Here is a 72,089-nt window from a genome sequence, read left to right on the forward strand (position 1 = left end):
TTGGTCAACCTTGGTTCCTAACTGAGTAATCAATTCGTTAACATGAATGTTTTGGTTCATGAACTCCTTGTTTTGTTGGGTTTGAGCGGTGATAAAATTTTCCATAATTTTCTCAAGGCTTGGCTTTGGTGGTACAGGTTGCATAGGTTGATTTGATCTTGGGGCTTGATAACTAGGTCTCGGGGTGCATTATTTTGAATAGGGTTATTGTTTTTATATGAGAAGTTTGGGTGATTCCTCCATCCAGGATTATAGGTATTCTAATATGGGTTCCCTTGGGTGTAGTTTACTTGCTCAGAGTGGGTTTTGTTTAATAGACTGCATTCTGCAGATTGGTGTCCTTTGGTTCCACATATCTCACAATCCGACGAAACTGCGGCTACAGTATTCGGGTTTGTGCACATATGCTCGACTTTGAGGGCTAATGTGTCCATTTTAGCTTGCATCATGTCTATAGAGCTTAGTTCATGCACTCCTCCTTGGGCTTCCTTCTTCTCAACTGTCGCTCGTTCGACTCCCCATGATTGATGGTTTTGAGGCATATCTTCGATGAGGGCACTAGCTTCAGGATAAGGTTTGTTCATCAGAGCACCGCCTGCGGCAGCGTCGATGGTCATCTTTGTGTTGTAATGAAGTTCATTATAGAAGGTTTGAATGATTAACCAAATTTCTAAGCCATGATGTGGGCATGCTCGTAACAACTCTTTATATCTCTCCCAAGCTTCGAACAACGATTCTCCTTGGTTTTGGGTAAATCTAGTTATATGGTTTCGAAGAACGGCGGTTTTACTCAGGGGAAAATATCTAGCAAGAAAAAATCTTCTAAGGTTATCCCAAGTCGTAATGGAATTGGGTGGAAGGGAATCTAACCATGATAAGGCTTTATCTCTGAGGGAAAAAGGGAATAATCTTAAACGTATTGCCTCAGGAGAAGCTCCATTGGTTATAAAAGTGTCTGCTAATTGAAGAAATATTTTTAAATGTTGGTTTGGGTTCTCAGTAGCGAGACCTGCGAATTGTCTTTGTTGCACTAGTTGCAACAGGGATGGTTTAAGTTCAAAATTATTAGCTGGGATGGTTGGGTTTACTATACTAGAACTAGGTTCTTCATTAGATGGTTGAGCGAAATCTTTAAGAGGACTTTGGTTTTGATCTTCGCCCATAACTCTCTTAATTCTATGAAAGAATAAACGTGCGCGAGCGTAACGTTCAGGTTCCGCCAGAGGGTATACTAAGCTTAAACTTCCGGTGCTGCGAGTTCTTCGCATTGACCGGCGGGAAATAGCCTAAGTTTAAACGATATAACAACAGGAAAATGAAATTTGATGAAATTGGTTCCCGGCAATGGCGCCAAAAACTTGATGCGGTGTTTCGCAAGTATACGAACGTGTCAGAGTAATATAAAAGATTGTCGAATCCATAGAGACCAAGTGTCAATCTATCGTTATCTATTGTTATGGTGTTTATCAAAGGCAATCGAAATATGTGTTTTTTGGAGTGTGCAATGAAAAGTAAAGTATTGAAATAAAGATATAATTAATAAAGACAGGGTCGAATGTAATTCACGTAGTCAATGGATAATCCAAGTACTTGCTAATAGAGCTACTTATGGGCAATGTTTCCTACTTTGAAAAGAACTAATTTAACAGGAACTGTCGCTTTCGCGTATTCAGAACCGAGTTGTACTCCCTAATCAAACCCTCTTATTGTCACTTATAAAAAGGCGCGCATTGCGTTAGAGTAGTAAACCTATTTTTAAGAAATATAGTATCTTGACTAAGTTGAAAAGTATTATAACCTGGATTTCTTAACCAAAAGAGGTTCTTACAAACCAGACTCTAAACTTATAAACGCGTCCGAAAATAGTTTTAAAATCTATTTTCTTCTTAATGTTAAAAACTCCTAATGAACTAGACAAAGCGCTTTCGCTGTTTTTGAAATAGTTAAAAACAATTAAGTTTAAAAAGACGTTGGACGGCTTTCAATCTTAACCAACGGAATTGAAGTGCGGGAAAACTTAAGTTGAAAGTTAAAATAGCCCTTAAGTGCTTCTACGAACAATTGTACGGATTATCGGTTCAATTACGATCCTTACATTCTAACCTTATAAATTTAGTTAGACATGGTAAAGTAAAAGTGCATTAAAGTAAATAAAAGTAGTGCGAGTGCGGAAAATAAATAATTTAAAGCGAGTGCGAGAAATAAATAATTTAAAGCGAGTGCGGGAAATAAACAAAGTAAAGCGAGTGCGGGAAATAAATGAAATAACAGCGAGTGCGGGAAATAAATAAAAGTAAAGCGGGTGCGGGAAAATAAATAAAAGTAAAGCGAGTGCGGAAAAATAAATAAGATAAAGACAAGTAATAAAAACCTGCTCCAATCGGAGGGTTGAATAAATTGCAAAGCGGAAATGAAAATGACGGCAAGATTAACTTCCTTCCAAAGTGCTCCAAACTCGATTACAAACTCTATCACAGACTCGATTACACAATTGTGGTAACGCTCCAATGCGAAGCGATTGCCACTTTATAAAACTGAATATATGCCTAAGTGAAACAAAGTTGCTCTGAGTTTGCCTCTGCTCTAAGTTTGGATGATTGTAAAAGTGAATTCGAGTTTCTATTTATAAGCAAGTAAAAAGATGGAAATGACAAGGACGCCCTTCAACTTGAAAATGGGAGGGAAAAACTTTTCTCTTGTGGCGCTCGCCACAAGGCCATGGTGCCCGCCACAAGGCCATGGCGCCCTCCACAAACACAAAATGAGGCGCCTTAGTGGAAGTAGTGGGGAACGTGGAAGTTGAGGGAAGTTGAGCTTGGACACGTCATGACAGGGTCTATGGCGCCAACCATGGGGTAGGCCACAAGAACAAAATGCTGAATTTTAGGGTTTTTGGCTCTTTTTCGCTCCTTTTCTCGATCGGGGATCCGATTAAAGTAAAAACCTGAAAACAAAGAAAAACATAGCCATAACACAACAAAATGATAATAAAACAACTAGAATGCATGTGAAATCGGAGTCGAAAATACGGTAAATTTTAGTGTTATCAGTTATGTTTGTGATAAACACATTCTAGTTGCTAGTAGAAAGAAGTTGGATGATAGAAGCAAGGTGATGTTACTGGTGGGGTATCATAGTACAGATGCTTATAAGTTTTATTATCCATTCACTAATAAGGTTGAAGTCATCAGAGATGTTATTGTGAAAGAGTCAGAAGTATGGGATTGGAGCAAGTCTCAATTCAACTCCGGGGCAAAGTTAACTTCTAAAGATATTTATTCTAATTCTGAAGATGTGTCAGAACTTGAAAATGATTATGAGAGTGAATCAGAATCAGAAGGCGAGATTGTTTTTGAGGAAGAATCTGATTCTAATGGTGATTCAGATTCTGGTGGTAGTCCAGATTCTGGGAATATTCCAGATTCTGAATGTGGTCATGCTTCTGAAGTCGGTACTTCTAGAGTTTCAACATCTGATACTGTTTCAGAATCAGAAGGTTTTGAACAAGTTCAGAGGCCATAAAGAATCAGAAACATTTTGAGAAGGTTTGTAGAGTTTAACATGCTGCAAGATACTGAAGTAGATTCTGAAGAGGAAATTATTCAGTGTACCATGTTAGTAGACTCTGAACCTGTGAGTATGAAAGAAGCTCTCAAGCAGAAAGTCTGGCTGAAGGCCATGAAAGAAAAACTTGATGCCATAGAGAGAAACAAGAGTTGAAAGCTGGCAAAACTTTCAAAGAATAAGAAAGCCATCAATGTGAGATGGGTTTATAAGGTGAAGCTAAAGCCAGATGGATCAATTGGCAAACATAAAGCAAGCTTAGTTGTGAGAGGTTTTTGGCCGAAACCTGGGTTAGATTACTTTGAAGTATTTGTGCTTGTAGCAAGACATGAAACAATCAGGTTAGTGATTGCGATAACTGCTAATAGGAATTGGTCTCTAATGCATTTAGACGTGAAATCTGCATTTTTGAACGGTCCATTAGAAGAAGAGGTTTATGTGTCATTACCTCCTGGATTTGAGAAAAAGAATCAGGAAGGGATGATGCACAAATTAGACAAAGTCTTGTATGGACTAAAGCAAGCCCCTAGAGCTTGGAATCTGAAAATTGATTCATTTTTCAAGAAGCAAGGATTTCAAAAATGTGAGATGGAGTATGATGTATATGTTCAACATACTTCTGAAGGAAATATGATTTTGGTGTGTCTGTATGTTGATGATATATTTCTAACATGAAGTTGTGAACATGAGATAGCTAAGTTTAAGAAGGAATTGATGAATGCGTTTGAGATGACCGACCTAGAATATATGGTTTATTTTCTAGGGATGGAAATTATGTACTCTGAGAAAGGCATAATTTTACATCAGATAAAATATGAACTTGAGCTTCTAAAGAGGTTTGAGTTGCTGAATTGTAAAGTTGTTGTCACACCTGCTGATACAAATTAGAAACTGGATTTTGATTTTGATGGTGATGATGTAGATACGACAACGTTCAAGCAGTTGGTAGGGTCTCTAAGGTATTTGTGTAATATTAGACCTGATATTTGCTATGCAGTTGGAATGGTGAGTAGGTTTATGAGTAAAACCAAAGTGGTATAATTATCAAGCTGTTGTCAGAATTTTGAGGTTTATAAAGGGAACTCTGAAGTATAGAGTTTTGTTCCCTTCTGGTGCTGAAACTGGCTCAGAACTTCTGAGTTACTCAGATTCTGATTGGTGTGGAGACAAAGTTGATATAAGAAGTACTTCTGAACACTTGTTTATGTTTATGGGAAGTCATATTTCTTGGTGTTCCAAGAAGCAACCAGTGATTGCTTTATCAACCTGTGAAGCAGAATATATTGCAGGTGTTGTGACTGCATGTCAGACTGTGTGGCTTCTGAATTTACTGCAGGATTTGAAGATCAAGGTAAACAAGCCTCTGAAACTGATGATCGATAACAAGTCTGCGATCAATCTCGCCAAGAACCCAGTGCTGCATGGGAGAAGCAAGCATATTGAGACTAAGTATCACTTTCTAAGAAATCATGTTTAGAATGGAGTGCTAGAAGTTATGCATTGTAGCACCCAGAAGCAGCTGACAGATGTTCTAATGAAGGCGATCAAGACTGATCGATTTCTATGCTTGAGGGATGAAATTAGTGTTGTTAATTTGATTAAGCTGAATATGAATTAAGGGATGGTGTTAGAATTAATTCATATTTTGTAGAAACTTGTAGACAAAGTTTGTTAGAGGGTATTTTAGTATTTCTCCTAAAGTCCCACTTGTATTTAAGCAAGTGAGTGGTGTCAACAAATTATACATTTATTCCTTTTGCAGTGTGTGAGCAATTTTTCTGTGCAACCATTTGGTAACCATTTCAAGAATAATGAAAGTTTGTTATTATTCTCTCTTTTCTCTCTTGTTCATTATTCATCTTTATCACCTTGTGCATCAACAATATTCAATTCAATATATATGCTAATAGGCTATGTTTCAACGCATTGCAAGATTTTAAACTAAAAACCTAAGTCTAGTACAACAAAAATAAATTCATATCAATATCAATGGTAAAACATTTCATTCTAGTATTAAGTTGAATATTAGTACATTTATAGGATTCTCAACACTCATGTAGAAGTCACTAAATAAACTACATAATATCAAAATGCAGAAAGTTCCATCAAATGTAATGCTTGGAGAAGATTCATAACAGGGATACATATTTTTGCTGTCTTCAAACAGGATCAAGAGGAATTTTCTTCCTTGTCAGACTCATCAGGTAAACCTCTCACCGTAATGGTAATATGACAAGTACGCTTTAGAATTTGGTTAGCCCGCCCCTGAGCTCGAGCTCTTACTCTTTTCAAAGTCTTGCCTTCATTAACCTCTGCTTTACTAATAAACAAACTTGATTTGCTCAGACCCAAGTTATGGCTTGCATTTGCTCCAGCAGAAAACACAATCTTAATAATGGCTTCACAGGCACGATAAGGCATGAGTTCCAATACCATGAGTGATGCCTCGTACGGACGCCCGCGAATCTGATCGACTACTCTTCGAGCTTTGTCAGCGGACATTCGAATGTGTCTCCCTACAGCATAGGTTTCTGCGTATGGTTGGTTGGTCTCCTGAACTGCAGTGCAGCATTAAATTTAAATGTATGTAAACTGTCTAGCCTAAGGATATATCAAATGCATCATGAAATATCTGAAATATCTGAAAATTGAAAAGCTAAAACAGATAACAATATGAATGAAGATAAAAATATAAACATTGCAGATCAGTATAATTGGGGTCACATCCAACAAATACTCGCCAGTGTTGAGGAAGTTATTTTGGGGGTTTTCTAGGGGATAGAAGATAGGTAAAATAAAAGCAGTGGATGAAATGCAAGAAAGAAAGATACAGAAGATAAGAGATGAGAGAAGAAAGAGTACCTTCGAGCTGGGTAGCGTTAAAGCGGCAAACGAAAGAGTTTTTGTTGTCGGGGGTAACCGTTTTGAGGGAAATGTCATTGAAAGAGGAGGAGGAGGAACATCGAATTCGGGCGGAGGAGGGTATCGGGAATTTGAGTAGGTTTGGACGGAATTGGGATTGAAATGGTTGGGGTCGAAGCAGGTTATCGCGAACAGGAGGAACGTTAATGGCTAAAGAGAGAGCCATTCCGATGATGATGAGTGAATGAAAAACCTAAGATAAGACTGGATGGATAACAAATGAAAACATATCAACTTATCCCTCTTCTTATTTTTTCTGTTCTTTTATTTACTTTTAAATTAAGTAAACTTATTTGAAAATAATTTTTTTTCTGTTCTTTTATTTACTTTTCAATTAATTCTTTTTATATTATTTAACAACCCAAAACAAAAAGTATTAAGAATGAAATTTATTTTAAATTTAATTTTTAAATACTCTTACTAAAACTTTTTCTTAGTTTAGTTATTTTTTAGACGATATTTCAAATAATGTTTTATATTTTATAATTTATTAATTTTTTTAAAATTTTTATCTTTACATGTTTTATTAAAATTCACTTTGTCATTTATTATTTATTTTAATTTAAAATAAAACAATAATGTATTAAATATTTTTTATGTTATTTTATATTTATCAATTAATAAAATATTAAATTTATCAAACACTTCAACTAATTTATCAATTATTAGTCATCATCTATAAACTAAAAATTATGAACTCGTTTGTTTTGATTTAAAAAAAAATTATAGTATAATATGATTTTGTGTAAAAATAATTTACAAAAGTTTCAAATAAAATTATTGTTTGAATAATTATTTTTAAAATATTATTTTAGATATTTCGTCATTTTATTGAAATTTTTTTAGATATTAAAATTTCAAAAAATTATTTAATTTTGAAATTATTTTAAATAACTTTTAGTAAAAATTATTTTTGAGATATAAATCTTTGAAAAAATTACGATTTTAACTATGTTTTGATTTTCAATAATATATGTTTATGTTATGAAATGTTAAGATTAGCATCCAATTTAGAAAAAAATAAATATAAAAAAACTTATAATTTTTTAAAACAATTTTATAAAATTTATTTTTAAAAATACAATTTTTTTTTCAAAAACTGAAACAATTATATTTTATAAATTATAAACTATCATATAACTTATCAATCAGTCATTATTTTTAGTGAAAACAAAACTGATATAAAATAATTTTAAAGTGTCATTCAATAAAAAGTTAACCATCTATCCTATTATCAAAATAATTTTAAAATTAAAATATTGATTTTGATTTTAAAGTGTCCTTGATTGTATAAAGTTATTTGAATATCTTATTTTTTCTTTTTTATTAAAGTTAATTATTTATCCAGTTGAGAAAAAAATTCAAAAATATGAATTATTTATTAAGTTGACAAAAGTTCAAAAATATGTATATTTTTATACTATTAACAAATTATACATAATTTTAAAATTAATTATGATTAAATATACAAAATTTTTACTCAACTAACTCACTTTTTCAAAAAAATATCAAAATAATCAATTTTTCAGATTAATTTCCAAACTACCACACTTTGAAGAGGTGAAGCCAAAAAAATTGAGGTCTGCTCTCTAAGTTAAAGAGGTGGCACCAATTGTATTGGCTTATGCACATGGTGTTGCCAATCCAATTGGCATCCATGTGTAAAAAAGGAGATGAGGCGCCAATTAGTCTGTCGCCCCTGTATATTGCATAATTTTTTTGAAAAACAATATACGTTTTAGATAAAAGTCGAAATCGGACCAACTGATATTAATATTAATATATGTTTATATACGAATACCATAAAGATTAATGTCGTTGACCGGGGTGACCTAACTGACCTCCGGTACCACATCCCCTAGCTACCCGAATGCGTTGTCCTAATCCACGTTGATGATTCACCCCGGGTGTTTGAGGATTTGAGGACCCAAGAACATCACCACCATCTGCAATGAAGCGCTATCGCCATAGTTGAGTTCGTGACCCATGCCAGAGTAGTTGAGTTGTGTTTGAGTTATTGGAGGGCGACCAGGACGATTGATAAGAGACATTGGTGTGAATAATGCGTCGAGGAAATGTTGAAATGATTGTTGTGGTGTTTGGTAGCCATATGGTTGTTGCATCATCCATTTGTATGCTTCACTTGCCTGGTCAAGATCCATTCAAGGCCTACTTGTTCATGGTCTATTATGGTTTCTTTGGTCTGTTTAACATTCACTTCTTGGCCTTACATGTTCATTTTTTGCTTGTCTATGTTAATTGGTTTAAACCCATTTCTATGGCATAACAACTTTCACTTGATTCAATTCATCCCTAGCATTGCATCTGATAATATCCTCATGCTTAGTCCATGCCTAACCTATTTCATCAGGCCAATGTCATTCATGCCATTTGCATTGTCATTGTTGTTTGGTCCATGAATCTTTGATTATGACCTAGTTCATTGTACATCTTGGGCTTTGCTAGAGTTTTTGTTTCATGCTTGGCATTGTTCATCCGAGTTATGGTCATGTCCATTGATCCATGATAGGTATTCATCAAGTTCATCACTTAGTCTATTCCATGTTATTTTCATTGGTGTTTGGTCCATGAATCATTGGATAGGTCCTAATCATTATCCATTTTGGTCCTTAGGTCTTGATTCTTTCAAAATTCGTGTCCATTGATTCATGTTATCATGTTCATTCATTTCAATATCTTTCATATCCATACAATTCATTTCAAACAGTCAATGCATTCAAATATCAAATATCATTACATACAATCACATTCAAAGTCCATACATGCACAAATACTAAATTGACCATTTATACAACAATTGACTTTTTTGCACGACAACTACAACATTTAAAAACAACATTTCTAATTGATTACAACAATCAAACTGATATTATTTGGTTCAAACATCACTTCCATAACATTCCTATCATTTTTTTTGCCTTTAGGTATGTTTCCGTCTAACCAACGAACCAACTCGCATCAACGTGGGTTAGGGTCACACGTTCGGGTAGCTAGGGGATGTGGTACCGAAGGTCGGTTAGGTCATCCCAGTCAACAACATTAATCTTTATGGTATTCGTATGTAAACGCATATTAATATTAATATCAATTGGTCCGATTTCGACTTTTATCTAAAATGTATATTGTTTTAAAAAAAAATTATACAATACACAGAGGCGTTAGACCAATTGGCGTCTCCTCTCCTTTTTTTACACGGACGCCAATTGAATTGATAACACCATGTGCATAAGTCAATCTAATTGGCACAACCTCTTTAACTTAGAGAGGAGACGCCAATTCATCTGGTGTCACCTCTTCAAAGTGAGATAATTTGAGAATTAATCTGAAAAATAAATAATTTTGAGATATTTTTTTGAATAATTTTACATTTTTTAAATATTGACATTTTTTATGACGATTAAATATACCTATTTTATAAACCAAAATAAAAAATATTTTAAATAATTTAAGATTGATTGACCTGATAAATAAAAATCGTATTAGATTCACATACATCCCAAAAAATCAGTTATGTTCTTTTAATTTAAACAAAAGAAATGAATATGATAGATTAGATTGAGATAAGTGCCACCGGAGAAGAATGATTCGGCGGTTATGGTGTGTGCAGTGTCAGAGCGCGTCGTTCTCTTCCACTTCCACCACCACCAACAAGAAGAAGCCCGTTGTTCTCTTGGGAGCACCTCAGGTCTCCACGATAGTCCTTGACGCACTTCTCACCGCTTCTGCTTCTCCACATTCTTCCTTTGAGGTATTCTTTTTCTTCTTCTTCATCTTTCACACTCACTCAGTGCTGACTTTGGTAATCTATGTTTGTTTAGGTTGCGGCTATTGTGACTCAGCCAGCCGCTAGAAGGGACAGAGGGAAAAAGCTTTCGCTCTCTCCCTTGGCCAACTATGCTCTTGACAGAGGCTTCTCTCAGAATCTTATTTTCACTCCTCAACGTGCCGGAGACGTAACTAACTAACTAACTATTCTTTCTAATCTTAATACTAGTTAATCAAAGATAATTCAATTACTCACTCTCTTCAATTCCTCGCAGGATACTTTCTTGTCCGATTTAAAAGCTTTGCAGCCGCAGCTATGCATTACGGCAGCTTATGGAAATATATTACCTACCAAGTTTCTAGATATCCCTCCTTTCGGTTAGTCATTCATTCTTCTGCACAACTATCAGCTGAACTAGTTTGTTTATCGGAACTCTTACTACTATAAGTTTAACATATGAATCTAATGCCCAAATTTACTTCATATTATCTCAGGAACAGTTAACATTCACCCTAGCCTTTTGCCAATGTATCGTGGTGCTGCTCCGGTCCAAAGGGCATTGCAGGTCCATCTTTTTCCTTTGCGTCACGTCAATTCTAATTTCTGAATGCTTTTACTGCTTTCATTTCACTAGGTAATTTCTGGCTTACATATTCATATTTATACTAGGATGGTGTTAAAGAAACTGGAGTGTCGTTAGCATTCACTGTTCGTGCACTCGATGCTGGACCTATCATTGCTACTGAAGCAGTTCAAGTTGATCATTATATAAAGGTATCATTTTCTCTTGTTTCAGTTTGCTACAAAAATAAAAGGTCCGCGGCACATGTTCTTTTGCTGGTTTTGCCACTACTTGTGTTATTATCACTGTTTTTATTAATGAATTTTTGCTCACCATAAAATATAATCTATAATCTTGGAACTAGAGTGTTTCAAATGGTGGTTTCAATGAATACTTATGAGAAATGCTGCATATTATATTGACGATTATGCTCCTTTGATTGTATTAATAATATCTTAGGTACATGATCAGAGGATATCTATCATATACATTACCCCCCTTCAGAGGATATCTTTGCTTTACTTTTTGACTTTTGAGGAAGCTTTTCATTTTATTCCCTCATACTAACAAATCTTTAGATACATAATATATATGCAGGCACCTGATTTACTTGAACTCCTGTTTCATAAAGGTATGATTCTTCTTTCCATGGTTATTAATTTATTTTTTGTATTCTTACCTTCTTTTCTCCCAGGGTTATAGTAAGGTTTTTTTATTCAGGGTTCAGACCTTTTGATAGAAAGTCATTGTTAAGAATCAGTTCATATCTTTATTTGATAAAGCAGGGTCTGAACTTCTGATTCGGGAACTTCCGTCTATATTTGATGGATCAGCAAGAGTGAAGGCACAACCCCAAGATGATTCTAAGGCTACATTGGCACCAAAGGTACCGTTAGTTTTGATTGTGCTACTTAGAAGGGAAGAAGAAAGGATTTTCGTATTGATATTATTATTAGTTTGACATATATCAGGTTCTTTATTGCTTTTGCCCTATGCTGCTTGCTGGATTTGTTAAAGTTGATATTTCATTTTTACTTTTTACGAATCTTTTCTATTTCTGAAACCACATTGATGGATAAAAAATGCAACAAGGTTTATCCATCTCTTTTTACATGACAATAATATAAGTTCCCTTGAGATGATTATTCATAAAACACATTTGGCTTACTTTTAGCATCCAAATTCCTAACAGAACTTCTATGTAAAGTAGACAATTCATTTTAGTGATGAGTTAGTGTTTTCAAACCAAGAATACTAAACAAATTTTATCTTAATCCATGCTAGGATGTGGGGACACCCTGTATTCCTACTTCCTATAAAGAAAAAAGCCTCACTGTTCCCTAAATAAGCGCTCTACTGCTGGTTTCTGAACGCACCTCCTAAGAAGGTACATATTAGATGCAAGAGTTGTGACTTGTAAGAGCTCTACGAGTCTGCAAAATGCATAATGAAAGATTTGAACTTATTGCTCGTTTTGGATTTTTTTGCTGATAAGAGAATGTGTTAAGAGTTCAAAACACAGGACATATGAAAATAAGCCCTAAGAACATAGGCTCCAAGTTCTCCTATCTAGTTTTGAGGAGTAATAGGAATAACTGGTCTTGAAATTGTGAAAAGGTCAAATTTGTGAGAAATTGTGATATTCCTATATGTTCTTTCAATTTTATATCCGGTTGTCCTCAAAAAAAGAAAAAGCGAAAAACAACTCCACTATATACAGTTGATGAATTATGTTCCTTTAAAGGAATTGATCTTGTTTTGGTTTTGCTACTCTGTGTAGATAGGTCCAGACGAATCATGGCTATTCTTTGATCAAGAAGCATCTGTTCTCCATAATAAGGTATACTAAATGATTTCTTTTGAACTTTTTAGTTGTGACACAACAATTTTAGGTTCGTGCATTTTCAGGGTGGCCAGGATCTAGAACGCAGATTCTAGTAGTTGACAAAAATGGTGAAAAGAAAACTTTGGAGATTAAAGTCATAACCACACGAGTTTGTACCCATGAAAGTGTGCAGTTCAATGAAGCAGATGACATTACATTTGTCAATGATGCATTGGTGTTTCCATGTGGAAGGGGCACCACACTTGAGGTATGTTTAGTTTTGAGAATCAATCTGTTAACAAATCTGATAACCGAGTTTTTATTAGAAAGAATACTGCTATATAAATAGCTTACAAAAGAAACTGAATACTTCCTAAGTGGTGGCAGGAAAGTAGGGCCACTAAGCAATACTAACTCCCTACAATTTAGGCATAATCAAAGGTAACAAACTGCAAGCACGATTCTCTCACAATCAGTGCAGACTAAGTCAAATAACAAATAATATTAATAATAACCTAACAATTAATAATAACTAACAATTCTCCCCCTAAACTAGACTGTCTAGTTTATCTCTGAGATGTCACATACACCAAGCTTCTTCCTCAACTCTTGAAAGACTTCAAGCTTAAGCGGCTTAGTAAAGATATCAGCTATCTGTTGTTTGGTGCCGCAATACTTCAATTGAACCTTTCCTTCATTTACTAAATTACGGAGGAAGTGAAAGCGCACATCAATATGTTTGCTCTTGCCATGCATAACCGGGTTCTTTGAGAGTTTGATGGTAGAACTGTTGTCACAAAAAATCACCGGACTTTTGCTTCCATTGTACTCTAACTTGGACAGAACCCTCTTCATCCAAATCAGTTGGCAGGCACAGGCTGACGCAGCTACAAATTCCGCTTCTGTGGTGCTGAGTGTGACTATAGGTTGCTTCCTTGATGACCATGCTACAACTGCATTGCTAAGTATGAAGGCATAGCCTGAGGTACTTTTCCTATCATCGATACATCCGACATAGTCGCTGTCTGTGTATCCCACAAGCTCCTGATTTCCTGATTTTTGATAGAAAATCCCAAAACACACAGTTCTGTTCAGATACCTAAATATTCTCTTTGCTGCCAAAAGGTGCATCTTAGTTGGTTTTGCCATATATCTACTGACTACACTAACTGCATACATCAGATCCGGCCTGGTAGTTGTCAAATATAACAAACTACCAACAAGTTGTTTGAACATGGAGCTGTTTACTGTCACACCTGTATCACCTTTATCAATTTTAACTCCAGGAACAGTAGGATTTAGGGCCAAGTTGCTTTCCTCCATCCTAAACTTCTTCAAGACCTCCTCGGCATATCTCTTTTGAGAGATGAAGATTCCACTGTCGAGCTGCATAACCTCTAAGCCAAGGAAGTAGTGCATTCTTCCCAAATCAGACATTTCAAATTCCTCCATCATTGATTGTTTGAATTCTTTCAACATGGCTTCATCGTTTCCAGCATAAATCAAATCATCAACATATAGGCTAACTATCAAATGCTTCCCTTGTTGATTGATCTTGGTGAACAAGGTTTGTTCGCTTGCTTCTTTATCGAAACCCATATTTCTGAAGTGTGCTTCAATCCTGCTAAACCAAGCTCTCGGTGCTTGTTTAAGGCCGTATAAAGCTTTCTATAGCTTGTATACCTTAGTCTTCTCATGCTGCACTTCATAGCCTTTTGGCTGATCAACGTACACCTCCTCTGTAAGTTCACCTTGTAAGAATGCAGACTTCACGTCCAGCTGATACACAACCCAGCTTCTTTGCGCAGCAAGAGCCAAGATCATACGTACGGTGTCTAGCCTTGCCACCGGCGCGTATACTTCTTCATAATCAATTCCATGTTGTTGCGCATATCCCTTCGCTACTAAGCGAGCCTTATACTTGTCAATCTCACCATGTTGATTCAATTTTGTTTTATACACCCATTTGACCCCTATGCTTACCGCTCCCTTTGGTAATTCAACTAGAGTCCAGGTTCCATTCTTTTCGATGGACTGAATTTCAGCATCCATGGCTTTCTTCCAATTGTTATTTAGCACAGCTTCGTCAAAGGATTGGGGGTCAAAACTTGCTGCAACGTCAGAGTTTGCGACAACAGAGTTCACCACATAATCATCCATCCACCTTGGAGTTCTTCTAATACGCTGGCCTTCTACTGCCGAACTTTCAGTTGTAGCTACTGCATTTTCATCCTCAGTAGCAATCTCAATTCCAGCTGCATTCTCAACCTCCTCATTCTCATCTGTTGAGTGACCTATATCTCCACTGTACTCAATGGTTTCTTCATGCTTTGACTGATCTTGTGGTGTCACTGTATCACTCTCTTGGTCAGTAATAGTAATATCCATATCTCCCCATTCAAGCTGATCATTACGAAACTCTGAGTGACTTGTGTTCCGATCCCATTTCTTATTTTCTTCGAACACGACATCCCTGCTAACAATGATATTTCCTTTAATGGGATTGTATAACCTATATCCCTTCGACTCGGCACTTACCCCAAATAAAACACACTTAGTGCTCTTGTCATCAAGCTTGATTCTTCGAGCATCTGGAATGTGGACATGAGCAATGCAGCCAAAAACTCTAAAGTGCTCGACTGTGGGCTTCACTCCGGACCAAGCCTCTTCGGGAGTCATTTCTTTTACAGCAGAGGTGGGGCTCCTGTTAAGCACATGGAACGCCCAACTAACCGCTTCAGGCCAAAAAACCTTAGGCACTTCCTTCACGACAAGCAAACTTCTGGCCATGTTCATGACAGTTCGGTTTTTCATTTCGTTAACTCCGTTTTGCTGTGGCGTGTAGGTTGTGGTGAGCTGTCGTTTTATCCCTTCTTGTCTACAATAATCAGTAAACTCGTGTGAGGTAAACTCACCTCCACGATCAGTTCTCAAGCATTTTATAAATAAACCGGACTCCCTTTCTACCCGACTTTTAAATTGCTTGAAAGTAGAAAATGCATCACTCTTGTAGGCAATAAAATACACCCAAGCTTTCCTACTGAAATCGTCAATAAAACAGATGAGGTACCTCTTTTGACCATGTGACATTGGCGAGATGGGTCCACATATGTCGGCATGTATAAGCTCCAATCGGGCTTCAGCTCTCCACGTGGCTTTTCTTGGCATGATCTCCCTGTGTTGTTTTCCTTTCAAACACCCAATGCATACAACATTCGTTTTTCTAGAAGCAATGATTTCTCCAAGATTTGGCAAGCCTTTAACCATGTTCTTGCTCGCCAAAGTTTGGAGTCCAGTATAGCTAAGGTGGCCATACCTGCAGTGCCATAGATGAGCAATTTCTTGGATGTCAGTTTGGAAACAGCATTCACTTGACTTATTGGCAACCGAGGAGGTCTTCGAGAGCAATATGAACATTCTGTTGAGTGTCATTCTGCTTTCAAGGATAAGGCCCTTCGATGGGTGATAGATTTTGCACTCATTGTTCTTGATTAGAAAAGTCAAACCTTTCTCCTGCAGCTGTCCAATACTTAGTAAATTGTTCTTCAATTCTGGAATATAGAACACTTCTTGAACAACATGACGGACACCGGCAAGATTTAACCTAACACTTCCTTTGCCCACAACCTTCATCTTCATATGATTCCCTAGACTGACTTCTCTTCTGAACCCTTCTTCCATGGTACAAAAAAGAGAGAGATCTCCGCTCATGTGGTTGCTGCACGCACTGTCTAAGAACCATACAGTATGTCCCTTTTCCTCTGATGCTTCAATATAAGCCATAAGAAGCATCTCTTCATCCTTGCTCCTCTCGGCATAGTTAACCGTCTTCTCAAGATTAGGACATTCATATTGAAAATGCCCTAATTGGTGGCATTTGTAACATTCAACTGTTGCTTTGTTGTAGCTCTGCCGGCCTCGTCCACGACCTCTTCCTCCTCTGAAGGTGTGTCTCCCTCGACCTCGACCACCGGTGTCACCATAAGAACCATAAGAAACCGCCAGCGCTTGTTCTTCATCTGATTCCCTCCTAAACTTCTGTTCATGGACCAAGAGGGAACTTTGCAAGGCATCAACTGTGAGCGTATCAACATCGTTAGCTTCCTCAATGGAACACACAATGTAATTCCATTTCTCTGTCAGTGTTCGCAGAATTTTCTCTACGATTTTGACATCTGTCATGTCTTCACCGCAATTTCGCATGTCATTGGCTATGGTCATCACCCTGCCGAAGTAGTCATTAACTGACTCCCCCTGTTTCATAGCCAACACTTCGAATTCTCGTCGGAGTCGATTGAGCTGAGCACGGCGGACCCGATCGTTCCCTTGGTACTTCATCTTCATGGAGTCCCACAACTGCTTAGAGGTGTCCTTCTTGGTGATGGTTCGAATAATTGATTTGTCCAAGGATTGGAACAAATAATTCTTCGCCTTCAAATCCTTAAGCTTCAAATCATCCAGGGTCTTCTTCTGCGCATCTGTCTGCACTTCTCCTTCTCTAGGCAGCGTGTAACCGTTCTCCACCACAGACCAATATTCTCTGGATCTCAAGAGATTTTCCATGACCATTTTCCAATGATCGTAATCTCCATCGAATTTGGGAATGGAGGGTGCAGAAAATCCAACTTCGGATCCCATATCCCAGACACTCTTTTGTTGCACTCTTGTGAGTTCTTTTCTCTCGCTCTGATACCAGATGTTAACAAATCTGATAACCGAGTTTTTATTAGAAAGAATACTGCAATATAAATAGCTTACAAAAGAAACTGAATACTTCCTAAGTGGTGGCAGGAAAGTAGGGCCACTAAGCAATACTAACTCCCTACAATTTAGGCATAATCAAAGATAACAAACTGCAAGCACGATTCTCTCACAATCAGTGCAGACTAAGTCAAATAACAAATAATATTAATAATAACCTAACAATTAATAATAACTAACACAATCACGAAGTTCCACTTATCAATGCATAGCTAAGTCATAGTTGCACCACCTAGACAAGTGCTTTCTGGTAGAGGTTACAGGATTTAGTTGTAATCTGTATACCAAGTCAATTTCTACAATCAAAATGTGTTAGGTTTCCTAGGAAACCTAAAGAGAACTACTCCCAAAATTGATCTTCTAAACTGCCATTTTCTTTTTAATATTTTTTGTTCTGTCTCAGAGACAGCACTTGCTTATTCCTATACAGATTAGGTTCTTCAGTGTGAGTAAATCTACAAACAATTTGAGTAAATCTGAATTGAAATACTTGTTCTATTCCGTTTATTTTGGTTTCACTATTTTAGATGGAACCAAAATGTATCACTTTGCTTACCTTTTGTTCTGTTTTATTCTCTTCTGATATTCAGTAAATGTAAACACAACTCATGTTTTGTTCTTATTACCTAATATGTCCATCCAATGCTACTTTCAATTGCACGGATTTTGTCAGCCTGTGATTATCTTATCTTTACACCAAACAATTTTTAGGAAAAATATTATATATCAGTTTTTTTAAGATTTGATTCAAAACTATTTAAACAAGAAATGAAGCGAGTAAAAAAACATTTCCTTCCAAGTTAGAGGTGGAAATGAGAGAAAAATGGTTTATTTCTTGTTATTACAATTTTTTTTTCTTTTTCCAAAGGCACTCTTTAGATTGTAAACTAGAAGTTGTCCATTTGCTTTTAAACATCATTGTTCAGTAGTAAACAGTAATTCAAGACCAAAAGTGTAGTACTTATTTGAGCAGTAGCATATTGAAATTCAATACAACAATGTATTCTCACAATGAAGTTGATGCTTAAGTCTACCAATCTCTCTAACTGAAAATCACTGTTTAGTTTAGTTTATGCATGGGCTTTGTAAATAAGGGTATGTTCCTTTCTTGTTCTTTTCTCCGATTGCTCTATGGAATTCTGTGTTACTTCTTGAAATTGAAACTAATATTAAACACTATTGAATTAGGAGAGACTAAGAGACATTTAGGTTAAACCGTGTGTTTTGAAAAACACTACGGAGACTTTATTATATATAGAGAGATTACAACTAATTATATGATATAGTCAATGTGGGACTATTCTATATACAAATATTCTCAACACTATATATTTACAAATATCAACACTCCCCCTCAAGTTTGAGCATATAAGTCAAATGCATCAAGCTTGTTACATATATAATTAGTTATGGGACTTCGCAGAGATTTTGTAAACACGTCTGCCAATTGATCATTAGAGTTGACAAAGTGACAGTCTATCTCAATATGTTTGGTCCTCTTATGGAAGACTGAATTTGAAGCAATGTGTAATGCAGCTTGATTATCACAAATAAGTGTCCTTGGTCTTACTTCTTCAATTTGAAGTTCCTTGAGCAACTGTTTTAACCAAATAAGTTCACATGTTGCCATTGCCATGACCCTATACTCTGTCTCGGCGCTTGATCTTGCAACTATGTTTTGTTTCTTACTTTTCTAGGATATAAGGTTTCCTCCAACAAGTACACAATACCCAGAGGTGGACCGTCTATCAATGGTGACCCTGCCCAATCAGCATCGGAGTATCCAATTATCTGGGTATGTCCTTTATCTTCATACACTAAACCTTTTCCTGGAGCACATTTTATGTATCTCAGAATCCGGATAACATCATCCATGTGTTCCTGACAAGGGGAATTTAAGAACTGACTTACCACACTAACTGCAAAAGAAATGTCTGGACGAGTGACTGTGAGATAATTCAACTTTCCAACCAATCTCCTATATCTTCCTGAGTCAGATAGAGGCTTCCCCTGATTGGGTAGTAGTTTGACACTTGGATCCATAAGAGTATTAGCTGGTTTAACATTCAACAAACCTGTTTCTTCCAAAATATCCATAGTATATTTCCGCTGAGAAATCACCAAACCATCTTTAGATTGGGCTACCTCAATACCCAAGAAATAACGGAGTTTACCAAGATCTTTTGTCTGAAATTGATTCGAGAGATGTTGTTTTAACTGGAGTATACCCTGCTGATCACTACTAGTTATGACAATATTATCTACGTACACAATAAGATAAGTACACCCTTGGGCTGAGTGACGATAAAAAACAGAATGGTCAACTTCACTACGGACCATACCAAACTGTTGTACTACAACGCTGAATCTGCCAAACCAAGCGAGACATTAATAACTGCCGGAAAAGGTGTGGGAGTACTTTCTTGAAGAGGTTCCGGAGATACTTGGCTGGACTCGAAATATGGAGCAGACTCGAAGAAGGTAACATCGACCGATACGAGGTATCGTTGTAGAGTATGAGAATAGCAACGATAACCCTTTTGGGAACGATGATAACCAAGAAAGACACACTTTAGTGATCGAGATGATAACCCTTTTCTACAAGATGCTGATTTTTGCGTTCGGCTACCCCGTTTTGTTGGGGTGTATGAGGGCAAGATGTTTGGTGCAGAATACCATTGGATGACATAAAAGTTTGAAATTGTTGGGATAAATATTCACGTGCGTTGTCACTTCTTAAGGTATGAATATACCAACCAAATTGGGTTCTTATTTCTCGATAAAATTGTTCAAAAATAGAAAATAATTCAGACATGTTCTTCATTAAAAATAGCCATGTGCAATGTGAAAAATCATCAATAAAAGTTACAAAATATCTAGACTCAAAAGTAGACACGGTATGCGAGGGACCCCAAACATCGGAGTGAACTAAAGCAAAAGGGGACGCAACCCGTTTATTGACTCGATCGGGAAAGTGACTACGAGTATGTTTCATTAACTGACAAGACTCACAATGTAAAATGGATAATTTAGATAGACTAGACACCAACTATTGTAGCTTGGGAAGACCTGAATGACTTAACTGCACATGTATAATGAGTGGAGAATCTGTGGTGGAGCATGTGGTAGATGACTTAGAGAAGTAGTAGAGGCCTTGAGACTCACATCCGATGCTAATCGTCTGTCCCGAACTCCGATCCTGCAGAGTAACATTACTATTAGTAAAGGTGATAAAACAATTAAGGGAACGAGTTAAACGAATGACTGACAATAAATTAAATGGGCAATTAGGTACATATAGGACAAAAGTCACAGAGAGAGATGGTAGAATTTGAACATTACCAATCCCTTGGGATCGGGTTTGAGAACCATTTGCGGAAGTTATACTCGGTAAGAAACCAGAGGTAGAGAGGGAAGAAAAAAGACCTTTATTACCGGTAACATGATCAGACGCACCAGAATCGAGGATCTAAGGACCAGTAGGAGATGATTGAGAGAAGCAAACAAATGAATTACCAGTGTGTGCAACCGAAGCCGTGGAACCAGAGGTCTGATTAGTCTGACACCACTTTAGAAAATCCTCGTAGCTTGGCGTAGGACTCTGAAGAGAAGGTAAAGTTTGCATAGTGTTTGAGTTATCAATTTGAGTTGCATTTACCTGGCGTGGAGGTCTACCATGTAACTTCCAGCAACGGTCGATAGTATGTCCAAGCCGGTTAAAATGATCACACTCGGGACGAGGTTTGAAGTTGGATGACCCTCCTCGAAGGCGATTCTGATTGTTGCCAAGAGATGCAAGGGCAACAATGTCACCTGGTGTCGGAGCAACAGTGGATGGAGGGGAAATCAGACCAAATGCATGAGGTGTAGCCAAGCGCAACAGTTGTTCACTAACTGCATCATAGTTAGGAACAGTCGTACCTGATAGAATCTGGTTACGAACGGACTCGAGTTCTGGTGGTAGTCCCTTAAGGGCCATGACCATGAAAAATTTACTCTGTTGTTCGGAATGAGCTGTTGCATCTTTTGCATAAGGCATGGGGGTTGTATAACTTGCTTTCAAGGCATCAATCTTACTCAGATAGGCTTGCATATCCATATTTTGCAACTTCAGTGTGTCGAGTTTGAGGATGACACTGTATAAACAATGAACGTCGTTGGAGAAGACTTTCTTAGCCTTTTCCCAAACCTCATTGCAAGTGGAGAAGGCTTGATACTTCGCTTGGAGGTTAGGTGCGATGAATAACCATAACACAGTACACAAAGGCATCGGTTTTCTTCCATTTAGCGAGTTTTGCGGCGGCAACATCAACCAATTTTGTGGTTAGGTGATCTTCATATCCTGATCATGAAACCACATATCGACAACACGAGCCCATATGTTGTAGTTGGCTGATCCGATTAGTTTTTTGTGAAGACATGACTTCTCAGATATTTTGATGACGACAAACCTTGCTACATAGCTAAAGTCGGATTAACAAAAAGATTGATCAAGGTTCAAGATCGTATATGAAGTTTCCAACAAATGATCAAGTCTTGGTGAATCACATGAAGATTCGGCTTTCACATGGATTAGGTAACACTTGAACTCTAGATAGTTATACAAGTGTTCATAACATGTTGCATTCATATCATATTCATTGAAAATAGTTTTATGCATCAACAAACCACTACACTTTATTTTTTAAGTTATTTTTCAAAACCGTGTTAGAGTAACCGGTTATCAGTTTTAGAGTAACCGATTACTATGTGTGATTTTCAAACATTTTTGTAACGTTGGAACCATGTAACCGGTTATCCAATTTAAGGTAACCGGTTACCTCAAGCAAATTTCAAATTACTTTGTAACGTTGAAAGCATGTAACCGGTTACCCTATTTAAGATAACCGATTACCACTGATCCAGAATAAAAAATATTTGCATCTTTTCATGAAAACTCTTATGGTCTCTTCATCATGAAACATGGCAATCTTTGGATTATTGCATACATCTGAGGAGGTGTTTTAGACATTATATAAACATCATTTTTCAGATTTCAAAATTACCTCCTTGCAAAATTTTAAATCATTTACACACATTCTCTCAATCTTTCTAAGTGTTCATCCACATTTTCTTAAGAGTGAAACTTTGCATAAACCTTCATTTTTCAGCATCATAGTTTCATTCCATTTCAAGAACACTTGTATAATTACTGTGAGATTTGAGTGTTACAAAGGAGAAGATCAATTATTTAATTGATATACTTCAATTTTCATCTATCTCATCTTATACAAATTATTCAAAATTATATTCTTTGATTACAACTTATTCTTAGGATTGTTAAGGATAAGTTTGTAAGGTATTATCCTTGTTATCCGGTGTGTGGATACAAGAGGTCCATTTGTGAGAATTTGAGTCTCGATTGGACTTTAAACATTGTAAATCCAAGAGGATTGTTCTTGGTGTGTTAGAATAGATAGAAAGATCTTAAGGTGTCTTGTCTAGGAATCTAACATTATAGTGAAATTCTCTTTCGTGTTGAAAGGGGAGTGGAGTACTCTCAATCTGTGAGGGGAACCACTATACATCACTTAAGCATTTCAGAAAGTAAAAATCATAAACCGTCAAAAATCCGGAAAATACTCTAAGTGCCTCATTCACCCCCCCTCTAAGGCGCTTCCGCAAGCACGAATCCAGTTTTTAAAGACGGTGGAAGTAGTAACAAACCACCACTATTCTCTGGAGAATATTTTGATTTTTGGAAGATCCGTATGAAGGCACATCTAGAAGCCATATGTTGTAGTTGGCTGATCCAGTTAGTTTTTGACATGGGATAAGCGGAACTTTAGTAAATGAGGCGGAATCAGCATCTCCCATGGGTTAAAGAAACAAAATTGGGGCTGTTTGAACTGGAGTACAAAATTTCGAGAGTCGAAATGAAAAACGGAGACCGGATCTGTGACCGATGGAAGGAGCAAAGTGTGGCGGCTGGGAAACACGGCCGGATCGAACGGACAGTGGGTCAACCGGGTAAAGTACGGTGAAGAGTTGTCTCCTAGTAGGCTCTAGATATCATATTGAATTAGGAGAGACTAAGAGACATTTAGGTTAAACCGTGTGTTTTGAAAAATACTATGAAGACTTTATTATAGATAGAGAGATCACAACTAATTACATGATATAGTCGATGTGAGACTATTCTATATACAAATATTCTCAACACTATATATTTACAAATATCAATAAATACAACACTATATATTTACAAATGGTGTTGGATCTCCCTGGATCCAAACTTGTAAGCAGGGGTGAAGCCTGCCCACTTTGAGGGGTTCAAATGAACCTCGTGAACTTTGAGGGGTTCAAATGAACCTCGGGAACATAAAATAATGCACCTATATTTTTATATAAATTGCATTTTGAACTCTGATTTTTTTTTGCACCCTTAGCTCAACATGTCTTGAATTTATTTATTTTTGCACCCATGAGCCAGATTTCTGGTTCTGCCATTGCTCGTAAGTTGTAAGGGCTTTTTGTAACTTGAAATGCAGGATCCAAATTTTTTACGCACACACTTATATGTGCTTTTTGATACTTGAATGCAGAATCTCTCTAAATCTGTAATTATATGAAAATTTTCCGAATTATATCAAGCAGGTTAATGATAATGACTTGCTTTCAAAGATACTATTTGATATGCGTTTATGAGGAATAATCATTGAGGAAGCACTGAGTTTAATATGAAAAAGAGCACTTTCTGAATTTTGTGATGTTGTAATTCAGGTATTGGAGCTTCAGCTTCCTGGAAAAAAGGTGGTTAATGCAGCTGCTTTCTGGAATGGCTTGCGGGGACAAAAGCTGAAGAAAACATGAGCAGCAGTGGTTTATCGAACAGAAAGCCCTATTTAAAACTATCATCTTTCATCCGGCTGTTTGGGCAATTGATTCTTTCTTTTTTATTTTGATTTGATTCAAGATTTTCAATTTCTTCAATCATTTACATGATTTGTAGATAACTATCATATCAGTATTTTTATTTTAACACACTATTTTAACCTTGAAAATAGAAAACTAGATGTATTGGAAGTCAAAGTTTTGGTCTTGTGCATCAGAAAGTCATTATATCTATCTCTTGAAAAAAAAAGAGTAAGTAAAATATACCTATAAATGGGATTGAAATTTTTGCAAATAAACATTAAATAAAAATAAATAAAAATAATAATTGTTGAATTGTAATTTCTTATGTCGAAGCGGGTTGTTCGACAAAAATAAAAGTGTCAAACTGTGTAAATGTCGAAACATCGAAGTAGTGTACTTCGACAAGAATTTTGACTTAGGTTTAATTTTGTAGTGTTAACAGAATTAAATATTTTAGACTTTTCTTAAGGAGCAAGTAAATTCAAATCTATAAATAGGGAGTAACCCCTATCATTGTAATAGAGAACTTACAATTGCGAAGAATAAAATTTTCAGTTTGAGAGTAGAGAGAAATTCTGTAGAAATTTCATCTTTTTCCTTTGTTTGAAAATCCTAATTTTCTTTTCTTCCAAAATTCAATTTTTGTTTCTTTTCATTATCAATTGTGCAGTGAAATCTTGCAACCAAGGTTGATTGATTTACTCGAGTGAAGAATGAAGAACAAGAGGAGTATTCAATCAGAAAGATTGATTCTTGTTCATGAAGATTTAGTTCAGAATTCATCAAGTTGTGGTGAAATTCTTGAGGGGATCAGTAAATTTCTAACATCTGGTATTTAGAGCATTGGATGAGAGATTCGTGGGAAACAAAACACGATGGCATTGAATCATCTGAACGAACATTTTTTTGGCGAGTCTCCCAATTCTAAAGGGTCAGAATTATGAGAATTGATGTAAATAGATGAAGGTTGTTTTTTATTGTTAAGATATTTGAGATCTTGTGAAGGAGGGAGTAATGCCGCTCGAAGAAAATGCAACGGTTGAAGAAAAGGTTGCACACAAGAATTGAAGAAATATTATAAAGTTCTCTTTATAATTCATCAATGTGTTAATTTCAGTAATTTTGAAAAATTGAGTGATGTCGACTCAGCGAAAGAAGTATAGGAAATTCTGGAAAAAATCGTTTGAAGGCGCATAAAAGGTGAAGGAAGTGAGGTTACAAACTCACAAAAAAAATGTCAAGTGGTAACATGCTTCCATGTCAATGCATTGGTGTCCGGTTTGATTCGGCACCATTTTTAAAAGACAATAATAAAAAAAGTGAAAATAACCGATGTTAATCTAAGGACTAACGCCAACACAAAAGTGAAATAAGATACATATAGGGATCCATAATTTTATAAACTTTTTTTTTATGTAATTTAAAAAATCTATTAATTAATTGCATGAATTGTTAGAAAATCTCCTAAACTATTATATTATGTATTTTAATAGTTTAATATGATGAACCAAATAATTAACTTTACCATACCTTCACTAGTATTTTCATATTACATTATGTTTTTTTTCATAATCTAAAGAAATACAAAACTTCAAAACAAATAAATAAAAAAATCTACGAAAATAAAAGATAAGATAAGATTCATTTATTTCTAATAATCTTATCAAGTAAATGAAGTTCATGAGAATCTATATAAGTATTTTATGTTATTAGGTTTTGCAATTGACACGAAAGATTTTCCATTAAAATATTGACATTATAATGAACGTATTGTTGATAATGAATATTGACATTGTTGTTCATGAATGTTAGGGCTGTTTAATATTTAACGTTGTTTCAAGAACTCAATCTTCTACAAAAATTTCAATCAGGAAGTAAGTGATTGAATTGATTATATTTTTACATGTTTAAAGTGTTTAAAAAACTTCTCCAATAAAAATTGTGTCCCACAAATTCGATAATTTTCTTACAAATGAATAAAATAAAATCCTCCAAAACTCTTTTCACTTAAATATCAATTTTTTAAACCTCAAATTTTTAGTTTTTTTAAAACCCTCACCTCCCTTTCAAAATCTTAATAGTTAAGAAACAACGTCTAATGATCATGAGTATCGAATTAAAAGTGTGCAAAAATATGATTAACCAAATTATATTACTAAATTGAATTAAATTGTATCATAAAATAATTTAACCATTTGAATCGTTAATAAATTAAACTATTTAAATCAAATAATTATAATTTAATTTAAAATCAATTAATAATCAATTTTCTTTTATAAATTGCTTTAATTATATAAATAACTTTTTTTATAAAAAAAGAAGAAGAATTATTGAGAATGAAAAAAAATGAAAATTAAAAAGTATTTGTAATTATGAAAAATAAAAAAGATTTTATTGAAAGTTAAAAATAAAACTATAAAAAAATATAGTTTTTTTAGAAAAGAAATCTGAAAAAAATATATTTTTTCTGAAAATAATTTTTTTTATTCATTAAAAAAATATAATTTAATTTGAAATAAAAAAAAGTATTTTTCAGAAAAATAAAAAATTGTTGTTTTTTGAAATAAGAAAATTCTAAAACTTTTTTATTTTGAAAAATAAAAATTTCGAAATAAAAACTATCGGAAAAATTAAAATTAAAAAATATATTTTTTAATTATTTTTTGCAAAAAAATTTAAAAAATTTTATTCTGATTTTTTTTTCTCAAAAAAATAATTTTTTTTTATAAATAAATGAATTTTTGTTTAAAAATAAATATTTTTAAATATTATAAAAAAAGTTAGTTTTTTTTATGAAATTAGAAAAGTTGATTTTAAAAGAATTTAAATTATAAAATTGATTTATAATTGAAAATTGATTATAAACTAATTTATAAACACAAATTAATAGTTATTATAAATTGAACTAAAATATATATGTGACTTAGTTTGGTGCAGTTGATGAACCATCAATCCTAACGCATACAACTCTCATTTTTAAATTACAATGACTTAAATATCTATGCAATCATTTAGTCACTGTTGTCTAGGGGTGGCAAACGGGCATGCCCGCCCCGCAAAAGCCCATAAAAAAACGGGGCGGGGCGGAGCGGTCATAGTTGAGGATGCGAGCCTAAAACTTAGACCCGCCCCGCAAAAAAGTGAGGGCCGGGTGGGGAAAGCCCACGGGCACTGCGCTCTTTAAACCTAAAAATGCAAAAATTTATGTAAATACACGTGCCCGCAAAAGCCCGCGAAAAAAACGGAACGGGGCGGGACGGACAAATTTGAGGGTGAGGACCTAAATCCTTAGCCCGCCCCACACAAAAGTGCGGGCAAAACGGACATGCCCCGCAGGCCGAGCCCGTTTTGCCACCCCTACTGATGCCTTGTATTTGTATAACAATCCCACCCTAACTAATTTGGTCCATATACATTGTTACCTAAGTAACTTTGGTTCATCATTTCCTAATCAACAAAGAAGTTTTCTATTTCCATAACATTAGACTTTTTTATAATTTATTTTAGAATTATCATTATTATTGTTTAAAGATACTCAACAAATTAGACTAGAGATTGAAATTGAAAATGAGATAAAATTTGCTATCTCTCATTCAACAAATTACACTATAGGGATTGAAATCGAAGATAAATAAATGGAGTTTGAAATAGAGAGCGCGGTTGCACTTTAGCATCGGGATTGGGTTATTATAAATTCCATTGCTTCAACTTTATGGGTCCCCCGCGCCGTTCATTATCTTTCTAGGACTCAATTAGAAGAAAACTTTCAAGTATTGAATTTAATTTCTAATCAAATGAAATGCATTAGAGTAGTGAGCAAGCTACTACCAAGGGCCATCACTCGCACTATTATCTGGCTTTACCAACCTATGTCCCCATTAATAATTGTGGTTTACTATATAATATTATAATATTATCTCGTCTCATTAAACCAATTCACGTCTCATTAAACCAATTCAGTTGATAGATGTAAGATGTGAGTTTGAATCTGCGATATTCTATTTATTTATTTTTAAAATGATGAATTCCGACTATTAGATTACTTGAAGAAAAAAAAATTAGTACTAGTATTATTTTTTGAAGACACTACTATTAATTAATTAGGCCTCTTTTTCTATATAAACACCACTCATCCAATTCACTTTCATACAATGGGTGCACTTGATTACCTCTCCAACTTTTGTGATACTGTAAGTGTAAACACCACCACCATTAAGAAGACCAACCGCAAAGCAATGCAGGTAATCAATAATCATCATGCTTTTGTTATACCTACCTATGTTTCATATATATTCTTGGCTACTAACCCATCATAATATTTCAGACAGTTGAGATAAAAGTGAGAATGGACTGCGATGGTTGTGAAAGAAGAGTCAGAAATGCAGTCACTTCGTTAAAAGGTGTGAAATCTGTGGAGGTGAATAGAAAACAAAGCAGGGTGATAGTAAGTGGCTATGTTGATCCAAACAAGGTGTTAAAGAGGGTGAAGAGTACTGGGAAAGTAAGAGCTCAATTTTGGCCTTATGTTGAACAGCATCTTGTGCACTATCCTTATGCCTATGGAGCCTATGACAGAAGGGCACCCTCTGGATTTGTTAGAAACGTTGTGCAGGCTGCCCCTTCTAATCATCAAGAAGAGACACTTGTCTCCCTTTTTAACGATGATAATGTAAATGCATGCTCCATCATGTAATTCATCCATCTCAAACATTTTCATTCATCGTCTCTCCAATATAAGTCTTGTTTGGATCTTTATAAATATCTTAACTAGTAGAACAATACAAATTGGATTGGATTGGGCTCTCCTAAAATTAGTAGATAGTAATCATTGAGAAATTAATTAGTATTATTTAAAAAACAATCAAGATATGTTTCGATTTAGAATCGTAGAGAGACAATGTCTTTGTAAATAAAATTGTTAAGGGCAAAATCTGAAATTGTACTACTAATATTATCCGATGCCCTGTCTAAATCGTAGTCCATATCATATATCTCAATGTCTCTCAATATAGGATATGTACAAGGCAACGTCTATTTCCCATTAGAAATTCAATCCCCCAACTATAATAGGTAAAAAAAAACCATCCTATATCGAAGATTTCAAAATAACGGATTTCCACCTACTATAATATCTTCTACTGCCATTCACAACTATTTATTAAGGCCAAAAGATCTAAGTCGTACGAATATTCAATTCAAGACACAATCATGATGTCAAGGGCTTTAGCCATCTCTCTTAAACCCCATATGATGGTTCCATTAACAAGATACAAAATATGAAGTAGAAGCTTGCAGTTTCCTCTAATCTTATGAACAAAAGGGTGTACTACAAGATAAAAAAGGAGCGGCGATAATAAGTCTCCTTGTTGCACACCAGTGACTGACATAATATATTTATTCCAAAGGTACAACCTCGCTTTCTGACCATAAAAAAATTCAACCAACAAAGAAATATATGGTCGTCTCACCCCACTTCTCGCGCTAGGGATGATCGGCCTACCATGTTGAAAGCATTAGAAAAATATACCTTTATCATATTTAAAGAACCATTTCCACGTCTCTTGCTCAATACCTTATTGGCATTGTGAAAATGACCTTAACACCAAAGGATATCCCGACACCAAATTGAAAGTCATTGAGATATTGTGTCATATATTTACCGACTCCTTTCATAGAAACTTGGAAACCAAACACAATATGGCATATCCCACCATCAGACTTTAATATCAACGTCAATGATACCGAAGCTGCAAACTCATCAGACATCTTCCTCGAACCCATATGTTAACAACTAAAGTGATTTCACATAAAAGATTTATTGTCACAACTAAACATTCTATTGATCGCGAACCAAATCTATCACATAATGTCCATTTGGAGAACGATTTAATGTAGTTAAGAATAATGCCAACTTAAGCTACAAGAAGGACTTCAAATAATAAAGTGGTCAGCGTGGAAGGAGGTGGCATGCACGAGTGATTATCTTCCAAAACCTTCATTGTATCTCTATTATATGGAGCAACTCCAGATGATCCTAACACTTTCACAATTGTTATAAACTAGCCATCCATGAGAAACCCATAATTGAATCTATTTTGGGTCGGCCAGAAGAGTCAACAAACCCGAACCTGGAAAGCAGTGACTCGCTCAACCGCTTGCGACATAGGCATACTACCCTCGGGAAAAGAGTAAGAGATCCAAATCCAAGATACATCCAACATTTCCCTGTAATTAAATCCTTAAGAATATCAGGTGGTTATAACCACTCCCCTATATAAATGGAAAACGCGCTTTTATCCATGTACACAATTTCAAATTCAAAATTTTATTCACTCATCTTATTCACATACTTACTTGAGCTTTGGAGTGCTAACCTTCAGGTTAGACCCTTCTTCATTGCACTAGAATTTCAAGTTCGTTGTTTCACATCGCAACCACCGTTCTTCGATCAATTCTGGTTCCATAACAAAATAATGGCGCCATATGTGGGAATCAACTTCTGATTCCCACGTTTTCCACGATTTCACATTCTCACTATGATTCATCAATTCAAAGATCTCTTAACATATCAGACCAGAGTTCTTGAGATCAAACTTCAGATTCATTGTCCTCGATTTTCAGAATGCAGAATCATCTCTGATTTTTAGAATTTTGAATGTCTGATATCTAAATCTTCCAACGATGGCTAGATCTTAAGCCACACGCTCTACTGCTTTATATAAAATAGACACTATTGCTGCCGCCACTCAAGCCCCAAGAAATTAGTCGCCTCCTCCTCCTTAAGGCAATACGGATCAAGTTATTATAAACATTTTATTGCATCAAAGCCCTAGAGGAGACCGATGTAACCATGTTCCTCTTCAGGAATGATAGAGAAACCATCAATGAAGAATATGCAGAAGCATCCTCTTTGCACCCGTGTCCTAGATAGCTAAATACCAAAGAAGCCTCCCAAGATAAAGGTGTATGACGTAAAAGGAGATCCCAACAAGCATGTACAAATCTTCAATGAATGTTTGCACTAACTATAACGAGATCTATTAGACTCTAGCTTAAGGCTCTGCTGGATTGTAGCATTGAGTCGTGGACCAACCTGTGTTAGAGATTTATCACTTATTTCACAACCCTGAAAAAGTAGTTGGTGACAACAATTCTCCTAAGCGGGATAACACATGGAAATAAAGAGAGCTTACGGTCGTACATCGATTGTTTCACACAAGTAGTTTTGGAAGGAGAAAGAGGTGAAAAGGTCCCCAAATACTAGTTATTTGAGAACAACCTACTACATGATAGTTCATTCAGGTAAAAGTTGTGGCGCAGAGAGTCCCGAAGTGTGAAAGAGTTGTTGAAGCGATTAGCATCAAATATAAAGAGGCTAGTAAGGGGAATTGACAATATATGGCTGCCATCACTAGTGGAGCGCCACTGGAGAGCATCCCGTCAAAGGGGACAATGAAGAGGAATATTTTTGAACTAATGGCTCTCCATAAGAATGACGGTAATGCCCTATCCAAAGCTTCAGACATACTAGCTCTCGGATTCTGAGACAACGAGAAAATGAGAGATCCTAAATGAAATCTTCCATCTAGCCATAACCGCCATATTCGGGAACTTCAAAGTGTCACTATTACTTATTGATGGCGACAACTCCTACAATATCATGTATTCAGAACTATTTGAGAAGATGGGCCTCAAGAAATAAAATGTGTGTCCATATGAAGGATCAGACTAGTAAGCATTCAGTGGCAAGACCACTCATGATATCTTTGGGGGAAGTAAGGAACATTAGGACCATGGACTTAAAGTTCCTTGTAGTCCCTTGCTCGAGACACTACTTTTTTGACTCATGATAGACACTTCTTTCTTCAATACAAAAAGGGAAGGTGTTGTAGAAAATACATGTGACAAAGAAGCAAAGATAATGTCTCAAGGAAATGTAAAACTAACTCTTCAGGAACTGTGTGGTAACTTACCAAAAATCAAGAATCATTATCAACACTTTAGATGCCTCAGGAAGACACTTGAGTGTTTTAGTTTCCAAAGATCATTATGATGGAACCTACGAAAAGACATTTGTAACATGAGGCACATTAAACACGCTAGTTCCAAGGACATTAACCTCACCTATTGGATTTCCATTCAATTCGGGGATTGGACAATACGAAAGGGATAATTTGACAAACCCTCACACTGCCAAGTAGTAAGAAGGACTTGGAGGCAACTACTTTGGGATGGCCAAAAGATTAAGCAAGCTCGGCCCCTGTGATTCGTTCAACCGCTTGCAGTTTAGGCATACTACTCGGCGGAAAGCGTAGGAGATCCAGATCCTAGATACATCCAACATTTCCCTGTATTTCACGCCTTAAGAATAGATAATGTTTATAACTACATTCATATATAAATGGAAAATGCACATTCATCCATGTACATAATTTCAAATTCAAAACTTTATTCACTTATCTTATTCACATACTAAGGGTCGTCCATATGAAATATGGGAACACCCTAACTAAAGATCCGGATAGATAAATTCTTATATTCCAGGATAACAACAAAAATTGGAGGGACCCCAAATGAAATCTTCCCTAGTCGTAACCGCCACGATCAAGCACTTCGATGTGTCAGTGATACTTATTGATGGTGAAAACTCATGTAATTCATTCTTCATCGAGACACATGTCTCACATTTACTAGCTTGGTTTATAATAATACATATTTCATATCTAAGTGTTTCATTAGTGTTGTCCAGAAAGTCAATATAGTCTTTCAGGTCTACGTTATGATTTTCAATCTTATCATGCTCCTCGATTAACTAAACATTTAACTCAAATAATTGCATGTATGATAACTTTGTTATCTCACCATCTTCTTAGTGAGAAACTTCCAAGAAAACTTGTTTATCTTCTTCGTTGGAAGACGATTCTACTAGAGGTTTATTCTTCGATATATGTCCTTAATGTTGAGTCTCTAAATATGTTGCTAGTTGAGACTTCTTTCTTATTTCTTATTTCGAATATTCCACTAGATGAAGCTTCTTCTTATTCATATTCTCTTCTTGATGAAGTTTCTCCATTGGGTGTCAAATCTTCTAAAAATTGCTAAATCATCGAGATTGTTCTTTCAAAGGATACTATTAGAGTTGACTTTTTTTCTTATTCTTCAAACGAGTTCTATAAAGTTTATAGAGATTCTTCTAGTTTTGAGCTCGTCCCTTCAAATTTTAATAGTTGAATCAACTCATTTAATTTCTCGATGATTTCTTCCTTCTTGAGGTGGAAAATTTGCTAATTAGACAAAATGGTGTCGTTGAAAGAAAGAACAAATCTTTATAAAAACTTGCAAGGACAATGCTTATTGAATCAAATATTCCATTTTTTATAGGTGTGATAAGCACGACTTGTTATGTAAGTAATCGTGTTATTATTAGACCTATTTTAAAGAAGACACCATATGAGATTTTCAAGGGAAGAAAACCAAATATTTCACATCTTTATGTCTTTGGGTGCAAATATTTTATTCTAAACAATGGCAAAGACAACATTGGTAAGTTCGATGAGAAATCTGGTGAAAGTATACTTCTTTGTTATTTTATTACAAGTAAGGCCTATATAATTTTTAATAAAAGAACTATAGTTATTGAAGAATCTATGCATTTTTCTTTTGGTGAATCTAACCCCTCTAAGGAGGATAAAATTGTTGTTTGTGATGATGATGATTTAGTCGAAGTACCAATTGAAATCAACATCAATGAGATCATGTAGAGCAATCCGGACATCAAGATAAAGTTATTCAACACAAGAATATTAAAAATGATCTTCCTCAAGAATGGAAAACCCATCGTAATCACCTAATCAACAACATAATTAGTAACATTAGAAAAGGAGTATCTTCTTTGTTGGAAGAAGATTCTTCTAAGATTCTACAAGAGGTTCATTCTTCGATATCACTCCTTGATGTTGAGTCTCTGAATATATTGTTAGTTGAGACTTCTCTCTCATTTCTTCTTTAGAAGATTCCACTAGATGAAACTTCTTTTTATTCATATTCTCTTCTTGATGAATTTTATTCATTGGGTGTAAAATCTTCTAAAATTTGCTAAATCACCGAGATTGTTCTTTCAAAGGATAGTACTGGAGTTGATTTTTTTTCTTATTCTTCAAACGAGTTATGTGAAGTTTCTACAGATTCTTCTAGATTTGAGCTTATCCCTTCAACTTTTAATATTTGAATAAACTCATTTAATTTCTCGATGACTTCTTCCTTCTTGAGGTGGAAAATGTGCTAAGTAGACAAAATGGTTCATTGAAATAAAGAACAAGTCTTTATAAAAACTTGTAAGGACAATGCTTATTGAATCAAATATTCCAAAAACAAATTGGATATATGCGATAAGAATGACTTGTCATGTAAGTAATCATGTTATTATTTGACATATTTTAAAGAAGACACCAGATGAGATTTTCAAGGGAAGAAATCCAAATATTTCACATCTTTATATCTTTGGGTGCAAATGTATTGTCCTAAATAATGGCAAAGACAATATTGGTAAGTTTGATGAGAAATTCGATGAAAGTATATTTCTTGGTTATTATATTACAAGTAAGGCTTATGGAATTTTTAATAAAAGAACTCTAGTTATTGAATAATCTATGCATGTTTATTTTGGTGAATCTGACCTCTCTAAGGAGGATAAAGTTGTTGTTTGCGATGATGATGATTTAGTTGAAGTATCAATGATGATGTAGAACAATCCGGACATCAAGGTGAAGTTATTCAACACAAGCATATTAAAAATGATCTTCCTCAAGAATGGAAACCCCATCGTGATCACCTAATCAACAACATGATTGGTGACATTAGAAAAGGAGTATCTACTTGTCTCAATATCAAGGACGCTTTCTTGAACATGGAGTTTGTTTTGTCAATAAAACCTTCAAAGATTAATGAAGCTTTAGATGATGACCAATGAATACTTTCCATGTGAGAGGAATTAAACCAATTCGAAAGAAACAAAGTTTCAGAACTTGTTCCTAGACCATAATGGTAAACACATCATTAGCACTAAATGGGTGTTCAAAAATAAGCTTGATGAGAATGGAGTAATTGTTCGAAATAAGGCAAGATTGGTGGCTCAAGGCTATAATCAAGAAGAAGAAATTGAGTTTGATGAAACATTTGCTCTTGTTGCAATGTTAAAGGCTATTCGATTATTACTTTAATATGTTTGTTCCTTGAATTTTCATTTATACCATATGGACGTCAATAGTGAATTTTTGAATGGATACATCAATAAATAAGTCTATGTCAATCAACCCTCAGGCTTTGAAGACTTCAAGAGTCCTTCACATGTGTATAAGTTTAGGAAAGCTCTATATGGCTTAAAACGAGCACCAAGGGCTTGGTATAATAGGCTTAATAACTTATATGTGAAATAGGCTTTAACAAGGGAAAGATGGATATACCATTGTTTATAAAAAAAGATCAAAGATCCTACCTCACTTTTTCAAATATATGTTGATGATATCATATTCAGATCATCGAATAAAGACTTATGTGAAGAATTTTCAAAGATGGTGCAAGGAAAATTTGATATGTCTAGGATGGGTAAACTAAACTATTTTCTTGGACTACAAATCAAGAAATCAAAGAATTGTATTTTCATCAATCAATCCTAGTATTGCAAAGAAATTTTGAAGAAATTCGATATGGAAAATTGCAAAGAGATTACTACTCCAATGGGTTCAAACATTTATGTTGATCAAGATGAATTTGGTGTTTCTATTGATATAATAAAGTATTGGGGTATGATTGGTTCCTTATTTTATTTAATTGTTAGTCATCCCGGCATCATGTTTAGTGTTTGTCTATGTGCTCAATATTAAGCATGTCTAAAGGAATCCCACCTCTCTTCAATAAAAAGGATCATGAAGTATTTGAAAGGAATAACAAATGTCATCCTATGGTATCTGAAAGGTAGTATATGTGATTTAGTTGGTTATTCTGACTCAGATTATGCAAGTTATAAAATAGAAAGAAAATGAACAAGTGGTACAGGACACATTATTGGTAATGCTCTAGTTTCATGGTCATGTAAAATGTAACACCCATACTACTTTCAGGATTACTGACTGACCCTACAAACCAACATGGGTTATTTCAACATGGTTTTTCCTCACTCACACGCTTTCCAGAAAGCTTCCTAGAAGGTCACCCATCCAAATACTACTCCAAGTCAAACCTCCTTAACTATGGAGTTACTATTTGTTAGGCTACCGAAAAGAAGATGCATCTTATTGGTATAGGTAATACAAATCAATATTTATAAGCCTTCCTTAAATCGTGCAGTCTCATCCCTACACAGCCTCAGGATCCCTCTCATTTCGATATGAATTCGACCACCACTCTCTGCCATCTTCAGCCTCGAGTGTTACATCCACTCTATGTCCTCTTCAGCCTCAGGTGTTACATAAAAATCATGCATGTGTTGCTCTTAGAACTACAGAAGCATAATACATTACAACTGGAATTTATTATGCTAAAGTTTTATAGCTAAAGCAATAACTCGGTGACTGCGAATTGAATCTATGATGCAATCCCCTTAGGTGTGACAATACAAGGGCTATCAACTTGACAACGAATCTAGTCATGCATTGTCGAACTAAACACATAGACATCCGACATCATTTCCAACGATATCATGTTCTTAAACTAGATGTTGGAGTTACATTTATGGAAACAGATGATCAATTGGTAGATATCTTTGTGAAACCTCTAGCAAAGGAGCCATTTTACAAGATAAGGAGAGAACTTGATATTTTGGATGAAATTGGTGTATAGAAGATCACATATTCATCTCTACTTATGGCATGATGACTTTGAAAAAGGATATTGGCTCCCATGGTTCGTAAAAATATCCATGTACATGTTATTCATTCCTTAAAATGCTAAAATATTTGTCATATAAAACTTGCTTAATTCACAATTCCATTTGAGAATTAACTAAATCATGTTTATGTATCAAATGTTCTCTTGATTATCTATCAATTTTTTTCCTTAATCTATGTTTGTAAGTGTTTCCTCATGGGTGTACCATGTATTCTTAAGCCATTACTGCATAAAATCGAGTAATTTTCAAAATGAACTGCATGTAACCATTTACGTAAATAGTGTAACCGATTACCACTAAAATAACTTTGGCAAATGCATTACAAAATCGACAGGTAACCGGTTACACCCATCCTATAACCGGTTACATTTGCAAAAAAATATTTTTATATAAATTCAAATTGTTTCATTTGATCAAAACATTTCCTTCCCTCCCTTGTAAAACCTGAAGCGCCCCAAACCCTAAAAGTTCCAATTTTCAAGAATGATCGGTAAATTAGTGAGTGTACTAATCTGGAAAAGTAGTAATATCAAGAAATCCTGAAATATTGATCGAGGACTACATTATATTTTAAAGTTCGGGTTTGATTTTAGTTAAACAAAAAGTATTTGGGGGTTTTTAGTTTGTTTTGTTTCAAAAGGTAAAATTAAAGTAGATTTAATAAAGTAGAAAATAATATGAGAAAAATATGCTAGGAATGAGAGTTTGAACCTGAGTTCGTTTGATATCCTAAATTGACCTTGTAACAACTTATTTTATCTCTACAGATTACAGGTTCTTAAGAATGTTTATTCCTAAGTCCTTAGTGAATAAACCTTTGACTATTCAAATTAATTTATATGTCCATAGTTAATTATAGATGAATTCAAGCATGTATTATCAATAACATATCAGTTTATATTCAATATCCCTAGTCCTAAGTGATATATAATATACAATACTTCAATCAAGCATTACTATTGAAAGTCCTTCCTATAAGGTAACCGTAAATCATTCTCAAATTGTCAGAGAGAGAAATCACTAATCATGGAAAGAAACAAATCATGTAGAAAATAAAATATAAGTCATTACAACGATCAACTCATAAAATCAAACTTCATCAAGAACAAGGACCTATCCATAACAATGTGGGGTTTAACTATTCATAACTATAATAAATGACATGCTAAATATATTAAACAGTACACAATGATAAAAAATGAAGAATAATCAATGGTGAAATCTATTGAATGTGATGCTCCACCATGCTCCCATTGTGTTCTTCTGCTCCTTACTCGTAACTTGCCATTAAAAATCAAGATAAAACCTCAAAAAATCATTTTCCCTTGTTGAATACTCAAATTGGGATTTTGTGCAATTTTGGATGCCCACGGAAGGTATACGCGTGTGGGCGAGGGGAATTTCATGTTGTTTTCTTCTTCCGCGTGTAAGACCCCAAATTTGACCCTAAGATCCCTCATGCTATCTCATCATTTGCATTGGCTTTAGGATCACACCTTGGCATCCTCCTTACCCCTAATTCATTGGGTTTACATTGGGAGAGATCACCAAGCATATTTTGATTGTATCATACTTTATTTTTCTTTGTTTACTAACCAAAATACAAAATATATGTCCATGTATAGCTTTGTTTCTTTTGTAGGTAGCGTGTACATCCACATGTGCCATATCAAGCTCACAACTAGGGTTTGAGACCCTCATGACAAGAGATCAATCTAAAATTAGTAAAAATTGGTTCTAGACATCATATATGGATCCCCGTGGTATTCATTTATCATTTTGATCAAGAATTCATCAAGAGTTTGAAGCTTGTTTGCCATGGAAGCCCTAATTCATCTAGGTATCTTATGTGACTTCCTCAGAAAGTTTCTTCAACAAATGGTCAAGTATATCAAGTTATAATTCATTATAAATCATATTATGCATATATGATCCTCCATGAGTCCCAAATATCAAGAGAACTTCAAGTTTGCAAGTTGGTTCAAAGAGGTTGACTAGAGAAAGTCAACTGGTAAAAACTGGGGTTCCCTAGACACTATCTCCTACAACTTTTGTCATATGAAAATTATTCCAAGATTAAAGTTACTCTTTATGACATTGCAAACAACTTTCATGTTGACATAAAGATCTATTTTTGCTTGGAAAGTCATTTTTTATGGTGAAAGATTATAGGTCATTATATCTGTGCCCTAGTTAGGAAGTCAACTTCCAAGAACCATAACTTGCTCAATTTTTATAATATTAAGGCCATATAAGTTTCATGATCAACTTAAATATGTCTTATCCAACTTTTATTCTTTGAGAAATGTCAAATTCAACTTGCAAGGGCATGTGCCAAGAGGAAACGTTATAGGTCATTTTGGGCTATCATCATTGAACAAGCAATTTTCCTCAACTTCTAAAATGCATAACTCCGTCATGCCAAATCCCATGTTGTAAAATTTGTGAATAAATTGAATAGGGATGAAAGAGGTACAACTTTGGTGAAGAAACCATTTTCATTTAGAGCTCATAGCAAAAGTTATTCAAGGTGGAAGAAGTGATAATTTGACTTTGTACTTAAAAAATGTTCAACTATGTTTGATTTCTCCAACTTACACCTCAAAATTCATCATGATCAAAGCTCCAAATAGAAAAGTGTTCAACATAAAAGTTATTCCCCTTGATGTCAACTCTCCAAAACATCCAAGATCACTTCATTTGGACAAGAATTGAGGGACTTGCGCATGGTTCCTTTGTTGGGTTTGTTTTGGTAAGTTTTGAATTCAAGTGATCATTTCTCTTTAGATGCTTACATGTGATGATTTCAGTATCCATTATGCACGAATTAGAGTGGGATTACATCATGGTTTCGGCCCAAATCAATGCCCATGCATCCATGCACCAATGTTACTATTTTTGACCAAATTTGAAAAGGGTGCAAAACTGAATTCCATAGCCTACATATACCATTGCATTTCCTCAAGATCAGTACATGCACATTGCCCAAGCCTTGCCAAGCCATCCTAGAACCCTACACCATAGAATTCTTTGAATACTTGTTTGAAATCGAGTTTGAATTTCACCTTCTATTTTGAGATTCAAACTCCAAGGATTCATTGCCCTTTTCATCTCAATTGGTCACTACAAGCAAGAGGAGGAAGAACCAAGTGAATTTAGATCAAGATCAAGGCAAATCATAGCTACCCGAAGGTGGATTTTCAAAAACTTTGAGTCTTAGATTCTCTCTCAATTCTTCATCATTCTCTTTGATTATTGGTTGTCTAAAGTCCTACCAATGTAGGCAACACGATTGAGTTGCTTTGAGGTCAAATTAAAGCAACTCAGATCATGCACCTCAAATTTCAAATCCATGTATCTTTCAATATACTTGGAATTGGAAGAAATGGAGGCTAGATTCGAGCTCCTGAGCATTTTTCCTTTAAAATGATGTCCTTACTTTTTATTTTGGTGGTGGTTGATGGTGGACCAGTCCTGTGAGGTCCACCGGAGAAGATGACCGGGGCCTTAGATCTGGTGGTGTGGTGGCAAGGTCCTATCCATCAGATCATCTCTCCACGTTTTAATCTCAACCCCTTTTAAATAATTATCACGTGTGTACACACGTTGACTATGGCATTTGGTGGAAGCGTGTGATTGACCATCAGATCTGCCACCTCAATTAATGAGGAAGATCTGATGGCCCTTGTTTTTCTGAATTTTATTTTAATTTCTAAATTTTATTTTAATCCCTTTATTTTGTTTAATTCATAATAATTTCATTTTTGATCCAAAAAATATGAGACTTTCCCCAAAAATCTTCAAATATTTTTCTCTTTCATATTTTGAACTAAAATTATTTTTTGGAATAATTTTGATATTTTTCATGAATTAAATGTTTTTGTCAATATTTTTAATTGTTTTAAAATACTTCTGACTTTCCAAAAATCATGATTTTTTTGTCTAAGGTTCTTTGACCTTGTTTGACCTAGGATAAATCCCTTGACCATTTATTTGGTGTTTTGAAGGGATTTAAGGTTTTGACCATATTAAAATGGAGTTTAATTCACTTTTAATTTGATTTTTAATTAATTAAATGATTAAAAATTATGTTTAGCCATTTTTATGGTCTTGTGATGTTTGACTTTCTGTTTGGACCTTAGTCATGGTTGATTTGACTTTTGTTTGATCAAAACCATTGGATTTAGGGGATTGATGAAATGTACATTTCATCTCCCAAAATGAATGGACGATATTAATCAGATGAAATTCCTCTCATGATCAATTTGTGTTTCTACTTTCCCTTCCCTCTTCATCTTCATCCATATTCTTTCCCAATCCCTCATTTGACCAATGATTTCTCTAATGTCTAAATGCTAGTTGGTTCATCAATGACCTTGTGTCAGATGAATCAACACATGTCTGACTAAGATAGGTTTTTCCCATTTCTTTTAGTGTGTGGTATGTTTTACGAGTTTGGTTCTTTGTACCTGTTTACCAGTAGTTTTTGACAAACAACCACTAGTCCTCAAATATTATTAATCTTGGTAACTTACAGGATCGATTAGATTGATCCTAGGACATGTGTCTCAAGAACTAATGTTATGGTGATTTGATTCATGATTAAGTTTGTTTCTGGTTTATGAATGGTAATTAGGGTTCTTTATCTAGCGTTAATGGTACAAAGTAAAAGGTGTTTCGACAATAAACTCTAAACGAAATCTAAAGGCTTATGACTTTAAAGATAAAGGATAAATGACAGTAATTCTGTTAAAAGGTTTTTTTTAAAGATAACAAAGGTAATTGGCAAAAGTAAAGATAAATAACTTGAAGTAAAAGGTTTTAAGTTTGAAAAGGTGCTGGAAATAAATGTTTGACGAAATGTAAATGTAAAGGTAAAAGCAATGATGAAAGACTTTGAAGATAAAGGCAATTCGACAGAAGGCTTAAATAGAAATAAAGACAGTAAATGGTTTAATTTAAGTAACTTGCATTAAAAAGATAACATGAAATGTAATCATGGTGTTCTTCATACATACATTTTCAGCAAAGACTCGTTTCTCTCGCTCCAGTACTTTGAGTATTTTTAGTGAATTTTGTATATCAGTTTGAACACACGAAATCTAAAAACTAAGACTCCTATTTATAACAATTCGACCCTAACGGTCTCTACACAGATGATTGCCACGTTCGACGTTTTCAAGCGCCGCGTGTCTCAGATGCTTCCACGCGTTCGCCTGACGAAACTATTTCGTTTGAATTTCAAATCCTTCCCGCTCGAAGCTTCGAATCTGCCAAACGCCGATGTCGAAGAGAACTTGTGGAGATCCTAAAATCATCTAAGTCTTAAGCTTCGACAAAAAGGTCCTTTCTCCCAAGAAAAGGATTTAATAAATAGCTTCACAAAGCCATTTTTATATTATTCTCCAAAACATAATATTTTGAAAGAACTTCAACCTAATGGTCGAAATCTCCAACTAACAAATTGCCCCCAATAAATGTCTATTTCGAATCAATGCAGAAATGGGCATTTCTTATAATCACCAGATTTTGGCCAGAGACCTTTCATAGACCTAAAAGTCCATAATTGTTAGTCAATCATGACTTACTTTTTCAAAACGTCTCATCAAGACATGCGTGCAGTTATTAACATCATGAATTTCAACTTCCAAGAAGAATGAACAGTAATCCCTGCACCTTCTTCACAGAAAAGCCACCACGTGGCCCACTACCTTTGCAAGGTGTAACCAACCAGCTCGTAGGTTAACACTATAAAATCCCATTGTCACTTCCTTTTTCCTTTTTTACGAAAATCTTCATCTTCAACCTGAGTTCATCTCCAAACTTCTCTGAAACGTTTCTTCTTCTTCAAAACCTTAATCTTTCAAAACCTCAAAAACCCATAACAATGTCTTCTGATAAACAGCAGAAGAAATCAAAGAACATTAAAGGCGCTGGATCTTCAAAGAGTTTTGCTTCTCAAAACATTCCAACAAGCAGAATCATAACTGTTGGGAATCGGGAGTACATTACTCCTCCAAAACTCATCAAAGAACAGAAAGCAATATATGCTTCCCAGGTAATGATTCCCTATTTACTTTCTGGAAATACTTTAGGATTTTTAGGCCCATTAGTTCCTGAAGGACATTTAGAGAAATGCGTAGAGTTTTTTCCTTATTATCACACTATAAAACCCATAGCAAACAAAACTGTTTTCTCTAGAAATGCTGAAGACTCAGTCCAAAAATCCACTAAGTCTGCTAAGGAAAAAACCTCTGATGATACCTCTTCAACTCCTAGTGTAGAAAGAGAGGCTTTTCAACTAGATTATATTACTGATAGTTTCAGACCCTTTCGTTCTTGTCCAACTTTAGACAAATCTTATTTAGCTTGGTTTACGAAAGTTGAGAAAAAGAAAGCTCAATTTTGGAAAGAATTGGGCATTTTCGACCTGATTCAGATGTCGAAACTAGGGTTTAGCTACTGCCAATCTTTGTTACTATCTAGTCTGTATTTCTGGGATAGTACGTATAATACTTTTCATCTCCCATGTGGAATGATAACTCCTACGCTCTTTGACGTAGCTGCTATTTCTGGAATCCCTCCGACAGGAGAAATTTTCGACCCCTATCAAGACTGCGAAAACTTAATTGACTTTAACGTCAAGAATGATTCGTTCAACACTTATATTAGTTTATATCATGCTGATGGGGAAGAAGTTTCCGACGTAGAACATATAGCGTTCTTGGGTATGTGGTTATCCAAGTTTTTCTTCTGCTGTAAATCTCTGTAAGTTGCAAAGAGATTTCTAACACTTGCTAATCAATTGCACGCTGGTCGAAAGGTGTGTTTAGGTGAACTTCTATTGGCTAGTTTGTATGAGAGTCTAGGGTCTGCTAGTGCCAAGTTAAAGGAGTATAAAGATGGTACAAACTTATTACTATCTGGGCCCTATTGGCTTCTTCAATTATGGCTCAATGCCACCTTCTAACCCTCTTTGCCAACACATAGAAATGTTGATGAAAATGCCCCAGAGATACTAAATAGAAGCATTGAAGGCACCTGTCTCCTTTAGTTGACTCCGGTTGATGATGTTGACAATCTGCAAACTTCCCTCACCAAATAAACCCTAATGTTCTCGAAGCGTCACAATTTCTCTCCTTCGATGGCTCCATTTGCCAGTCGAACCCATGGTCCTTCCTGGTTCACTGTTTCGCTTGAAGATGCTGTTAAGGACGCCAACACAAAGATCGAAGATATATGTCATGCATTTCTTTTCCCAAGGCTGCTTGTTTCAAGGATCTTGCCAGTAAAGAGCCATGTTTTCTTGTTGGCTTACCAGCCTAATTTTGTCTCTCGACAATTTGGGTTGTGTCAACTCATTCTTGTCTCTCTATTCAATCGAAAGCGCGAGATATGCTGTGTAGGGACTGATTGGAGCGCTCGAGACATTGCAACACACAAGGAATTCCACGCAAACTTTGCTGAATTTCAATTAATAGCATACCAACCATCATTCCACTCTACCAATGGGTTCACCACTTGGTGGATAGATTTCTATTCCAAGAACATGTTTACTACTGCCGAAATCAAGGAATGTCTAACGAAGGCCTTTTCATCTTTGCAGGAAAATGTCTACAAGGGTAAGGTTACACATTCTGAAGAAATCCAAGCATTCCAAAAGTACTTTGAAACTGTCTATAACCCAATGGAACTTGTTCGAACCATCTATTCCGCAGCGCCAGTTTTAAAAGAGAAATTTGAAAAACGAGTTGCCAAAAAGAAATTTCCCAAAGCTGTAAAACCTGAATTTAAATATGGTTTGGCCTTTGAGTTCGAACCACCCAAATTTCCAAATTTACCCATTGCTTTGTCATTTTTCCCCCTTACCCAGATTGGTTCACATGTGGGAACATTTTTAATGAACTGAAAAATGACCAACAAAGACCTGCTAAAAGAGTAGTTGCAACCAAACATACCTTAGACAGTTTCAAAGGATTTCTTCACTTTGACTTGGATGCAGTGAGAATTACCTCTTCGACATGTGAAGGTGTGGAATGTTTGGATTTCTTGGTTATACAACTCCTTTTCGTCTTTTGCTAATCTTTTAAACATTGCATGTTTCAACTAACTCACATTCTTCTTTAGCTGTTGAAAGGAAGGTGGTGAAGAAAGAGAAGCCTGTGGCGAAAGCTAGTTCGAATACTGCTTCTAAGCCAACTACCTCTTCGAGCCAGGGAGCTCCTTCTGCCAAGGATGCTGCTCCAGAAAAAACAAAGAAGAGTTCAAAGGTATTACATCAAATAACTTCTTTGTCTCTTTCGTATTTTTCTAACTGTTTATAATTTTCCTTCTTTCAGGTTAGTGGCAAGCCTCCTTTAACGCCAAAGAAAAGAAAAGTCCCAACTAAAAGTGCATCCCTTGTCGAAGAAGATGAAGAAGAAACTCCTCAAACTCCACTTGAGAAGAAACTGAAAAAGAATAAGGCAACAGTTGCCTCTTACCAAACAACCAATCAACAAGGTGTTGAAATCAAGATTCTTCCTCCTCCTTTAAAGGAAACTCAATCTCAGCCCTCTGGTGGCACAGTGCTGGAGCACATTGGGAGTAATGCTTCCGACCCTGAGGCTCAACAGATGAACTTCTATCCTGAATCTTTTATCTTTCGATAAACTTATTTTTTATTCTAACACTTTGTTTTCAGGAAAAACCTACTACTCCCCTCATCTCTACTGCCAATCAGAGTGATCCTTCGAGCGATATGAATCCATCTCCTCCTCCGACAATCAGCGGTGGTTTTCAAAACAAAGGATCTTCGACTGGAGCACAAAATCTCGAAGCATATAATGTCTAGAACAAACAAGAAACCTCTTCTCCTGGCGAAGATGGTAAAAAAGATTCGAAGCAAGCTGAAGAGAAGGATTCAGAAGAGAAAGAAGATTCTGAGAATACTCCCAGTAACTCTCCTCCAAGAGTTACGTTCCCTTCAGATTATGCTGACGAAGATGATCAGGATTCTGATGAGATTGAGGGGTACTTTCACCAAGATGAAGACATGAGTGAGGGAGAAGCCGATCCTGAAGGAAATCAAACTGGAACTGATGATGTTACTGTCGAAACAATCCCAAATCCAATTAATGTTCGATCATCCACAATCCAGACTTCGCCTATATCACTTACTAAGGAGGAGAAAAATGCTTTGAAACAAAATGATCCACTCAAGTATGTAAGGTTGATGATGGCTCAAAGAGAATCTTTTTCAGAAAAAAGCATTTCTGGAGCTTCGACCCATTCTGGTGCTAGTGCAAACGAAGCATCATATGACGAACTCCTTAAGCAGGTGAAGAAGGTTGTTTTTGATGTAGATCTCTTTGAATAATTGAAGAAGGATGTGGGAGAAAGCTTTGGCATAAATAAGCTGATAAGCAAGATCAACATTACTGCTTGCCCCACTGATATAGGTATAGCTCTTTTCGACATCCAAAACCTCATTGACCAAGTTTGTGCTGAATACCATAGGGAGGTGGATGCCAAAGCAAAGCTTCAATCAAATGAACAAGCTCAAGCTACTGAGTTTGATAACGCCCTTCGAACTTCAAAAGCCTCTGAGGAGTTAGCCGCTTCCAAAAAATCAGCCCAAGCAGAATTCGACACCTATACTGCTTCGATACAACTCTGGGAATCTCACATTGCATAATTGCAGAAGAAGATTTCTGATGCTAAGGCGAAGTAGGCTGCTATCCAAGGCTTGGATAGTACTGAAGCTGATAATCTGGAGAAGCAGAGCGTAGATCACGTCGAAAAGGCTACTGCTATGAATGAAGATATTGCACGCCTCAAAGGGGTTCAAGCTGCTGTTCAGTACAAGATAAGCTTGGCGAAGATAAAGTATGACCGGATGAAGGCCACTATCCCTTTCTGATTTTCACTTATATTCGTTCTATTCGACTTTTGTTTGTTTGTAATTCGATTAAGACAAAGCCATCTTGGCAAAATTTGAAGTTTTAAATATATTCACCATCTTGGCTATGATAGTTCTTTGCTTACTACGTTGTTATGATTTAAATTCATGCACAAATGGTTTATACTTATTTAAGTATTTCCCATTTACTTTTAGGATTCTTCGATCCTCTGCTAGTTCTTCTATTTCGTATGCATTATTTGAAAATGCTTTTAAAATTCGAAAAGGTCATTCCCAATGTGGAGACCATTTTCCTAATGTTTTATTCTTTTGATCCATAGGTAATATAACTTTCCAAACTAAATCATTCATAATGAAAGTTTTACCTTTGACCCTCTTATTGTATGCTCTTGCTACCCTCTCCTTCTGTCTTCTTAATACTTCTAATGCATGCAAACTTTCTTCGTCCAAATCAACCGGTTCATTCATCATCACTTCCCAATATAGGTCAAATGGAATTTCTCCTTGTCTTTGGATTCTCACTGATTGCAAGTAGATTTCGACAGGTAATACTGCATCATGTCCAAATGTAAGTTGGAAAGGTGTAGTGTTAGTAGCTTCTTTAGGGGAGGTTCGACAAGCCCAAAGTGCTTGATCTAAAGTTTTGTGCCAATTTTTTGGCTTCTTCCCTACATGCTTTTTTATTAAACCAATTATTACTTTATTGGCTGCTTCGACTTGCCCATTGGCTTGAGCATAATAGGGTGTGGATGTTAATAATTTGAAACCCATTTCCTTTGCAAATTCTTGCATCTTTCGACCAGTAAAAACTGATCCTTGATCTGTTGTTATACTTTATGGGATCCCAAATCTATATAATATTTTCCTTTGAATGAATTCAATGACAGTTTCTTGATCCATATTTACGAAAGGTACTGCTTCGACCTATTTAGTGAAATAGTCAATTCCTACAAGGATGTACTTTTGACCTTTGGATGAAGTAGGTCGAATTTCCCCAATTAGATCTAATGCCCAACCTCTGAAAGGCCAAAGCTTGATAATTGTATGAAGCTCACTTGCAGGAGCATGTTGAATTCCTGCATGTACTTGACATTCTTGGCAACCCTTAGTAAACTCTATACAATCTTTTAACATGGTGGGCCAATACATTCCATATCTGAAAAGCAACCATTTCATCTTATGCTCTGCCTGGTGTGCTCCACAGGCTCCACTATGTACACTAGATAATGCTAAGTACGCCTCATTTTCTCCTAAACATTTCAACAGGATCCCTTCAGGGGTTTTCTTGAATAATTCATTCCCCATCAAAACATAAGATGAAGCCCTGTACTTGGTTTTTCTTTCTGTATCTATTAAAGGGTCCTTGAGATAATTAATAATTGGATTCCTCCAATCTGTATCCATTAAGGTATGAATGGCCAGTACTTCAAACTCTTCTTTGTTAGCATATCCTAACTTAGTGCTTTCCAAATTTGTCGGAGACAATCTGGCAGCCATTGCTTTTCCTCTTACTTCGACAAATTCCTCTAGCTTCTCTTTTGAAATTCTATACCCTGAAGCTATTTGTGCTAAGTCATTAGCTTCTTGGTTTTTTATTCTAGGAACATGTTTTATGTCTATATATTCAAATTTTTTGAGCAACCTATTTGCAATGACAAAGTACATAATCAAATTTTCTTTTATACATATGTACTCTTTCGTTAGTTGCTTAATTACTAATTCTGAGTCTCCTTTAATTTCGACCCTAGTTGCCCCAAATTCCAACAAAGCCTCAAGTCCTGCAATAAGGGCTTCATATTCTGCTTCGTTGTTAGAACAAAGGGGACCTTCGATTCTATTTTTGAGTTTTGTTGGAATTCCATCAGGAGAAATTATCATGATCCCAACTCCACTTCCATCCTTATGAGTGGAACCGTCGAAGAATAATCTCCAAGGTTTTAACTCAACTTGAAGTTGAGGACTTTCGACCACTGCATGGTCTACAATAAAGTCTGATACTATTTGTCCCTTCATTGCCCTTAAAGGCATAAAGGCTAAAGAGTATTCAGTGAGGGCTAATACCCATTTGCCAATTTGACTGTGCATTATTGGCTTCAATAACATATACTTAATGACATCAAAGTGTGAAGAGACGTATACATCAATAGGTTTTATATAATACTTGAGTTTAGTACAAGAGAAATGCAAACAAAGACACAACTTTTCTATTGAAGTGTATCTAGTTTCTGCATCATTTAAAACCCTACTAAGATAATAAATGGCTCTTTCAACGCCATCTTCATTCTCTTGTGCTAACATACTACCTATAGTAGTGTCAGAAGCTGATATATACAATCTCATAGGCTTCTTTCCACATGGTGGTGACAAGATAGGAGGATTCGTCAGATACTGCTTGATCTTGTCGAATGCCTTTTGATGTTCATCATTCCATTCGAACTTCCCTTGTTTCAGGCGTAGGAGGGGAGAGAAGGCTTGAGTTCGACCACTTAAGTTTGAGATGAATCTTCTCAGGAAGTTTATCTTTCCTAATAATGATTGCAATTCTTTCTTAGTTGATGGTATTTTGGTCTCCATAATAGCATTCGTCTTATTCTGATTGATTTCTATCCCCTTTTTATGGACTACAAAGCCCAGAAAATCTCCAGCCTGCACAAAGAATACACATTTAAGAGGATTCATCTTTAAGCCATGTTTTCTCATTCTTTCGAATGATTGGCTGAGATGGGTTAGATGATTTTCGTCTGATATAGATTTTATCATAATATCATCTATATAAAACTGCATAAATGTCTCTATATAATCATGGAATATAGAATTCATTGCTCGCTGGTATGTTGCCCCATCATTTTTTTAACCAAAGGGCATAACTATCCACTCATAAGTGCCTATTGCCCCTGGACATCGAAAGGCTGTTTTGGAAACATCCTCTTCAGCAATGAAAATCTGGTTATAGCCAGAATATCCATCAAGCATGCTAAGATATTCATAGCCTGCAGCTGAGTCAACCAGCATCTCTGCCATAGGCATTGGATACTCATCTTTAGGTGTTGCTGCATTTAGATCATGAAAATCTATACATACTCTTAAAGAGCCATTTTTCTTAATTACAGGAACTATGTTTGCAATCCATTCGACATACCTTGTGGTCCTGATGAAATTGCATCGAAGAAGTCTTTCGACCTCTTTTTTGATCTTTGAGAGGATCTCTGGGGCGAATCTCCTTGGAGTCTGCTTGATGGGCTTCTTGCCATCCTTGATAGGCAGCTTCAATTCGACCAGTTCCCTCTTCAAACCAGGCATCTCGTCGTAGTCCCAAGCAAAGCAGTATTTGTTTTCTCTTAGCAGTTCAATTACTCTTACTTTCAACTTGGGGTTCAGTTTAGTGCTGATGTAGGTGATTCTTTTTGTGCTCCCATCTCCAAGATCAATTTCTTCAAAGGGATCTTGCGCTAACATCTTCGCACTCGACATCACTGGATCTTTTTCGAATCCCAGAGGCTTTTCGTCATAGATGGCATCTAACCTCTAGTCTGTTAATTCCAGAGGCACTTGTTCGTCAGGGGGTTTTGGTTTAAAGTACTCCCCAGGTCCTGCATTATAAATTTCACCATATGTGGCTTCGTCAGCCATGTTAGTTATCTCGGCTTCGAGAGTTGATTTTCTTTTGTTCTTAGCCATGTAGGCCGAAATCTTTTCGAAAAAAGAAGACTCAGGCATAATCCAGGTCTTCATCCCAGCCTGTTGGCCGTACTTCAGATGATTCCCCTTCTTCTGGGTCCCCCATAATTTCCCTATCCCATGAAAGCCATTGGGATGTAGAGTCAAGAAATACAAAGCATTTTTATTTGGGGAGTAGATGTCTTCAGCTGGGTGGCATGGTCCTATATGAGCCAAGTTCCTGTCGAAGTTCTTCTTATCTACATGGTTCACTTCCGCCATGAAGTAACTTGGGTCAACTTCAACATTTTCTACTGCACCATCTTCTCTCTAGATGGATACCACATTGCAATTTATATTAACAGACGACACTCCGTCGGACTCAAAGTCGTCAGTGAGCATTTCTTCCTCCCTTATTTGTTCCTCCTGAACTTTCTGATTTGTGTTTTTGTTTTCAGATGAAAACAACTTCCTTCCTACAGGGGGTTTGGTCGAATTTGTAACATTTGAGGGGACCTTGCTGTTGCTGGATTCTCAAATCTTCCTCGAAGTCATCTCTCTTTCAGCCTTCCTCAACCTCTGATGTCTTCTCCACTAGGACCTTGACATGGGATTCTTTCCTTTGTAGTTCTCCAGTCTGATAGCCTCTCTCTTAGATGCCTGGAACTGTTTTCTATAAGTCCAAGAGGTTCTTCCTCTATCCTCAAAACTTTTCCACTTTCCCTTCTTCGACCCCACCTGAGTCCATTTGTCCTCAAGGACTTTTGCCGGAAGCTTAAACGTAACTCTTTTCGCCCTTGGGTGAGGGTTATCTTGCCTCATAGGAACTCCCCTCTTGTCGAATATGTACATATTCGAGTTACCTCCGTGTCCATCCCAACCTTGGTTAGATGGAATTCTCTCGAACGCTTTAGCCAATTCCCTGTTGTAAACTTCCCCACATCTGGGATACACCAAGCATTCTATTTCGTACTTGTAGCAACGCACAATAAAACCAAGAAGGCTTTCTCCAGGCTTGGGATACACCTTTAGTAGTTGGCTTTCCTTTCTCCAATTTCTCTCAGTCTTAGTTCGTTGCCATCTTTCATAGTCCTCATCCACCCTTCGACACATCATGATGCTACACCTTGGGCACAACAACATGTCAGAATTTCTTTTGTGACACCTCCAAAGGTATTCACGTAGGCTCTTATTGGATTTGGGATAGCCAAACTGCATTCCCTCTTGCTCTATCTTCAGACACCTCTCCACTTCCTCCATCTCTGGGGGGGGGGGGGGGGTGGTTCAGATCCACCATGTTGACACCTAGATTGGCACCATCAGCGATTGAAATTTCCTCAAATTTCTTCCTTAGGCCCTCAGTAGCCTCAGTTGCCTTTCCATTAAGACCTTCAGTGGCCTTTGGTTCGACATCAGCAACCTGTTCACTTTCGACAGAAATTCCAAAGGGAACATCATTATTTAGGCCATCAGTAGCCTGTTTTCCAACTAGCACATAGCCTTCAGTTCCTGTTTCCTTCACAACCTCCACTTCCACCATGTCAATCATGGTGATTTCGACAGGTTCAACATAATTTGTGTCAGCAACGTTGAGGGGGTCAGCGTCAACCTTCATCTGGTTTCTCCCCCTGTCAGCGAACTTGAGGCGGCCATCCTTAATTGCATTCTGAATAAGATCCCTGAAAAGAAAGCATTGTGAGGTTTTATGGCCTAAAAAATTGTGATATTTACATAAGCCTCTTTTCTTCCGTTGTTCTAACGGAGGAATTTTGGTATTAGGAGGCACTATCATTTGACCATCTTTTACTAATAAATCTAAGATTTCATCACATTTGGTAACATCAAATGTGTAAGTCTTTTTAGAAAATCTATCATTCTTTTTAGTTTCGACAGGGTTCCTGCCATTCGCAGGTGTAAGTAATTTAGAAGCATAAGGTGGTGCTTCTTTTAATTCATCCAAATCTACTTTGAATTCCTCGAGACCATAAGGGTCATTAGAGATTTCAGACTCCCCATCTTCGACTTTGACATAAGCAACCCTTTCTTTCTTATAATTCTTATTCGCTCTGGCCTTTTCAGCTTTAAAACGTTCGACCTGTCGAACCCTGTCTGCTAATTGGGCCATATCTCTTAGATACTGGGTATCTAACTTTTTCCTAATGGAATAGTCTAACCCTCCAGCGTCCATTTCGACCAATTCATGTTCAGGCACTACTGTAAAGCATCTAGATTTCAACAAACGGAACCTATTCAGATAATCATCTATAGGTTCAGTGAATTTTCTTTTAATACTGGCTAATTCCTTAAGACTTATCTTAGTTTGGCCCATGTAGAATTGTTCATGAAATAATCTCTCCAAATGAGGCCAAGTATTTGGAATTTGGTGGCAAAGTTGTAAACCACGTGAAGGCATTCTTCGTTAAAGAATTGGGGAAATATTTCATTCTTAGGTTCTCACTGTTCGCCAAATACCCTGCCTCAATCATGTATTTGGCTATGTGTTCTATAGTGGATTCACTACCCTTGAGAATTTTGTGAACTTAGGGATTTTACAACCCTTTGGTAATTCAGTTTGTAGGACGTATTTTGATAAAGGAGAGGTATAATTTGGTCGTCGAAGTCTTGTATTCAGACCATTCTGGGCCATGACTCTCTCTATCATAGTAGTTAAGTTATTTTCCATCATGTTTTCTTGCCTAACCCTATGAATTACTTCGTCTGCATCCTGGTCTCTATTAACCATCATTACTCTCCTAGGTTGTTCTTCAGGGACTTCCTGTCGAACTGGATGCTGTTCTAATCTTGCCCCCATGACCCTTTCGTCAGGTGCTTGTCTAGGTGGTCGAACCTGATTTATAGTTGGTTCTTCTTCCTGGATTGTAACTTGGTTTGGTCTGCATCGAACAGAGGATTAAGGGGCGCCTAGGAAATCTGCTATTAGTCCCATCTGCGCTGACAATTGTTGGTATGTTTGGGCATTATCATTGTTAGTCCTGTTTACATTCTGTATTAGGTGAAAAAAATGGTATTCATTTCTCTGGCAAGAACTCCTACCATATCATGGTTACTAGCATCCATTTGTTATCTAAAGGCTGCCTGGTTGTTCGTTGTAAGGGTAGGTAATAGGGTGGATAATCCTTGTGATTGGGTATTTCGACCTACATGGTTCATGCCAGCACCAGAATTTTGAATTGGCAAAACAACCATATTATGGGGTTGAGTATATATGGAAGTATTATTTTGAAGTCCTGCCATGGAAGTAGATGGCATTCCATATGGGTATTCTCTCCAAGGCCTAAAATTCTCAAATCCCGGTGGCTTAGGGGTAGTAGGTGTTGGTTGGGTTCCGACAATTGTCGAAAACGGGCCAGGGATTGAACTTGCAGAAACGTTTGCTACGCTTGACATAATAGGCATTGTTGTCGAATTATTTAAGGCCATGGATCCAGATGTTGGTATGGCCTGTGTACTAGGGATCTCAGTGGATGCATCAATCGAACTTGTTCCGACTGTGCCTGTTCCCTGGGGAGGAAATTGTTCCCCTTGACTGGTTGTATTAACCATCTTTTTTGTGTATTTTCTTTTGGTTATAGGTTGCGAATTATTGGCTATCTTACCACTTTTAAGGTTCATGCAACACTATGATTTTTTAACTCAAAAGAATAACAAAAATTTTGTATTGTAAAAGTAAAGCAAACTATTATAATTAACAGTTCTTTTGACATCGTCCCACCGGGTGTGCCAATTTGTTTACTAGTAATTTCTGAAAAACAACCGCTAGTCCTCCAATATTATTAATCTTGGTAACTTACAGGATTGACTAGATTGATCCTATGCCATGTGTCTCAAGAACCTGTGTTATGGTGATTTGATTCATGATTAAGTTTGTTTTTGGTTTATGAATGGTAATTAGGGTTCTTTATCTAGCGTTAATGGTACAAAGTAAAAGGTGTTTCGACAATAAACTCTAAACTAAATCTAAAGGCTTATGACTTTAAAGATAAAGGATAAATGACAGTAATTCTGTAAAAAGGCTTTTTTAAAGATAACAAAGGTAATTGGCAAAAGTAAAGATAAATAACTTGAAGTAAAAGGTTTTAAGTTTGAAAAGGTGCTGGAAATAAAGGTTTGACGAAATGTAAATGTAAAGGTAAAAGCAATGATGAAAGACTTTGAAGATAAAGGCAATTCGACAGAAGGCTTAAATAGAAATAAAGACAGTAAATGGTTTAATTTAAGTAACTTGCATTCGACGTTTTCAAGCGCTGCGTGTCTCAGATGCTTCCACGCGTTCGCCTGACGAAACTACTTCGTTTGAATTTCAAATCCTTCCCGCTCGAAGCTTCGAATCTGCAAAACGCCGATGTCGAAGAGAACTTGTGGAGATCCTAAAATCTTCTAAGTATTAAGCTTCGACAAAAAGGTCCTTTCTCCCAAGAAAAGGATTTAATAAATAGCTTCACAAAGCCATTTTTATATTATTCTCCAAAACATAATATTTTCAAAGAACTTCAACCTAATGGTCGAAATCTCCAGCTAACAGTACCAAATCTCTAACATGCATTAACACCTATATTTTTATTGCCCGACCTCAGATAGTTGTGACTTCTACATAAGTCCAATTACGATTGCTTAACATAAAGCTAAATTTGTCCCTTAAAGTATATCATTCTAGTAAGTGAGACTGTAAGTCTTCCATTCTTCATGGCATTGTGTGGGAACTTGACCTTTTTTCCATTCATGAGAGCTAGTGGCATACTTGTTGATTTATCCAAGTTGGAGCCCTTCTCATGGATGATGTTTTGGTTCAAGGATTCATACTTATGAATGAATGGTTGAGTGTTCTCCAAAGAATGACTTAATCAATTAAAATCATCACTAACATTTGAATAACTATTGACTAACTTCTTAATTGATATTGCTTTACTTTCAAGTCATTTACTTTATGCACTTTAAATTTCAAGTACCTTTATCATTCATTGCCATTTACATTTCATGCAACTTGTTTATGTTTCAAGTCCTTTTCACTTTGCTCACTTGAGCCATATCTTGTGATTGTATATATTGTTTGCTTGCTTTTATTTTGTTTATGGTCTTAGGACCTTAAAACACCTAATAACAACAAAATCTCTAAAAAAACATCTTGGTGGACGGTTGGACTTGGTATGTGTAAGACCCCAATTTTGTCCCTAAGATCCCTCATGACATCATATCATATCATTACATTGCCTCAAGGATCATTGTGCACCTTGCTTCCTTCCCTGTGGGTTGGTTATCTTTCTTGAGTGGTTCTTGATCACCAAGCATGTCTTGCATTTGTATATCATTGCTTTTCTTTTTACCACTAACCAAAAGTACAAAAATATGTCATCTAACCTTTGTCTTGCAGATGAAGCAATCAACAGTCAAAACAGTCAAAGGCAGTCATTGAGCAATAAATGGTGGCCATTCTTGAGAATTTGGACCCCATAATCATTATCAAGAGTTCATATGAACCATGATGTCATTTTGAAGCAAAATCCCAAGTGGTAGAGGCTTGAATTTCATCAGGACATTTCCCAGTCATCTGGAGGCCTAGAAAGTCAACTGCCAAGTCAACAGTGGATTTGGAAGTTGGAAATGATTAGAAATACTTCATTCATGTTCAAACAAGTCTCATTTAACATTTCAAACATCAACATGGAAGAATTTAAAGTCAGGTCAAAACTTTCCAAAAATAGAGAGTGACCTATAATTCAAATTTGCCAAAAATGGAAAGGTTTTAACCCAACTTCAACTTCATATTACATCATCAAGAAATCTTCAAATGAATTTTTGTTGAACATGAAAGTTGTAGATCTTTCTCTCCCATTTCCAAAAAGTCCAAGATCATCAATTTCCAATGTGTGGTTGAAGAGATATGATCAAATCATGGCAAGGTGTACTTGAAGATTCAAATGGACATAACTTTCCAACCAAAACTCCAATTCAAGTGGTTCTTTTTGCTAAATTCTCCTCATGACCTCTACTTTCCAAAACAACCATTACATAACATGAATTTCACTAACATGATCATGTGCACATTCATGAAATTTTGCAAAGAAAATTCTATAAAACAATTTTGGTTGATCATGGGCTTCCAAAACCAATTCAGAAACTTGCATGGGCCTGGTTTGAGTGGATTTGAACCAAATTCGTGCACTGTTCATACATGCATTCCATGCATGGGGATGAAAGCCAAATTTGCACTTACACCAAAAAACTCAATTAATTCCATTTGCATTTGGTTTAAGCTTAATTAAACATGATTAGTAGAGCATATATAAGCTAAAACTCTAACTATTTTTCAGGAGCATTCATTATTTCAGATCTAGATCAAAATCACAAAACTTTTCTCTCAAAAACTTTTTGCAATTTCTTCACATCTAATTCATTTCTAGTGCTTGATTCTTGTTTCTGAGGTGTTCTTGAGCAGGATTGTACGTGGAATTGAAGCAAACAGTGCAAGGTTGAAGCATACACCAAGCTTGAAGCAACAATGGTGATTTGAAATTCTGTTAGATTCATGCGCAATTGAAGCTCATTCTTTCCATTAATCATTCATACAAGCATCATAGAAGAGATTGGAAGCATCACAAGGCCTGGATAACACGATTCACCAGTTCTGCTCTTCAAGAGGTTACAAATCAACTCTCTTATTTTTGATTTTCCTTGCCATGATATTATAGATCTTGTTATGCTGATGAGTTTGAGCTTTGAATCATGAATTTTGGTGTTGTTTTGAGTGAGATACGATAGATTGAAGTTTTGATAATGAACTTTTGATTTCTTCGATCCATGCGTGTTTTGTTGTTTTTACATGAAATAATTGTGGATCCTTGATGTATATGACATGCTGATTCGAATGCTATGCTCAGTTTTAATTTCTGGACACTTTGAATTTTTCTGGAAAATTCTGGATGAAGATCTTCATGATCTTCATCATGTTCATAGCGTTTCCAGGTTTCCTGCGAATTTTGCTAGGAAACGCATCGGCTTTGTTGCGGATTTTGTTACGAGTTCATGTGATTACCTGCGGATTCCAATTGCCATGCACAACGCGCGCTTTAGGGTTTTGAGGTGATACGCAGTCGTTTTATGTGGCGCGCGCGTTTGAATTCAAATTGTTACCTAATTCGATTCCCAGCTGTGCCATATATTCATATGCTTCATTCATTTTCTCATATATTCCATGCCATGGCTTCATATGTGTTTTTATTTTTTCTTCAACTTGAAAAATTCATATTAAATTGAATAATCATCCAAAAATTGCCAGGTTTTTTGCATTGTGATCCTTATTCTGTCTGTTATTTTTTGATCATATTTTCACAAATTGTGCTTGGCTGATTAGTTTTTTGTGCTAGGATGTTTGAACATGTATCCATTTTGTACCTTGCCATGCTTATACATTTGTGAAATGCTGGTCTTTGATCCAATGATTCTGAAAATTTGCATGATGAAACTAGACACATTGCTTGACATTTTGGTGTTGATTTGATATTTTTACCATTTATCATTTCTGTTTTATGATCATGTTAAGTTGGTGTGACAATTTGTGTCACACCTTTGCTTGTCCAACTTATGTGATGTGTTTGCCTTGCCAAATGATCTCCAATTGTCCTTATTTTTTGTATGATGCATGTTATGGATGTTATGAATGAGCATGAATTTTCTTCGAATTATTTGTATCATTTCTGATTTAATTGAGATTTTTCATTCTGGTTGGTCATATTTGAGCTTTAAAATTGCCTTGAACTTCAATTGATCATGAAATACTTTTGGTATATGATATTGTTGTGAAACCTTTTGGAATGTTTCAAGATGTGTTTGAAGTTGATTCTTGTTAAATTTCAGCTTCTGTTTTGAATTTTTTCTCCATCTTTGACCCTAGGCTTTGACCTAGTGGTTTGCCTCTCACATTTGAGCTTTGATTTCAGGTTGAACATTCAAGTTTCCATAGTTGTTGAGGCTCCATCATTTGAGCATTGATGTTTGCCTTTGATTACTAACCTTTGTGTGTTTTGTAGGGTGATGTTAACTCATTTGAGTTTGACTTTTAGCTTACACATTTTGTACATTGGGATTGTTGGTTGCTTATTGACTGTTGTTTGATTGTCTGAACTTTGTACTGATTTGTTTGATGTTTCCACATGTACATTAGTTGCTTTAAGTTCATTTTGAACTTTGGTTTTGCTTGGTTGCTTAACCACTTAGGTATAACCTCTAATCTTCATGGAGTCTGGAAGATCTGTCCTGTTATGTGGGCAGGCACCTGTCTGAAGTCCTCCTTAAGAGGAAATGCTTGTGTTTGTTTATCTTTGTGCCAAGCAGGAAAAGACCTCTTATGAGGCAATTGGAAGATAAAAGAGATGTGTAATCCATCTCCTGTTATTCAGTGTGTCATTCACTTTGCTCACACAATGTGTTGATGCATTGTGGATAATAACCCAAGATCCTATAGAGTCAAATCATTTGTGGAGAAGAGTTCCAACTTTCTGAACTCCCACACCTTCTATTGTTTAAAGCTCTCCCAGGCCAGGGATAAGAGCTATGAGGCACACCCCTCATCTCCATTTCATCTGCTTCACCCTAACTCTCAATGTTAGGGTTAAGAGCACAAATTACCCCATTCCAGTTGGCTGTAAAGCCTAACCTTGCTTGAGCCTGATTGATTGTATATAGTGTGTGCTAATTGACTTATGTGTTTGCTTACTTGATTCATCTGTGCATATTTGCTTGAGTGTGCCTTTGTGCATTTATCATTATCATTTGTATATCATTTCATAAACTTTGCTTTATAGCATTTTGCTTTGACCATGGAGGAGGCAAGCATAAGACCATTGATTGGCAGTTGTATCCTATGATATGGTAGGAGACTAGTATAAGTCCATTGATTGGCATCTGGTATCCATGTTTTGTTTTAGGAGATTGGAATAAGTCCATTGATTGGCCTCCGGTATCCATTTTGTTTTGTGAGATTAGTGTAAGTCCATTGGTTGGCATCTGGTATCATTATCCATTTTGTTTTGTGAGATTAGTGTAAGTCCATTGATTGGCATCTGGTATCATTTGTTCCTTTTGTTTTGTGAGATTGGAATAAGTCCATTGAGTGGCATCCGGTATCCATCCTGTTATTTGCTCATTGCCTATTCTAAAGGAATCACTTGAATCATCTACATATGATTTCAAGAGGTGAACATCTAAGAAGTTTTGCTTCCTCACTTCCCATCTTTTTGTTTCTTTAAACCTCCATTTGCATGTTAATCTCAAACTTGAAAACTATTGTGCAAACATCTTCACTTCTTTTCAAATTAGAAACCTAGGCCTTAAGCCTTTGATTTTCAAACTTCATTTTCATAATACTTCTTTTGAATTGAATTCTAATCATATCTTGACCACTTTTGTGAATAATCCTAATTGGTTAATTTCACTCATTCAAATTGTTTTGTGGCTTTGTCCATTCTTGATAAGTTTTCATACATTATCCATAGGTTTGATTTATCCTAGCTGGTTGATGTCAATCTCACCTTTTGTCCTTAGTGATTGAATTGTAAGACTTCCTTGCTTATTATAGGGTTAACCCCTCACTAGCAAGTTGAAGCTTTTCTCACATGGTGGACTTGTTGTTTGTATAAGGTTGAGTTTTCTCCCGTGGATAACGAAAGACCTTAGGGCTTTTGTTTTAAAATGAATCCACTCATATTTTGGAAATCTTTTAGCCGAACTACGGCGTTTTGATCCTTACCTTCCATGTCAAGGTACGTAGGCAACGGGTTCATCCGTTCAAACACAAAAATAATAAAAATTGTATATTCTTTTCTCATCCCTTCAATCCATGTTTGCACAATAAATATTTCATAAACAAATAACATTTCGTACAACAAGCGTGAAAAGGGCTCCCTAGGAGTACCTAGGACGTTTTGGGTGCCTAACACCTTCCCATTGCGTAATTAACCTCTTACCCAGATCTCTGATCTTTTCATTAGTTTTCTATGTGTAAAACTTCTTAGGCTTTTGTTCGCTTTTTAGCCATTCCTTTGGATAAATAAAAGTGTGGTGGCGACTCGATTCTTTGTATGCTTTGCTTTTGATTTAGTCAATAAATCATAAAATGACGAATACACCGCTACAATATGAACTTTTGGACTTAGAATTAGACAACACTCTCTATGCTAAAGGACTTGGCCAATGCCAACGTCTAAGACTGAGCTATCTTTGACTATGCTTTCATCTGATGCAAGACCTTGGATATCTTTGATTCATCTGTTACTTTGTCTCTGTGCTTAATTGTTTATTTTATTATTATTGTCTATGTCTGATGTTTTGTTCTGAGTTGATCAAGGAATATTTCATCTGCTACATTGGAAGATATTGAAGACTGCTAGTTATTGGAATGCTTGCTTGGATATTATGGCTATCTTTATTTGATGCCTTGATCTTCACATGATGTTTGGATATTGCTTATTGCTTGTCAAAGTCCAAAGGAAAATGGGTTTCTATATGACATTTTTGTATGTTGGATTGCATCCCATTGATCAGATCTTTTCAACTCTTAACTTTTAATTTTTGCTTAGGGTAGTCTCTTCATCTCCCCCCACTTATTTAATTTCAAAATCTTTCCCTCTTTTCAAAAACTTTCTTTGCTTGTGATTTCAAACTTAGACATGTTTTAATGATTAAAAACCTTGGCCTTATGCCATTGAATTTTTTTAAAAACTTTTTTTAAATCAATTTTGTAAATAAACTTAACCATATTGACTTCAAATTTCTAAAAGACAAAAAGAACTAACAACCCCACTCAAACCTTTGGCCTCTTGTTAAACTTTTTGTTAAAATCAATTCACCAATCTTCTTTGAAACTTTTACCACGAACTACGGGGTTTTGATCCCTCATTTTTATGTTGGTACGTAGGCATAAGACCGAAGGTCTTGTCAAACACAAAAATATAATCAATGAATTCTTTTCTCACCCCCACACTCTATGTTTTATCAAACATCATTTATACCAAAAACATATGCACACAAAAAGGGCTCCTTAGGAGTACCTAGGACACTTTGAGTGCTAACACCCTCCCTCTGTGTAACTAACCCCCTTACTTGTAATCTCTGACATTTTATTAGTTTTGATTTGAAAATTATTACTTTTGGGTTTTGTTCGTACTTTTCCCTTTTCCTTTAGAAACAATAAAAGCGCGATGGCGACTCTGGTTTTACTGACTTCAAGTTTATCCATAACTTGAAGGTCATGAATTTAACGCTATACCGGGTATGGGTACACGTCTAATGCCCAATGATGCCTCAGTTGTTACGTGTATAAGCAAAGGATATTTGTTGTTCTGGTTCTTATACACGTAAAGGGTTGTGCTTTCGAGCTGCCTTGGCCAAATAATATACTTACTAATATGTGTATAAGCAGAAAGGTTATTGTTTTTGTGCTTTGGGTGTCTGCATACACGTATTCTCCTAGAGCTTGGTATTTTTTCTTTTCTCTTTATCTCCAACATCTGTCAAACACATAAAAGCTTTTCCAAAACATTAAAGGACGTATGAAATATGCTCAAACATGAAAAACTCCTTAATACGGGTAAATGTATCTAAATCACTCCAATGTGGTACACAAGTATTGATAAACTCATACAATCTATTGTTAAAGTGATGATAAAACATAACAAAAATGATGACTAATCAAAGAGTTCATCTTCTTAAGACATCTTTGTGCCCTAATTGCTCTCAACCCCAAAGGCTTCACTTTCAGCTTTGTTTTCCTATCTTCAACCATGGTTTCTCAAAGAGGACAGAAAAGTACTTCTACAGGGCCTTCAAGGTCAAAACAAAATCCTTTAGATGTATCAAGGCTGCTAAAATAAACAGAAGAAAAGGCTCACTTCATGGCTCATATTCATGAAAAGAAGTTGATATCTCCAAAATACAATAACTTAGCACCTTCCCACTTTACCACTTTGAATTTACTATGTTGTTTGAAACTCAAAAGATAGATGAATTAGTCTCTGACTGTGGAGCATATTTCCCTAACCTTGTTAGAGTATTTTATAGAAATTTGAGTTTCAAGAATTCTAGGTAATGTTCAAATGTTAAAGGCGTAGTAATAACTTTGACCTTAGAGAAATTATGACAATGTTTTAACATTCGATGTGTTTGTGCTGAGATTCAAGATGATGTTGTAATGAATTGGGAAGGATACTCTAAGAAATCCTACTATTCTCGTCTCAGTAGGTTCACTGAATAATATATATTTAACAAAATGAAGCATACAAGTGGTATCATACCTCAATGGCACCTTTATTCTGTTGGAAATTTTATTATTGATGATAGAATGTTGCACTATTTCCTGGCTATGTGCTTGTTCCAAAACTCTCAAATCACTGATGTGGAGATTCAATAGTTTTACGCTCTTAAGAATAACAAACATATTAATTAGGCTCATGTTGTTATGCATCATATGTTGGGAACTTGACGAGAAATCCAGTGGCATACTCTATTCAAGATTCATAACCAAGACTTTCAAATTTTATGGTATTGATACAAAGGATGAACTTAGGGTAAAAAGGAAAAAGATAAAATCAACATTGAGGTGCTCAACAACAAAATTGGAGTCTATTATGATCCAATGGCTGGTGTGTTCAAACATAGGGATGCTAATGGAATTCATGGTTAAATAGTTTGCAAGCCTCTATCATGAAGTAACTGGAATTTCTAAAAGAGTGGGAAGATTGTAAGGCCAGAAATTGGGGAACAATGATGATGAGGACCATATGGAATGATTTGGATGTTATTATTTTTTAACCATGTCCTTCTTAAATATTTAGTTATTTGCATTCTCTAGTTTTGGGATTAGTGTACTTCTTTTTTTACTGTTATACTTGTGATTTATTGTTTCTCTTTCCTTGTATGAACTTATTTTTTCCCATCATATTGTGTTTTTACTGTTATGCTTGTGATTTATGCATGTCTTTAAGTGTGATTTCTACACTTCTTTTACCCACCATTTCCTTCTTTTTTATAATGTGAAAAGGGGTAGAAGCATGTATGTATGTGTTTTCTCTTTCTCTTAATTCATATTCAGGTATACAAGATACTACATAAAGAAATAAGGATGATTGAATTCAAATAATCAACAATCAAAGAGTCAAAGTTGTCATCATAAAAAAGGGGGAGATTGTGATGACAAGCTCATTTTGAGATACGATTTTGATGAAGACAAAGGATTATCAAGAAGCAAATGGTTCATCCCAATCATCTCTAAATAATGATCACAAAATACATAAGTTATTGGATGAAAATGATGGAAATAGGCATTGATCGTGATGCTAAAAGGTACAAAATGCAATTCATTATGTAACATTGTTAGATGCTCATAAAATCATCCTTCTCATCATCTTTAAAAGTTCCTAAGCATTTATAACATCATTCAACTTCATATCCAAACATTCCTTAAGCAAAAATTAATTTTTCAATACAGTGTAACCGATTACACTAAAGCAATCACCCGTTACATAACCTTACTACCTCATATTTTTGAAAAACATGAAGGTGGTAACTGGTTACACTAATGTTGTAACCGGTTACACAAACTATCTGTCTGAACTTTTTTAGAAAAATCAGAGGTGATAACCAGTTACATAAATATTCTAACCGGTTATACAGTCAAAATATTTGAAATTTTTTAATGTTGCAGAATTCAGAAAAGTGTCTTTTCCCCAACCGCTGCCTCTCCAAATCATTGCAAATCCCCATCAAACATCTACCAACATGTGCAATTGATCCAACATGTTTCATGTGGTGTATATAAGGCAGTGATCATTCAAAGTTCAATTCACCTATTCCATTCAAATTTTCAATACAATTCAAACTTATTTTACATCTTCATCTGCACAAACCTTAAACTTTTTTCGCCATAATTGTCATACCTTTTGCAAAAAGTTTCTTAGCATTTAATATTTTTATATTTTAAGTGTTCATTGGAAGAGAAGATTAATTTCAGTTTTGAAATTGATTCAAGTGCTGCAGTAAATTTGAAATCCTTTTAAATTATGTTTTTGATCACCAATTGTTCATGACTATTGATTGTAGAAGAAAATTGTGTGCTTTTTTATAAGTATTAGGAAAAATTAAATGGTGTGCTTCATAAAAACTTTAATTTGAAAAACTTTTAGGATTAAAATCAAAGTTTAAAACATTTTAGAAAAGTTATATAATTAAGCTGCGGAAAAATAAAATTTAGAAAGTAAGATGCGGAAAATAAAAGTTGAGGGACGATAGAAGACACCAGGAGTTATACAGATTCATTCAAAAAATAGTTAGTCATGTACCCAAGATTTGATATTGAGAGTATCCAATAAACTTAAGAGATTTTAGTAGGTTGAACTCTCGAATCCCCTTATACAAGGAAAATAAAGTCTATGGCTAACTTCTAACCAAACCGTAAAGTTAGAGAGAAGCGATGAGTCTTCCTTCCAAACGATGGACCAAAATGGTTAGTATCATTTCCACAATAAACTTGGAGTGGTTAGTCTTCAAGGTTCAAAGTAATATTTTGCACGGGTTGATTATAAACCTTAGAGAGCTTTAACACCGGGTTGAGCCCGTGAACTGAAACTTGGTTTTATTCCAGGATAACCAAGAAATTTGAAGATTTTACTACTCAATTGATCTTGAACTATTTAAAGATTTTGAATAGGCTGAACTTTCGAACCTAAAAAAAGACTTGATACACAATATCGAAACCAAAGCTTTTCACAGGTTTAACTTCAAGCCTAATTAAATATCCCTAAATGGATAAATTTTTCAACCAAGGTAAAAGAATAACTTCCTTGGTGAACTTAAAAATATACCCTTCTAGAATTACAACTTCCTCACTTGCAAAACGACTTTCTCGAAAGCGCTACAACTAAACTTTTAGGGAGAGAAAGTAAACAAAAAGAGTTATGGAGAGAGTGATGAGTGATAAATGAAAACTTGTGTTTATGGATCTCAAAATATGAGTGAAGGGACCTCTATTTATAGGCTAGAGGCTGGCATAAAAAAGGAAAAGGTTTATGACCAATAATGATGAGTCAATCGACTGTCATAATGCTCTAATCGATTGGTAGGCTTAAAATTAATCGATTAACAAGCTCAAAAGGTAAGAAAATATTTAGATGTTACCATTCATTAAGGAACTGTTTTAATCGATTAGGGCTCACTTTTGAATGGGTCTAATCGATTGGACATAATTAAGTGACAATCGATTGGCAAGAACAAAAACTTGACCATAGCTTTTATGACAGTTCCTAACTTTTCAAGGCATTTTTAGAAAAAAATTCTTGAGAAAAATAAGTTTGAAAACTTGCTTGTGTGTGTGTGTGTGATTAACCATATACTTTACGAGAAAACACTTATGTTTTTACAATGTATATTCACTATGACGTATCGAGGCAGGCTTTCATATACTTCAAGACTGGTCTGAAGCTTCATTCTTATAGAAACTTGCTTGATTTTTACTTTGAGACGAGGCTTGCGTTATAATCCACTTAGGTGCAATCATTAGAGAATCGTACTTATCAACCCTAATGCTCTGGTTACATCTTTAATCGCTCTTTGATTACCATTAAATACTTATTGTCATTATTAGAGGTATGTTAATCTTTAATAGTTGTCATCATCAAAAGTATGTTAATCTTTAATGGAAAATCCTTGATTAATAAACTACAAAACAAGGTTATGCATTTTTTACATTTACGCCTTTAAAACTCGACACTGTACATTATTGTTGAAGTAGCATTCAAATCTTGCTTCTGGTAAAATATCAAGTTAAGATTCTAAGCGCAAAAAAATGTAAAATCCAGAAAACCTAATTCCTCTCTCTCTCTCTCTCTCTCTCTCTCTCTCTCTCTCAAGTTGCACTTCATAGTTACAAAATACTCTCTGACTTTCCCTAGGTTGTACATGACCTTGATGTAAAGGAAAAAAATAGAGTTATTTCCTATACTTGGTTATCTACTCTTTGAGGAAGAGAACGTGGATCTTTGGCTACTTCAATATCAGTTTCTCGTTCAACGACAAAGCGAGTAACTTTAGAAGTCACCATTAACAATGAATCCTATCAGGGATCTACTTCAGAGGAGATTGAATTTGGGGAAAATAGTCGAGAAAGGAGATTTTTACTTCGAAAGTACTTCTTATGATGAAGATTTGGTTTTTATGGTTCATGTATTTGGAATACATAACATACAAATTCAATTTGGAGTTAGAATGTAATTTCCAGGTGTATGAATGAATTGTCTCGTGATGATTCATGGCTCAGATCAATCTTTGGTTTGTTTTGTCATTTCAAATGTATTCGTGGATGTCCTATAACTATATGCTTAAAATTAAATGCAAAGGTTCTTATACTTCCAATTTAAATTCTTGATCTTGAACGAAGTCTTTGGATCAATGTAATGAAGAATCATTGTTAATATGGTCCAAACATCAAACACAAGTGACGACTAAACACAATTGACATGGAAAATGGTATGTTGTGACCTACAATTATGCTTAAGAGTCAAAGCTTACTTAGTTGACTTTGGTCAACTGATTGACCAAGAAGTCAATAGTTGACCAAAAGTCAACTTATGCCAAAATGCAATTTTCTTTGTAATCCTTTAAATGTAACATGTATGGACAATGCAATCAATGAATCTTATGAATGAAATGTATATTTTAGTCAAATGTCCTTGATGAAACACATGAAACAAACTTGGGTTCAAATGAAATCAACCTTGAAGTGAATGCCTTGAATGAATTCTAGAACAAACCTTGAATGAGATGAATGAGATTGAAGTCCTATAAACATGAAATGATTTGACTAAACAAATAATGAATCTTGAGTCAATTGGATGAGAATAGGGCGAAAACATGGACCAAATGGATGAAGTATGACTGAAATGAGACTTGAATCAAATGAACCATGAGAACATGAATTCAATGAACGAAATGACACTGAAATGAAAGCAAACCTTGGATCCAACATATAATACCATGAATTTGAGTTAACTAGGTCAAAGTTCAAAGCTATGTATGAACCAAAAGTCTCAAGCCAAGTGAGAAGTCAACACAGATATCCACAAATGCCATGAACCAAACTTGTGTCTTAATGGGCAAAGTTCATATCCAAGTGGTCAACCAAAGGCCTCAAACCTAGGAGTAAGCAATGCACCAATGTCATGAACTTCAGTTAGGGTTTCCAACCCTCCTCAAAGCAAACCATATAGTTATCAACCTCTCAGATCAATTAGCTAGGGTTTTAATGAATTCCAAGTCCAAAAGTCAACCATACATGGCACTTGAACACCAACCATCCTTGATTAGGGTTTCCAACACAACACAAGGTTTCACAAGCTACTCCTTAGATCATGGGCCCACAATTAGGGTTCAGAAGTCAAATCAATGCACAGAAACACAAGATCTCATAGAAGAAAAACCAAGAAATAGGGTTGGGATTCCTAAATGGGTGTCAAGGTATAGATCTCGGGAGTTAAGGTCCCAAAGAATCAAACAGTTAGGGTTTTAACCCACATGATGAGCAATACCATAAATCTTCAGGCCAAAAACCCTGATTTTCATTAACCACAATCTTGAATATATGATGCTTGTTAGAACGTGTTAATGAATGAATGATGCACATGAATGAGATATGAGGGAGTCTCAAGCCATAAGTCAGATGAAAAGCAAAAAGGAAAGGCAAATTTTGGGGTACAACAGTACATGACCTTGATGTAAAGGAAAAAAGTAGAGTTGTTTCCTATAATTGGTCATCTACTCTTTGAGGAAGAGAACATAGATCTTTGGCTACTTCAACATCAGTTTTCCATTCAAAGACAAAGCGATTAGCTTTAAAAGTCACCATTAATAATGAATCTATCAAGGATCTACTTCAGAGGAGGTTGAATAGAAAATAGTCGAGAAAGGGATCTACTTCGAAAGTACTTCTTATAATGAAGATTTGAATATCTAACAAAGGAGATTTGAACATCTAATAGAGGAGATCTTATCTTCTAACGTGAGAGATCTAGACTTCTAAGGAAGGAGATCTGATTGGGGAAATTTATAGGAATTAGAAGTCGATTCTCACATACGACACAAATGTTCCACAATGAAAACAGAGCTAATTCGTAAACAAAGAGGTGGAGCTTAATGCAGTGGACCTGAGTTTTTGATGTGGTGTAAAGAGGGATGACCTGCAAGGTTAACACTTCAACATTCAAGTCAGTATGAAAGTGAAAAGTGATATCTAAATGAATGAGCTTGAATACCTAGAAAATGACGTGCCCCCCTTAAATATGATAAATGGTTGGCAACTGAAAGCATGTAGTGTATCGTGGATCGGAATTAGTCATCTGACTAATTTAGAGGATTAGTATATATTTTATACGAGAAAAATCACATGTGGATGAGAAAAAATAAGATCTACATGTTTGACTCGTTATTCCTTCACATTATCATTGAACATTTATCTTTTGACCATATGGACATCCCATAACCTTTACAAAGCTAAGTTTTCAATTTTAACAACAAATGAATAAGTCATTCTTGTTGAGAATGTAATTTTTTGTGTTAATGCAGCAATTTCTACATAGTCAGTTGTTGTCGAAATGCATAGTGTGTCAAATTGTGATAGTTATCTAAATGTCAAAAGATGTGTGTCTTCGACATATTCGTTAGACTTAGTTTTTTTTTTGTATTAAAGCTGAGTTAGTTAGTTTGTTGGAAATTTATTGGAGTGTAAGCAATCTCAATCTACAAATAGGGAGGAACCCTATTATTGATTGTAACACAAAAGAGAGAATGTAGTTATATATTTGAATAAAAACTTCAACTTGAAGTGTAGAGAGAAACTCTGCAGAAATATTCATCCTCTTCCACTTTTATCTAAAACCCTCCCTTTCTTCCATAGTTCCCTTTCATCTTTTCGTTTCCTCTTTCATTATCAATTGTGCAGCGAAATTATCCATAGGTTTTGGTGAATTTCAACAACTGGTATCTAGAGCACTGCATGTGTGATTCTTGGAAGCATAAAACGATGAATCATCCAAACGATTATTTTCTAATGAGTCTCCAAATTATAAAGAATCAAAGTTATGAGAATTGGTGCAAGCATATAAACATTGTTTTTTGCTATCAAGATCTTTGGGATCTTATGAAGGAGGGAGTGATGCTGCTTGCAGCAAACACGATAGATGAAAAAAATGTTGTACACAAAGAATTGAAGAAGAAAGATTATAAAGCTCTCTTTATGATTCATCAATGCGTTGATGTAGACAAATTAGAAAAGGTCAGTGATTTTGAATCAATAAAAAAAGCATGGGAAATTCCGGAGAAATCATTTGGAGGCACTAAGAAGGTGAAAGTGGTGAGGTTACAAACTCACATAATAACGTATGAATTGCTTCAGATGGAAGAAAGTGAAAGCAAACTTGATGTTTTCACTAGGGTTGCAAAATTGGTGAATCAAATCAAGGTATGTGGAGAAGTGTTGGCATCAAGATAAGTTGTTGCAAAGATCTTGAGGTTATTGGCTCTAAAGTTCGACCACATGGTAGTAGCCATGAAAGAATAGAAAGATTTGTCAACATTGACAAAGTAGGAGCTTCAAGGGACACTTGAATCTCATAAACAATTAATGGCTGAAAGAGTTGCAAGCAAGTAGAAAAGTGACGTGGCTTTGCAAGTGCAACCGTCAAGAGAAAAGAAAGGAAAAGGGAAATGGTTCAATAACAAAGGTAGAGGAGGCTACAACAATTTGACTGGTAGAGGAAACCGGCAAGATGGAAATGCATTGAGCTAGAGAAGACCCCCATACCAAGGTAATCAAAGAGGTGGTGTTGCTAGTAGAGGAAGAGGAGGTGGTCGAAAACCTGAAAAAATGTCACATTCATTATTTCAATTGTCAGAAGTATGGTCACTACTCTAGTGATTATTCTAAAAAACATAAGAATCAAGATAATGATGCAAAGTTTTAAAAGCATGAAGAAGAAGAGCTATTGTTGATGGTCACAACAAGAGATGAAGAAAGCTTCTAGGACCAATGGCACTTTGACTCAGGATGCTAATCACACATGACTGGTAGGAAATATTGGTTTGTCAACATAAAATTCTCAATGAAGAACATGGTAAAATTTGCAAATGACAATACTCTAATAGCTGAAGGTATTAGTGATGTTCTGATTATGAGGAAATATGGAGTAATTTCCAATGTATTGTACATACTAGGCATGAAAAGTAACTTGCTCAGTATAGGGTAGTTGGTCGAAAATAATTACAAAGTGTCGATCAAAGACAAGATAATGAGAGTTCTCGACTCAGGTGGAAGGTTAATCTCGAAGGCTCTCATGTCTCAGAATAAAACCTTCAAGATTAAACTTAATGCGATAGAGCATAAGTGCCTTGCAACTGCATCTAGCAAGGATGAATGAATATGGCACTAGGTCATCTCAATTTTAATAACATAAGAGATCTGAAGAGATGAAATATGGTTTCAGGATTACCAAAAATTGATATTCCAAATGAAGTGTGTAAGGAATGTGTGCAGGCAAAGTAACACAAGAACAACTTCAGAAAGGATGCATGAAGCAAGTCGAAGGCAATTCTTGAAATCATATACTTCGATGTATGTGGTCATATCCAGGTGGATTTGATTGGAGGTAACAAATACTTTGTCACATTTATTGATGATTTTAGTTGAAAACCATGGACTTACCTGATCAAGAAGAAAAGTGAAGTGATTGAGGTATTTGTCAAGTTTAAATTTATGGTCAAAAGAAAAAAGTGAGAAAGAAGGGATTGTGCATGAGGTGGTTCCACCTTACACTCCACAACAAAATGGAACTGCCGAAATGAAGAATAGAACCATCATAAATATGGTGAGAAGTATGTTGAAAGGCAAGCATTTATGCAAAGAATTATAGGGAGAAGTTGTGTCGACTACAACATATATTTTGAACAGATGTCCAACAAAGAAGCTAGAAGGAATCACGTCAGAAGAATGTTGGTATGGTGTCAAGCCTAGCTTGAGTCATCTGAAGGTATTTAGATCCATAGCGCATAGACATGTGCCTGATCAATTAAGAAGAAAACTTAATGACAAGTTGAGTCAAATGATCCTAATAGGATGTCATTCGACTGGAGGAAACAAGTTGTTCGATCCAGCAAACAAGCAAGTTATGATAAGCAAAGATGTGATCATAAATGAGCTTAAAGAATGGGATTGTACTGAAAATGTAAAGAAGAATTCAGTGAGAATCCTATGTGAAGAACCAACAAGTGAAGTCG

At 35.6% G+C, this 72,089-nt stretch overlaps 4 protein-coding genes and 1 non-coding gene across 5 annotated transcripts; 3 read left to right on the plus strand and 2 right to left on the minus strand.

The window, feature by feature from the left end:
• The first annotated feature begins 672 nt into the window (after positions 1-672).
• On the plus strand, positions 673-779 carry LOC127115945 (small nucleolar RNA R71). Its single transcript, XR_007800942.1, has one exon. It is a non-coding gene; the product is annotated as a small nucleolar RNA R71 (small nucleolar RNA).
• Positions 780-5,554: 4,775 nt separating this feature from the next.
• On the minus strand, positions 5,555-6,766 carry LOC127118675 (50S ribosomal protein L22, chloroplastic). The gene is made up of 2 exons (NM_001427365.1): positions 6,427-6,766; positions 5,555-6,122 (listed from the first exon to the last, which is right to left on the minus strand). Exons 1-2 carry the CDS (start codon positions 6,650-6,652, stop codon positions 5,734-5,736), a joined length of 615 nt encoding a protein of 204 aa, NP_001414294.1. The 5' UTR covers positions 6,653-6,766; the 3' UTR covers positions 5,555-5,733.
• Positions 6,767-10,003: 3,237 nt separating this feature from the next.
• LOC127118684 (uncharacterized) lies at positions 10,004-24,492 on the plus strand. Its single transcript, XM_051048938.1, has 10 exons — positions 10,004-10,255; positions 10,326-10,460; positions 10,548-10,650; positions 10,768-10,838; positions 10,943-11,047; positions 11,433-11,466; positions 11,621-11,721; positions 12,616-12,675; positions 12,728-12,928; positions 24,184-24,492. The coding sequence occupies exons 1-10, from the start codon at positions 10,088-10,090 to the stop codon at positions 24,271-24,273; spliced, it is 1,068 nt and encodes a 355-aa protein (XP_050904895.1). The 5' UTR covers positions 10,004-10,087; the 3' UTR covers positions 24,274-24,492.
• A 3,901-nt stretch (positions 24,493-28,393) lies between these two features.
• LOC127118695 (heavy metal-associated isoprenylated plant protein 21) lies at positions 28,394-29,302 on the plus strand. Its single transcript, XM_051048949.1, has 2 exons — positions 28,394-28,559; positions 28,643-29,302. Exons 1-2 carry the CDS (start codon positions 28,470-28,472, stop codon positions 29,009-29,011), a joined length of 459 nt encoding a protein of 152 aa, XP_050904906.1. The 5' UTR covers positions 28,394-28,469; the 3' UTR covers positions 29,012-29,302.
• An 18,070-nt stretch (positions 29,303-47,372) lies between these two features.
• On the minus strand, positions 47,373-50,576 carry LOC127093327 (uncharacterized). The gene is made up of 5 exons (XM_051032240.1): positions 50,354-50,576; positions 50,028-50,155; positions 49,409-49,751; positions 48,161-49,330; positions 47,373-47,773 (listed from the first exon to the last, which is right to left on the minus strand). The coding sequence occupies exons 1-5, from the start codon at positions 50,574-50,576 to the stop codon at positions 47,373-47,375; spliced, it is 2,265 nt and encodes a 754-aa protein (XP_050888197.1).
• Between the last annotated feature and the right edge of the window lie 21,513 nt (positions 50,577-72,089).

The sequence above is a fragment of the Lathyrus oleraceus genome, chromosome 1 (assembly GCF_024323335.1).
Source record: "Lathyrus oleraceus cultivar Zhongwan6 chromosome 1, CAAS_Psat_ZW6_1.0, whole genome shotgun sequence".
NCBI classification, from domain to species: domain Eukaryota; kingdom Viridiplantae; phylum Streptophyta; class Magnoliopsida; order Fabales; family Fabaceae; genus Lathyrus; species Lathyrus oleraceus.

What these genes read in the sequence shown, in the direction of transcription:
- LOC127093327 (XM_051032240.1), bottom strand. Translation starts at nt 50,576, where the DNA reads ATGTCGAGTGCGAAGATGTTAGCGCAAGATCCCTTTGAAGAAATTGAT. An exon ending in TTTTCATTGCTGAAGAGGAT is followed by an intron (nt 49,752 to 50,027) that starts GTTTCCAAAACA and finishes TTCTTTGTGCAG; the next exon opens with GCTGGAGATTTTCTGGGCTT. An exon ending in AATTCAACATGCTCCTGCAA is followed by an intron (nt 47,774 to 48,160) that starts GTGAGCTTCATA and finishes AAAAGCATGTAG; the next exon opens with GGAAGAAGCCAAAAAATTGG.
- LOC127118675 (NM_001427365.1), bottom strand. Translation starts at nt 6,652, where the DNA reads ATGGCTCTCTCTTTAGCCATTAACGTTCCTCCTGTTCGCGATAACCTG. An exon ending in TAACGCTACCCAGCTCGAAG is followed by an intron (nt 6,123 to 6,426) that starts GTACTCTTTCTT and finishes GCTGCACTGCAG; the next exon opens with TTCAGGAGACCAACCAACCA.
- LOC127118684 (XM_051048938.1), top strand. Translation starts at nt 10,088, where the DNA reads ATGATTCGGCGGTTATGGTGTGTGCAGTGTCAGAGCGCGTCGTTCTCT. An exon ending in CTCCACATTCTTCCTTTGAG is followed by an intron (nt 10,256 to 10,325) that starts GTATTCTTTTTC and finishes ATGTTTGTTTAG; the next exon opens with GTTGCGGCTATTGTGACTCA. An exon ending in CTCCTCAACGTGCCGGAGAC is followed by an intron (nt 10,461 to 10,547) that starts GTAACTAACTAA and finishes AATTCCTCGCAG; the next exon opens with GATACTTTCTTGTCCGATTT.
- LOC127118695 (XM_051048949.1), top strand. Translation starts at nt 28,470, where the DNA reads ATGGGTGCACTTGATTACCTCTCCAACTTTTGTGATACTGTAAGTGTA. An exon ending in CCAACCGCAAAGCAATGCAG is followed by an intron (nt 28,560 to 28,642) that starts GTAATCAATAAT and finishes ATAATATTTCAG; the next exon opens with ACAGTTGAGATAAAAGTGAG.